Genomic DNA, 72,089 nt, shown 5'->3' with positions numbered 1-72,089 from the left:
CTGATTTTTTGCCATTACATTATCCTTATGAGTCCTGAATGTTTTGTTGTTAGTTTGAGCATTAAACTTTAACTTGTAATTTTACCTAACTCTTTTGTTTTGAACCTGGAACTTTACGGGACAGTAGTGAGTTTTAGTATTCTCACTTAAAGTGTACATTATCTTTCTCTGTTCCGTAACATAAATTTGGCGACCCCTTCTCAGGATATTCAGGATATTATGATAAGGATATTGCTTGATATATTGTGACTGTGATTTATTCCTGATGTCTACTATTACTACACTTGATGAAGCCAAAGATTTTTTGTCAAATGTGCAAACAGTGTTGGATGTAGAAAACAGAACAAAGAATGAACTTAAGCTTGTTGCTGAACAATTGGGAATTGCAGTTCACTCTCATCATTCTAAAGATCAAATTGTTGGCATGGTTAATAAAAGCTTGTTTAATGTAACTCCTCCAAATGAGCAAACGCAGATTGAAATAGCTAAGTTACAGCTAGCCCTGAAGGAGGCTCGTGTTAAGGAGGCTGAATTTCAGGCAAATGCTAAGGAGGCTGAGTTTCAGGCTCGTGCTAAGGAGGCTGAATTTCAGGCTCGTGCTAAGGAGGCTGAGTTTCAGGCACAAGTTGAACTTGCTAGGATTCAGGCAGACCATGAGTAGGCTATCGCATGAAACAAGGTGGAACTGGATCATCTAGCTCTGATGATTTTGATGTGGCTAAAAATGTTAAACTTGTCCCTCCTTTTAATGAATCTGATTTAACAAAGTATTTTCACTTGTTTGAGAGGGTAGCTACAGGTTTTAATTGGCCCAAAGAATATTGGCCATTACTCCTTCAAACTGTTCTCACCGGTAAAGCTCAAGTAACTTATGCATCTTTGCCTCAGGATCAATCTGATAATTATGATGTAGTTAAGAGCTTGATTCTTAAGGCCTATGAGCTTGTTCCTGAAGCCTGTAGAGTAAAATTTAGGATAACTTATAAGCAAGATAGGCAATCCCATGTTGAGTATGCAAAAATCAAAGAAGATCTGTTAGAGCAGTGGTTAAATTCTAAGAATATGGATTCTGATTTTGACAAACTTAAGCAGATGATTTTGCTGGAGGACTTCAAAAGGTGTTTTAGTAATGATGTAAGCCTATATCTTGATGAGAAAAGAATAGATAATTTGTCTGATGCTGCAGTTTTAGCTAATGAATATGTTCTCACTCACAAGAGATATTCTAAAGAAAAAGGGAAAGCTGAGAGTAAGTACGTTGCCTTTACTCAGACTACAGGTAACAGGAAAGAGAATAAAGATGATGTTTCTCAGGAAGTAAATACCAGCTCCACCTCTAGAATTCAGAAAAGTGAATGTACTTATTGTAGTAAGCTTGGTCATACTACGGAGAAATGTTTCAGGAGACAGCGTGATGTAAACAAAAAGGAGTCTTTAAATATTCAGTCAATTGGTCTAGTGTCCACCCTTAGAGTTCCCCGAATTCTTTAACTGAGTTAACTGAACCTGCTTTGAGGGGTAAACTAAATTCTCATGATGGAGCTCCTCTTTTGAGCAGTAACGTGGGTGACACTCTCAAGAGTTCAAGTGCTAATTTCCTGTCTGATGGTTTTGTCAGTCCTCTGGACAGTAATGACAGGAAATCAGTTAAAATATATCGTGATACAAGTGCTTGCCAATCCCTTATGCTGACCAGTGTTCTAGGCTCTAATGTTAATTCCTCTGATGAAACTGTAATCTTACAAGGTGTAGGGAATAATTACTTCTCTGTCCCTCTGTGCAGAGTGAATTTAGAGTCTGGATTTGTGAATGGTTGCGTTATGTTTGGGTTGGTTGAGACACTCCCAATGTCAGGTGTAACTTTCTTACTTGGAAATGATATTGGTGGAAGTCAAGTGTGTCCAGCTCAGTTGTCTATTGAGCCAGTGGCTGCGACCCAGGATTGTGATGTCCCTGATGTGTTCTCTGCATGTGTTGTCACTAGGGCTAAGTCTAAAGTAACTGATGACTTAGAGGATAATGATGATGATGTTATCCTAGCTGACACTTTTCTTGCTAATTTGGACCACTCACCAGATGAGGCAGTACCCCGTAGTGTTGATAATTTGTCTCGTCAAGAGTTGGTTGAGTTGCAGGTTGCTGACCCTGAGTTGAAAGGTCTAGCTAACTCTACTTGCAGTGAGGAAGAGTCAGCTGGTGCTTCTACTTGTTATTATATAAAGTCAGTAGTACTTATGAGGAAGTGGAGACCCCCAACAGCATCAGCCGACTGTGAGTGGGAGGTTGTACATCAAGTTGTCATCCCTCGTGTTTGTAGGCAGGATATCATTAGAGTGGCTCATGATTCCAGTTTGGCAGGACACCTTGGAGTGAGGAAGACTGTGGCACGCATTTTGAAACACTTCTACTGGCCAGGTATCTTCAGGGATGTTTCCTGGTATTGTAAGTCTTGTCACACCTGTCAAGTTGTGGGGAAGTGTAATCAGACCGAAAAGGTTGCACCTCAAGTTCCCATTCCTCCTTTTGAGGCGCCCTTCACCCGTGTGTTGGTGGATATTGTGGGCCCTCTTCCTAAGACTTCTTCAGGATTTTCTTATGTGTTGACCCTGATTGATATGGCTACTCGTTATCCTGAAGCCATTCCACTTAGAAATATCTCAGCAAAGAACGTGGTTAAGGAAATGCTAGGGTTCTTCACAAAGTTTGGTCTGCCCATGGAGGTAGAGTCAGACCGGGGAAGTAATTTCACGTCAAATGTTTTCAAGCAGTCTCTGAAAGAGTTGGGCATCACCCAGATCACGTCTTCAGCTTACCATCCCCAGACCTCAAGGAGCGTTGGAGAGATATCATCAAACACTCAAATCAATGCTCAAGAAATACTGTTTGGAACATCAGAAAGACTGGGATAAAGGTCTTCCATTTGTTGTATTTGCCGCAAGAGAATCTCCAAATGAATCTCTGGGCTTCTCACCTTTTGAACTAGTGTTTGGCCATGAAGTAAGAGGACCCCTTAAGCTACTCAAGGAATGCTGGCTGTCAGAGGAAGATGACGTTAACCTGCTGGAGTATGTGATGAAATTCAAAGAACGGCTGTCCATTGCTTTACAGCTGGCGAGAGAGAATTTAGGAGCTGCTCAGGAGAAAATGAAGACTTGGTATGATAAGAAGTCCAGGTTACGCCACTTTCAGCCAGGAGATCAGGTTTTGATTCTGCTACCAGTGCATGGGCAACCTCTTCAAGCCAAGTTTAGTGGTCCTTATTTCGTGGAGAAGAAACTCAGTGATGTCAACTATGTCATCGCCACACCAGATCGTAGAAAGTACAAGCAACTTTGTCACATCAACATGCTAAAGTTATATCACAGGCGGGACGAAAATAACCCAGTCTGCACTGTAGCTGTTCCACCCGAGTCTGCAAGTGAAGTTCTCCCATGCTGCATGAGCCTGAGTGATAGTTTGGGGAAGAATCCTGATATCATGAATGATTTCCAGACTAAGGTTTCTCATCTTGCTTCCGAGGAAAGGCAGAAAGGCAGGAGTGTTCGGCATTACTGCAGGATTACCCTCAAGTGTTCCGTGCTACTCCAGGAAGAACCACTGTGTTGATGCATGATGTCGATGTTGGAGACGCAAAGCCAATTTAACTGCCTCCTTACCGTGTGAACCCAGTGAAAGTTCCTCTCATCCAGAAGGAGCTTGGCATCGACTATAGACGTGTTAATCAGATAACCAAAACAGACACTTACCCTTTCCCTCGCATGGAAGATTGCATAGACAAGATCGGAAAGGCTAGGTACATAAGTAAGTTTGATTTGTTAAAGAGATACTGGCAAGTACCTATGACTGAACGGGCTAGGGAGATCTCATGTTCTGTAACACTAGGAAAGACTTCTGCATGTTCTGTAATGCCATATGGTATGAAGAATGCACCAGCCACACTTCAGAAGCACATGAATGTTGTAACAGAGGGTTTGGCAGGGTGTGTTGTTTATATGATGATGTACTAATCTTCAGTGACAACTGGAAAGATCACCTATGCCATGTCAGTAAATTTCTTGAGCGTTTGGTTCAGGCTAAACTTGTAGCTAATTTATGAAAGTGTGAGTTTGGTCAAGCTAAAGTTCAGTACCTTGGGTATGTAATTGGTGATGGACATGTTGCACCACCAGCAGCTAAGGTTCAGGTTATAAGTGATCTTCCCAGACCTAAAAGTAGGAAAGAGCTACAAAGATTTTTGGGAATGGTAGGTTATTACAGGAGATTTGTTCTTAACTTTTCAATTCTTGTATCGCCACTTACAGACCTACTGAAAAAGGGAGTTAAATTTGTCTGGACCGATAACTGTGAATCCTCTTTCAACAAAATTAAAGCTATTCTATTAAGTCAGCCAGTGCTCGCTACTCCAAATTTTGCTAAGCCTTTTAAGATGGCTGTTGACGCAAGTGATACAGGAGCTGGGGCTGTTTTGCTGCAAGAGGATGATTAGGGTATTGAACACCCTGTATCTTACTACAGTAAGAAGTTCACTCCACCTCAAAAGAACTACTCAACTATTGAGAAAGAGCTTTTGACCTTGATTTTGGGTTTACAGCATTTTTCATTTTATTTGTGTTCTGGTTTTGACCCCAAAGTCATTTATACCGATCATAACCCACTGAAATTCCTTAGTAAGTTTAAAGATAAAAATCAGAGATTGACAAAATGGAGTCTACTTCTTCAGGAGTATTCATTAGACATACAACATGTCAAGGGGAAAGAAAATGTTATTGCAGATTGCTTATCTAGACTTTAGAAAGATTGTTTAGAATAATAAGAAATTTCCTTTGTAAATTTCTTTTTCTTTGTGGGGAGGTGTTACATAGCCTATGATTTCATCATCCTTTGTGTAATTCTAACGTACAGTATGCTGCATGTTTGATAACGAGCGTGTTCTACCTGACTCCCCCCCTCCTCCCTTATAGTAGAGTAAGTCGTTCTTTCTGTTGTTCAGAGCAGGAGTGTCAACTCTTTGTCCCCTCTGGCTTCATTTGCACGTCCTTCTTACAAGTTGTATCAAGCTCTGCTGGCCCCTATATAATAAGCTCAGTCTCTGCATTATTGCCACTTAGATCTACTCCTCATTTTGTTCACATCTCTGTCCTCCCCTTTACAGTTGTTATTATTGTGAGTTCTCAGGAAGTCTCCAACCATCTAGCAGCTGTGTAATTTGAGTATAAGTGTTATTACATTTTGTTCTTGTACTGGATAGCATAAGGTGTTAATGCTTAGGCCTAGTAAGGTTTCTGTGATTAATGTAAAGTTTGGATGTCAAGTCACTGTTAATAATATTTTGTATCTCTAATAATATATCTTGCATTCACTGAGTATTATCTAGTATTTTCATTTTATCAGGGCTGACTTAGATAAATTTACTCATGCTAATTTCTTGTTAATAGAGGCTATTGCAATTAACCATATATTTAACCTGTTTTTTGCCATTACATTATCCTTATGAATCCTGAATGTTTTGTTGTTAGTTTGAGCATTAAACTTTAACTTGTAATTTTACCTAACTCTTTTGTTTTGAACCTGGAACTTTACGGGACAGTAGTGATTTTTAGTATTCTCACTTAAAGTGTACATTATATTTCTCTGTTCCGTAAGAATATATATATATATATATATATATATATATATATATATATATATATATATATATATATATATATATATATATATATATATATATATATATATATATATATATATATATATATATATATATATATATATATATATATATGCAAAAATTTCTATAAATTTGGGGGCCACTGATGAGTCTGGCCTGGGGCCCGAGGGTAGGTAAATCCGGGCCTGCCAAGACCGTTGGCAAGACTGCCACCAAAAATATGCGGATCATGTCGAGTACCAGACAACACTTCCAGGGCCACGAAGTACATCATTTATATGTTGTTGTTTCCTGTTCGAAAGATCAGTTTTAAAGTGCTGAAAAGGGGTGTACAAAATATCGTACTGTCAAGCATGAATGACATATAGATTTTTTCCATACGAATGTTTGGAAAAAGATTATATCACCGGATTTGGTAGGTGGGGGCGCTCGCCATCCACTCATTCGACGTTGTGCTGCTCTCAGGTGTCTGCCCTTTCCTCTCCTCCATCCTTCTTTCCTTCCATCCTTTTCTGTCTTCCTTTCCTTCATTCTTTCCTCGTTCTTCTGCCTATGGGTGGCTTTACATTCCCTCTTCTGTCTTTCTTTCTTTCTTTCTTTCCTCTTCCTTCTGCCTGTGGATGACCCTACACTGAGTGACAAGCCAAAAGGTTTCCTGCACACCAGGAAACCATTTACTATGCTAGGTGGTAGCCATATAAGCAAATTTTGGCGCCTGGTGATTTAGTGGGTAATTACGGCACTACAATCTGATTGAGCTGGAGACGGTTTATATACAATGGGTGGTTGGGGTTTATTGCTCACGTAATGCTTCTCAGGTAAGAGTGAGGCTGGTCACTTTCATCTTAAATATCAGGACCAACTTGCCTAGCCCCGAGCTCTTACGCTCCTCATGGGGCAATGTAGGATTGGATGATGGATGGATGGATGGATTTCCCTCCATGTTCATGTTACTATATTAGTTTTGGAGTAAACTGAGGCTGAAAATTTGTCATTTTTGGTCATTTTCGGACCTGTTACCTTGGAAAGTTGGTGAAGGTCGCTGAAACTGAGTTAGTGAAATATCCTCAGTTCAGCACATCCGCAACAAATATGATGAAAATCGGAGATGGAAATTGGTGGAATAATAATAATAATAATAATAATTATTATTATTATTATTATTATTATCATTATTATCCGCTCCATGAGGAGCGTAGGAACCCTGGGGTAGGCAAGTTCGTCCTGATATTTACGATGAGAGTGACCAGCCTCACTCATCCCTAAGTGGCATTACGTGAGCAATAAACCCCAATCACCCTTTGAATATAAACGTACGCAGGCTCAATCCGATTGGAGCACCTTAATTACCCACTAAACCACCAGTCGCCATAATCTGCTTATATGGGTACCAACCAACATAATAAATGGTTTCCCCGTGTACAGAAAACCATTTGGCTTGTCACTCAGTGAAGAGTCACCCATAGGCATAAGGAAAAGGAAAGAGTGAAGGAAAGAAAGACAGAGGAGGGAATGTCAAGTCACCCATAGGCAGAAGGAAGAGGAACAAATAAAAGAAAGATAGAAGAGGAAAGAAGAGACGAAAAGGCAGACATCCAAAGCAGCACTACACTGAGTGAGTGGATGGTGAGCACCCCCACCTACCACTAAATAATTATAACTAATAATAGTAATAATAATAATAATAATAACAATAATAATAATAACTGTAATAATAATGATGATGATAATAATAATAATAATAATAATAATAATAATAATAAAAATGAAAATAATAATAATAATAATAATATAAATACTGACGGACACAAATATCTCCACCTATGTTGATGGGCGGCATTAATATTTGAAGCAGTAGTAGTAGTAGTAGTTGCAGCAGCAGCAGCAGCAGAAGCAGCAGTAATACAACAGCAGAAGTATTAATAATAATAATTGTAGCAGCAACAGCAGCAGTAATAGTAGCTCCCTCGCGCACCATAAGTTTCCAATAAGTTTCCGTGCCCCTCACAGAACTAAAACCCCGCTTAGGCTGCCTCCACTCGCCCAGAAAGGAAAAACATCTAAGGCCAGATTTATCCTCGGAAAATGCTTATATTGTTATAAATCGTAAAATCGTAGCCCGTCATCTTCGCTGATGTTCATACTATAAGCAAAAATAAGAAAAAAAAAAAACATAAAACAGATGAATAAACGTACGAAAATGAAGCCAGAACAAAACCTTATATAGGTGTAGACTAGCTTCCAGTAACTTCACTACCTCACTGTACAAAATTTTTCCCAGGATGAGCAGTTGCAAGGACATGTCTATATGCAGAAGTTCACGTGCTTTCCAATGATCCCGGTAGCGATTTGATACGTCTAATAGTTTTTGACCAAATCGAAAAATAACTAAAAACTCGTCTAAAAAGTCTGATTTGTTTATTATTTCGTATGTTATTAGTGGCACTGTAACAAACATATAGGTAAATTATTACCAGTTAGTAGCCCAAAGGTTAAGGAAGCCCATGATATATTTCACAGTGTTATAACACTTATTGTTATTGAGAAACTGAATTTTGAAAAGTTATGATGGGTTGCGTGCGGTAAAAGCACGTACGCTCCAGCCATTAGGCTATGTTCGTATTTTGGAACTTTTCCCAAAATTATCATTTGCACACATAGGTTATTTGCTTTACAAAAGTATACATAAGAAATCACCAGCTTGATCATGCTTTCTTCGGATTTTTTATGCAACCTAAACTTTATCTTTTATCTTTTCATCAGTATGGTACTGATGCAAACATAGTCCTGTGCAGAGCAGCACATCACAAACAGGACACATATAGCTGGTGTCCTTCGTCCTTTTTTTTTTTTTTTTTTTTTTTGTTAATAACAGAACAGAGGAACAAAAAACAATTCAATAAAAAAATAATCCATACACAAGATTTCTGGTGTCCTCTGTTCATAAAATATCTGTAACAGTTAGAGTTGAATAGCTGTAGGTTGAAGTTTGGAGGGAAACAAGTCTGAGGAAATGAGTTCCAGACAGATGCAGTTCTGGGAATGACAGAATTCTTATAGGCACATGTTCTGCAATATGGCTGAGTGACATTCCAGTCATGAGTGCTACCAGATGCCCGTGTAGCACGAGGGAAGGCATAGATAGGTGGCACTGTGGACGCAACTTCGTCTGAGCATTTGCCATAAAAATATCTGTAAAATAACGCAAGGGAGGCAACATTCCTTCTCACTTACAGGGGAGGTCGTTTATTTGTAAAAGCAAGGTTGTTAATAATTCAAGCTTTGTTGTGAATTTTGTCCAGTTCTTTTAATGCAACCTCTCCACATCTATTCCACAAGGATGAGCAGTATTCAAGCTGAGAGTGCACATGACTCTTATAAATTATAGCTAACTGCTCGTCAGTGAAGAAGTTCCGGACTCTGTACAATAATCTAAGTTTCTTTGTGGCAGTTTCAGCAAGAGAACTAAAATTAGAGGTCCAGCTGAGGGCACTGTTAAGTGACATGCGACAATTTCAGTACTTTTGAAGATGTGAATATTTGTAGCATTGAAGGTTAATATATATATATATATATATATATATATATATATATATATATATATATATATATATATATATATATATATATATATATATATATATATACATATATATATATATATATATATTTATATATATATATATATATATATATATATATATATATATATATATATATATGCGTGTGTGTGTGTGTGTGTGTGTGTGTGTGTGTGTGTGTGTGTGTGTGAATCTGGGAATATCTGTCTATTAGTAAATTGTATATTTTTTGTTTTACTAACATTTATTGAGACAATGTTGTTTTGTCCCCATTCACTGATGGTACTGTAGATAAGTCTTGAATTTATGGAGATGGTTGCACTGAGTTCAGAGTTAGAGATATCAGACTTTGTAAATGGGTGTGAGTGTGAATGAACTATAAAGTGTTGAGTCACCTGCATACAGTATGAGTGGATGTGATTGTGAGTGACAGGTAAGAGATAATTAATTTGAACCAGTAACAGGATTGGCACCAGAACTGATGCCTGCGGCACGCCGGCGTTAATTCAGTGGAAATTGCAATATACATCGACTACTTTTACTCTTATTTTTCTGTCAGTGAGATATGAGGAAATCAAAGGAACAAAAGACATTAGTCTATAGGAATGGAGATTGGACAGCAGGGATTGGTGCCATACTCTGTCAAAAGCTTTAAAAATATCAAAGGCTACTGCAAATAGCACAGCAAACACCGCAGCCTTTTCCTGTCGGGGATTCTTTTCAGGACGTGGTGCAGTGTTGGGTCCAAGCGTGTCCTGTCGTCCACACATCGACGACGCTTGGATGGTGGTGCTCCTTCATCTCCTCGCCTCCATACTGTTGCTGAAGGTGCAGTGGTAGGAGCTGGCCGGTTAACTTCTGATGGACCAGCTGCTGCAGGAGGTGGTGCGATGGTTGCAGTAGGTGAAGCGATTGTTGCAGGTAAAGCAGAGGCTGCAGTTGATGGAATGGTTGCTGCAGGTACCGGTGGTCATCTTCACGAGGGAAGGTCAGGGGCATGGGGAAGGACAAGACCCGATGCAGGCCACTCCTCCCCCCAGAATGCCAGGAGCTTGTGTCATATGTGCTCCTGGTGTTCTAGGAATGTCATACGCCTGGTGATGTTCTTTTTGTACAGGGTGTAGGCATTGAAGAGGGCCATGTGAATGATAAAGGAAATTTTTTTTGTCCACTTGACCATTCTTCTTTAGGTGGGGTAGTACTGGATCATCTGATTGAAATGATCCACCCCGTCCATGTGCCAATTGTAGTTCTCCACCATGACGGGCTTGTTCACGGTTTTGGTAATGAGATGGAATTTCCTGTCTGGATCCTACACCTTCTCATGCACCTGCCTAGGGACAGTGGTGTCACTGTGGAAGGTGGACACCATACTTACGATACGTCTGTCCCTCCACAGCAACACCATTATATTGCCCTTGTGCCTAACTTCCACTCCATCATCAGGAAGGCGTCTAGCACTGCTGATGTCCTGCAGCTCCTTCGGTGCTCCCCTTGCCAGTTGTACTGTGGGACACAAATACACTTTCACTGAAGAGGTGTTCGCACAGTGATACAAAGTTGTGATAATTGTTCATGTACAACTTTTATCCTTTGTCCCTCAAAGGTTCAGCAAGGCCCCACGCTGTGTTTTGTAGAGATTTTTTCTCCACAGTGTATATCTCAAAATTCCAAATGTAGCCACCACTCTTTGTCTTAGCCAAGATGTAAAGTTTGATGGCATACTTTTGGGCTTCATAGGGTTATATACATGGAAGGAGAGCCGCCATTTCTAACCCAGAGATCCCTCATCCACGCTAAGATGTTCAGTCGTGATGTAAACCTTCTTGAACCTCTGAAGGAGATACTGCATCACTGTGCAAATCCTTTTTAGCCAGTCTTGATTGTCCTCAGGTATGGCGAGACTATTGAAAGCATGAAAGTGATTCAGGATGGCCTGAATAATTGCTTTCCACTCATTGTTCGCTGAAATATAGGATAATCATGTACCTCTGTGGACTGCCAATTGTGTCTTATAGTTGGCAGGTGGCAAATCCCCACAAGGAAGTACAGCTTGAGCAACCTGGCCATCTCTTCATTGCAGAGGTACCAAACATCTAGTGCACTCCCCATGAACCTGGCATAATTGTTGGTTTCAACCGTCAGGTAGATCAGCAACTCCCCGGTAAAAAAAAAAGTTGAAAGTATTCCAGTTGTGTTCTGGGTGCTGCCACTCTCAAACCTTGAGTTTCAGTGAAGGGGCCAGCATTGGATGTGAATGACCCAGAACTCCAGGTTCCAGCCTCTCGGTCTTCACCTGGGGAAATGCTCGGCTGCATACATGTGTGGCGCACATGACCCTGAGCCATATGACTACCTCTCGGCCACCCACTGCTACCTCTCCTAGGCCAACGTCACCCTCGTCTTTGTGGTGTGGAGGGAGATGGTGATGATAATCGTGCTGATGATGGTTGGGTTGATGAAGTTTCAGGTGATCATGGTGATGGAGATGGTAGTGGTGGAGATGGTTTTGGTGGAGATGGTAGTGGTGGAGATGGTTGTGGTGGAGGTGGTTGTGGTGGAGATGGTTGTGGTGGTGGTGGTGCTGCTGATGATGATGATGCCTGAAATTCAGGGGGAATGAAGTCTGAAGGGAACAGTGACTTTGATGATTTCATAGAGGAAAATGAGACAGAAATATCTTAGATGGGTGGTGAAATGCATGCAAGTTAGAGTGTTGTGAAAGTGTAGGGTGACTGTGGGGGTAACGAGGTCTCTGTCTACGGTCGGGGGATGGAAGAGAATGGCGATAAGACGGCTCAGTGTCTGTGGTCGTGGTGGAACCAGTGATGGCAGTGGTGATACCAGTGGTGGCAGTGGTGATACCAATGGCAGCAGTGGTGGTAGTGGTGATTCCAGTGGCAGCAGTGGTGATACCAGTGGTGGTAGTGGTGATACCAGTGGTGGCAGTGGTGATACCAGTGGTGGCAGTGGTGATACCAGTGGTGGTAGTGGTGATACCAGTGGTGGCAGTGGTGATACCAGTGGTGATACTAATTGTGGCAGTGGTGGCAGTGGTGATACCAATGGCAGCAGTGGTGGTAGTGGTGATACCAGTGGTGGCAGTGGTGATACCAGTGGTGGTAGTGGTGATGCCAGTGGTGATAGTGGTGGACCCAGAGGTGGCAGTGGTGATACCAGTGGTGGTAGTGGTGATACCAGTGGTGGCAGTGGTGATGTCAATGGTGGCAGTGGTGGTAGTTGTGATACCGGTGGTGGCAGTGGTGATACCAGTGGTGGCAGTTGTGGTAGTGGTGATACCAGTGCTGGTAGTAATGGTGCTACTGGCTGTGGTTGTGATAATCACCGTGGCATTGACCATGGCTTTGGGTATGTTGCATCCCCTGAGGGAGGATTTAGCTCTCCCTTTCCTCTCCCTCTCACTCTCTCCTCCTCTCCCCAGTCACTTTTGTACCAAGTCAGTCCAGATTCTTTGTCACTGTCTTCCTCATTTTCCTTCTTACTGAACAGGTATTTCAAGTATTCTTCCTCCGATAAGCCCTTGCTTGCCATCGTGGTTAGCTTCAGTATAGCAGGGGAATGATCACGATCGGTTATGGATTTCAAATTTGGATTTCTCTGAAAATATTTAAGAAACACTTATACACCTTCTTCACTGGAACACTGCACTATATATAACATATTATCACTGTAATACATGTAAGGTATGGACGGTGATGTAATAGAAAATGAGGAATAAGACTGCTGGCCGCGTGCTCACACACTTTCCTAAAAATAGACCATTTGTCCTTGTGATAATCTTGTGCGTGTTGCCATACATTTCTCTCAGACCTGGCCACCCTCACCTGTGATGCACTTTGAGCCACAGGAAAAATTGTGTCATAATGCATCTTCGGTTACTCCTCAGGTTGCAAGGACTTTGACTTGTATTGCATCATCATGCATGAACGGGGGTAGTGGCAGTAGTAATAGTACCAGTAGCAGCAGCAGCAGCAGTAGTAGTAGTAATAGAAGTAGTAGTGGCAATAGTAATAATAATAATAATAATATCAGTAATAATAATGATAATAATAACAATGATAATAATAATAATATTAATAATAATGATAATAATAATAATAATAATAATAATGTTATTATTATTATTATAACAAATATATTGTCTCTTGTTTAGGAGATACAGTCATCTCGCCTAAAGTGTGCCTTTGCAAAGTGCGTCTCACCTATTGAGCAATGGGGTCTGACAATAATTAATTATTTTGAAAGTGCATTTGGTATTTGCAGTGTGCGACGGCCATGAAAAATTGAGGCAAATATAACATTCTCTCATAACACGTGAACATAATTTGTAGCGTGCGATGTGTAAGGGTGGGGCTGGTGAGTATGTGTGGTGGGGCGCGGCTGGTGTGTGAGCTGTGACAACAGCAGGAGGATGATGATGTAATGTCTGTAGTGTCTGACCTTGACTTTGAGGGTTTCCTGGAGCAGCAACAGGCAGTACCTAACCTGATGCTAACTAATATGTGCATTCCATAAAACTGGCCACAAGATATTGTGCTTTAGGAGCATTTGTTGATTTCCAGCACAATCATCGCCAGGGTTGTCATTTGGTACTTTTCATTACCAAATGTGAGGCAATTTGGTATTGAAAAAATCGATCGGTAATCATCCAGAATGATTAAATACCAAAAATTTGATCGGTAATGATTCAGAATGATTAATTACCAAAAATTCGATCGGTAATGATTCACAATGATTCATTACCAAAAGGATTTTTCGCATGTATGAGTGTACCAAGGGTGAAGACGGTGGATTATCTTTTTTTTTCCTTTAATGCAAGAAAGAAGGAACTAAAGGCTAAGAGCCAACAAACCGTTCTTTTCAAGGGAAAAAATACAAAAGAGAGACAAAATCCCTCCAGTTGTGATGAGAGTGAAAGTGCAGAGCAGCCGTTGAGTGTTTCGATTCAGTTTCTGGGGTTTGGCCTCGGCTACCAGAACAACAGTTCACATTATCTACCCTCTGTACAATGCTAGCCCTATCAAGTTTCTGGGCAGGGCAGATTATGTCTGTGCTAGAGTCAGCCACTCACGCTGCCCCACATCTTCGAGGCCCGATATTTTACTTTGATCGCTCTGTGTAAATACACTTTTCATTATAGAATGTTGGTTTTGGTGTCATTTTAAAGCTGAATAGTTGTACTTTATCGCAGTATGTTCAAAAAAGGAGAACAAAGAAAATAAAATGTCAAAATGATGAGTTGAAGTTAGGCGAAAAGCAAAAATGTAATACTTTGCTGTAGAAAAATATTCGGCAAAAAAATAACGAGTAAAGATATGTAAATTTGGTTTAAACCATGCAAAAATACAATAAATTATCTTTACAATGATATATAATTAATACTTGCATTTCATTGTGCAGTAAAGCGAAAGGAAAGAGATGCAAAATTTTCTGTCTCGGCCGCATATTCGCTTTGTGATGTTTTTCTTTGATCGGTCAGTGTAAGTACACTAGTTAAGATAGGATACTGGTTGTGGTGTTATTTTAAAGCTGAATAATTGTACTTAATCGTAGTATGTTCATAAAAGGAAAACAAGGAAAATAAAAAGTCAAAGTGACGAGTTGAAGTTAGGCAAAAACCCAAAATTTTATACTTTGCTGTAGAAAAATATTCACCAAGAATAAAGTTATAAAGAAACAAAGCCAAGAGTCAGACCAGCTGTGCAGTACCGCCACGCATTGAGCAATCATTCCGTGACATCATGCTCGAGCCTCTTTGTTATGATGAGTAAACGCGACTTATGGTGAATATTGTATTTTACAAAAGTTTCATAAAATGACGATGAAAAGCATAATCGGAATCTCTAAGGTTGTATTTGAAATGACGATCGAAATTGTCATAAGAATCTCAAAGGGCTAGTAAGGTCTTGAATTTTCATAATAAATATACGGTAGTACTCTTGCATGTTTCTATTGTAGATTTTCCTTTTGCATTTTGGTTAGGGGTAGGTACTGATGAATCAGTACACGAAAATTCAGGATATGACACCCATAAAGCCATTTTAGCATGGGATCATATGGTTCACAAAGTGCGAATTTTTAAAGTGTAACGTGCTATCACCCATATTCACGCACTTTATGCGAAATGACTGTGTGCAGGGTGATTCACATATGTATCATAATTCTCATGTGTTGTGTTGATGGCTCAGTCTACTGGTGAGGGAAATAGTGACTTTGGTTTCTCTCTGAAATTATTAAAAATGATACAATTCATGACTGTAAGAAAAAGGTAATATAAATCACAAAAGATATAATGGGAACTAGTAAATGATATCGGCTAAGCACTGCATGACTGTCCCATCCTCAGAGCAGCCAAGAAATGGGTGGGCAATATTTGGACAAAACCCTGCATAAGTTTTTGTGAGGAGGGTAGCAATCTTTGGTATTAATCAACCCTTTCTTCTGAATGACGAATTTTGTTTTAACCCCCTCGCGGACAATAAGTTTTCAGTAAGTTTTGATTCCACATACAGAACCAAAACCTTGCTCAGGCTGGCTCCATTTGCATGGCAAGGGAAAAATTTATATGGTCCAATTTACCCTTGGAAAGTGCTTATAATGTTATAAATCGCTTCCCATCATCTTCGGTGATGTTTATACTATTAGGTAAGGAAAAAAAAAAAAAAAGATGAATAAATGCACAGCAATGAAGCCTGAATAAACCTTATTTATGTGAATACTAGCTTCTCATAACTTCCCAACATCACCGTGAAAAATTTTTCCTGTGACGCGAAGATGCAAAGGACATGTCTATGTACAGCACTTCACGATCTTTCATCTGTGAAAGTTTCAAGTTGATACGTCCAATAGTTTTCGAGTAAATCGAAAAACTACCAAAATCACCTAAAAACGTCTGATTTGTTTATTATTTTGTATGCTATTAGTGACACTGTAACAAGCAAATATGTAAATTCTATCCAGTTTTGTAGCCCAAAGGTTAAGGAAGCCCATGATATACTGGAATTCACAGTGTTATAACCTATCTTGTTATGGAGAAAATGAATTTTGAAAAGTTATGATGGGTTGCACGAGGTGACAGCACATATGCTTCGCCACGTAGGCTGAGTATGTTCGTCTTTCATAACTTTTTCCCAATTATTTTCATGCATAGGTTACTTTGCTTTACAAAAGGATGCATAAGAAATCATCAACTTGATCAAGCTTTCTTCAATTCTTGATGCGACCTATACTTTACGAGTATAATGACCATTGGTGGGCAGCGCAAACGAAGAAGGACCTTGTGCAAGCGCAATGCGCAATCCACAGTTCACTACCTTGTGCAAGCGCAAGTGCGTAATCTGACAAATATTTAGCTTGCGCAATGTCGCAAAGCACAAACTCAAACCATTTCCATATATTTGTGGGAATTACTGTAAAATATTGATACTTAAATAAAACAGCATACTTACTTTTATTTATTATTACAGTATTGTTTTCTATTAATTGTACTTTGCGCAAGTGTGCAATCTAATATTTAGCTTGTGCAATGTCACTAAGCGCTAGCACAAACCATTTGCATATATGTGTAGGAGTTACTGTAAAATATTGATATTTAAATAAATTAGCATACTTACTTTTATTTATTATTATTCCATCTATCTGTCCATTGCCAGACTCCTTAATCCCGTAAGTGGTGACCACTGGCCACAAACAAGCAACAAATCGCCTCCATGTCCCCCTCTCCCCCCCCATTTCACTTCCCTGCTCCCAGCTCACCCCCCCTCCCCTTCTCATATACTTCTCCACTCCATCCCTCCATCTCATCCATGGCCTCCCTCTCTCTCTCCCCCCACCTCCACCTCATTCACATACACTCTGCTTGTTAGTCTCTCACTCTACATCCTCTCCATACAACCAAACCATCTCAATGTGTTTTTCGTAATGCTTCCTATCACATCCACATCCACACTACAACGATCCTTCACTTCCTCATTTGTCAGTCTGTCTCTCCATGTAAATCCACATGCTCCTCTCAAATAAATCATATATTTTCACAGCTCTCACTCTTGACTTGTGTCCCTCCAACAAGGTCAAAGCTTCACTTCCATACATTAGAGTTGGTATCACAATACTGTCATGTAGTAACTTTTTCACTTGCTGAGCGGAGGGACAGGGAAACAAAGGCTGTGATGTTGCCAGTTTTACTTTTATCTGCATTTTCGCAAGACGTTTTATTTAATAATTCAGTATAGATATACAACAGCATATGTAATTCCTTACAAAAATCATTAAAACATACTATTTAAATCAAATATCCACAGCCTAATAAATTATCAGGCTGTGAATATTTAAAAATGTTTTGATGCTTTTTGTAAGGAATTGCATATTCTACTCTTAATACATAATGTATTTTTAATGTATTATTTACTAATAATAAAAATTTAAAAATTATTAATATACATTATCTCTGTTGAAGCATTTAAAAAATGCTACTACCCTCCATCCCTCCCGCCTCCCCGTAGCCCTTGCAACCCGCCCGAGCCTCCGCCATCCCTTGTCCAGACATACGGAAAGTTCCCAAGACCACGTGTCCCTTGGACTGCACAGTGCGCAATCCACAGGACAGATGTGCAAGGCAGGTGCACAAGTGCAAATATAGCTGTGCAAGCACAACTAAAATTTACACTTGCGCACCTGCCTTTCTCATGTGCGAAAGCTCAATATTGCGCATGGTCTCGTGCGGTGCACAATACACAAATGATATTCACCAGAGCGCAATGGTGCGCAATTGCGCTTTGCGCAAGTGTTTGCACACCTGCCCAGCACTGATAATGACTAAGAGTATAGCAATGAAATCCACCACATTTTCCCTGTGAGAAATATATAGTAAACTCACATTTTATACCTTACAATGCAATAGTATAAAAAGTAGACAAATAAGTTGGTTACCTCCTCTACAAGTGTTGTAGGGTTTCTTGAGAGGAGATGGAGTTGCTGAGAGGAGGACAGGTATGATCACAGCCTGTGTGTGTGTGTGTGTGTGTGTGTGTGTGTGTGTGTGTGTGTGTGTGTGTGTGTGTGGAGTGATGGCAGTAGTGTCAGTTGTCACAGAAGTGGTGGCAGTGGTGTCAGTTGTCATAGGAGTGATGGCAGTGGTGTCAGTTGTCATAGGAGTGATGGCAGTAGTGTCAGTTGTCATAGGAGTGATGGCAGTGGTGTCAGTTGTCAAGTACTCTTACACTGATAAGCCTTTGTGAGACATTGTAGGTTTAGTGTAAAACAGGAGGGGAACGGTAGAAATTGGTTAGGAATTTTTAAATCTGGCTTTCTCTGAAAATATATAAGAAACACTTATACACCTGCACAAGCACACTGCACTATACATAACACAATATCACTATACACGGTGCAGTAGTAGGAAACGCAGGTTTAAATGGCCGGCCGTGCACTCACACACCCTTCAAGCCTGACTGAGAATACTGAGCTAAATATATGTTGCTTGCCCTCTGATAAGCTCCTGGGTGTTGCCATATATTTCCCCTAGACGTGGCTACCCTCATCTTTGACTCAACCAAATTTGACGCAATTCCATCCCAGGGAAAGTTTCCACGGCCATTTATTAGGGAAGTTGGGTCATGTTGCATCATTGGTTACTCTTCAGATTGCAAGGATTATGACTCGCATTGCATCATCGTCCATGAAGGGGTTACTTACTGTCAAGAGAGAGAGAAAGAGAGAGTAAAGTATGTGGTCATAATACTATCTTCCCCTACCACTGAAGTACTGGGGATACGTTGAAAAAATGCAAAAAAAAATGTCTATACTAAGGTTGTCGAATGAGAGAGAGAGAGAGAGAGAGAGAGAGAGAGAGAGAGAGAGGAGAGGGGAGCAGAGGAGAGAACTAACTTACCAGCCACGGTTGAATGGAAGCTCTCTACTTTAATATGGGCATCCAAGAGCTCAGAGCATTCAGAAATATACCCAGGCACGGCTTTGTGCGTCTGTTCGTCTATCTCACCATGGAGTTTAGTCAGGATCTGGAAGTAGTTACAAGGAATCTTAAGTATCTGGCCATTGGTTTGCATCCTGACTGCGAGAGGGCAGGCAGGACGAATAATAGCTTGGGCGGGCTGAAGTGTATGAATGTCCGAACTAGAGGTGAGTAGGTGGGTGTTGCCATGGCATCGTCATCACGTCACCCTCGGCAACTGCAGGTGGCACGATCCCTTTTGCTTTAAATAATGTAATAAATGAAAGATTAAAAGGCAGAAACATTCTTAAGAAAGTCACAGCTTCTGGAAAACAGTATGCTGGAGTACAAAATGCGTCCTGAAGGAGACATCTTATCCTAGACAGGGTTGAAACCTGCAAAAAAGATGCTAATTACTATCTATTAGGATAGCCAGATGAGTATGAGTTTGCTTTTGAAACTATGATAAAAATTAAGGATAATAAATAAAACATAAACATTTTTTGATAATGCAATACAGAACACTAAATCTGCATGCATCCAACAGTACAAGCTAACAACTGAAGAAGGAGCAGGGTGCAACAGCTAATCCCGTAGGTGATGTGAAAGAACATCCAGGTAAGTAAATAGGAAATAGGTACACAATATTGGGAAAAAAAAAATCTGAGAGACATTATTTTTCAGAATACTTCTTTTCCGATGAAGGCTTAGTACCTTGGCAAAAGTACATAAGTTTTTCTTAATAACCCAGAAGTGGAGCATTGCAGTGTAGTGACCCAAAGGGTTTTTTCACTGATATTATGACCGAAATCCCTCTGAGAAACATAGTGTACTCATAAGTGTTTTCCCTAGTTGCTGGTTCCTAACTGATGTCATTAAGAAATATATAACTCCAAAATGCTCATTGTAATCTACTACTGTACGTGAAAGGAAAGAATATTTTAGTTGCCCCATTTAACAAGAAGAATGGGATTGTTTACCTTTTTAGCTTAGTAACTAAGAAGATTTTGCCACCATTTAAGACAAAATGTGATCTGACAAATTCCCACGGGTTACTTACTAAGGAATCCGTAATTTTTCTAATACATAAACCTAATATGGAGTGTGAAAGAACCATGGCTTTGGTTGTTTTGGGCCTGGGATGGCCTTGAGCAGCTTTCTTTGGGAGCGCTGCAGACTGGCTGCTTGGGCCTAGACTTTTTCTTGAAATGTTAGAGGTAAGATTAATTCTCAATAGCCAGAATTAAAGTAAAATAAACTAATGAGAAGTTGGAATTATGATATATACTGTTAAAATATCATGCCAGTATCCCAAAACTACAGTAGACAAAGTTTGTTCTTTTCACTCAGGAGTCTGTGACGCAGATGAGGCCTCCAGATTCATAAGGGAACAAAGACAGGAACCTGTTTATATAAGTTACTTATACCAGTATCAGTGAATGTATCATGGCACAGAGATGTACTTAACTTTGAAATAGTTAAGGAAAGGAAGATAAGAATACTCAACTTATGCTTCTTATTATCCAGAGGAAAGCCAATTTGGTTAGACAATAAGTAATATTGAGGATTAAACATTCCTAAGTATCATGTTGGATTTATAGGAATGGGTTCGAGGGTTAGAGAAGATTTACTGAGATTTGGACCCCAGAGTCGTCAGAGACGGTTTCTACGTCATGGACAGCCTAGGGAACCAGGTCCAAGCAAGGACGTATAAGGGAATGACTCATGGTGTTATGCTAAGGATAAGTCAATGACTCATGATGCTATGTTAACCCTTTAATCACGGGGATATCGGAGGCGATTCGTGCAAGTCCCGCGGGGATAATCGCTCTCCGACTGACTTTTTAAAAATATTTGCCAAAAATCAGCTATTAGTCCTACAATATTATAATTAAATTTGCTTCTGGCACATACCTTCAGTTTTCTCCTGGGATGTTTATTGAGCCTTCATCGACTACCGTACGACTTGTGGAGACTTCTGAAGTTTGGTAACAAAGTCTCCACTTAACACTTTCCAACACCCCTTAACATGATTACCACAGCCTGATATTATCACTAGAAACACTATTCTATGAATTTCAAGTAGTTTGGAATCCATACTAAAAAAAAAACCACTGTGAAAGCAACGTAAATTACGAGTGCGTACGAGCTTCCCACCTGCGCTCGTTCCCTGCTGGTATTCTGTCATTTATTATTCATAAACGCACACATTTTATATTCCTAGTGCTTCATTACACTTATATAATTATATCAACAGTATTTATCCATAAGTTTCCTTCAGCATTTCACTCAGGCATTCACTCTCTCGTTCAGTAAACTAGCGTAGAGAGTGAAGCTTTCACTTTCACTGTCATTACTCCAAGTATTTGTATTTATATTCTCATATTACTAGTTATTTACATTTCTATTTACATTTTCTATTGTATTTACATTATTTACATTTCTATTTTATTTACAGTTTGTTATGCACTGTCACTTGCAGTATCTTATAAAACTATTTTCCACTGTTCAGTCATATTTACATCCATTTCTTTCACTTGCTATTAACACATTATTTACATTTCCACTTGCACTGTTTTTGAAATGCTTTAGGCTGTGGTAATGAAAAAAAGCAGGTTACACAGAGGGGATCCTGGCACTCAGTTCACTGCCAAGAGGTGCGTTTGTGCTTAGGTGTCCGTCTGGTGGTATATGCACACACCTGGCACCTGCGGATTGCAGCCTTCCTTTTCATAGTGGTAGGCATTTGCACCAGTCTGTGCTGATCCATGTACGCCCTCTGCTCAAGTCTGTCGGGAAGTCTAACAGAATGGCACCTTGGAGCTGTTGCTGTCACCCTACCATACCTCTCAAGCAGCTGCTGAACACAAGTACTGGTGAACAACCTCAGGGTGAAGGACTTGGGTGGGTTTACCTTCATCTTGTACTGGATGAAGACATTCAGCATCGTCATGTCAATGAGATGCAGAAACACTTTCCTGTACCACCTAGTATTCTTCCTGAAGCAATCTCTCCAATCATCATGTCACACTTGTCCACCAGCTGCATGTTGATATTGTAGTCAATGACAGCATCAAGTTTCATAACAGGTTCGCCTGTCCTACGGTCAACCTTCCCACTTGCTTGCAGTTCCCCCTTGTGTACGGTGGTGAGTATGTGCACGATCATCTTGTCATGCCACCATATTACCAGCATCTTCTCAGACTTGTGTAGGTGCATGTCTCCCCGCTGCGAATTTCCTGCCTTGGGGAATTTGGGGAAGTGGGCATGATTACTCTTGACAGTGCCACAGGAGCCGATGCCCTGCTCTAAAAGGTATTTAGCAAGTTTCGGTGCTGTATAATAGTTGTCAGTATACAGCACATGATTCCCACCATACTACCTTTCAAGCAGCACTTTCACTACACAGCCTGAGAAGCCAAGGGTGTGTGTTTTGTCCAGATCGACAGTGCTGGCTGAATAGATGATGAAGTCAAGGATGTACCCCGTCTTACAGTCACACAGTACAAAGAACTTGATTCCAAACCAATGACGTTTGCTTGGAATGTACTGTACGAACCTCAGACGTCCTCTGAGCAGAACCAAGGATTCATCTATGACAGCGGTTCCCAACCTGGGAGCCATGGCCCCCAAGGGGGCCATGGGACATTAACTGGGGGGCCATGGGCCTTATTGGTAATATAAGATATTATAAGGTATTTGGTCTGGGTAAAACCTGACAGAAATCAAGTATGAAATATACCTTACTGTGCTAGTTTAGCCTTAAGTATATTGGGGTAATTACCGTTTTCTGCACAACATCAAATATTAAAAATATGTAAATATACGATCTGAGTTATATAGGGGCCATGAAGCTTCTCATAATTTTCTCGGGGGGCCACAGGACCAAAAAGGTTGGGAACCACTGATCTATGACAACCTTCAAAAATGGGTGGAAGAATGACATAAATTTATCCTTCATTCTGTTTAGGATCTCCCGGATCTTCTAGAGTAGGTCAGTCTGGGAAGGTACATCGTTGTTGAAGTGCAGGCTTCCCATGATGTTACAGAAGCGATCTCTGGCCATGTACTTACTGAAGGTGGGTGAGGGTAGTAAAGGGTCCATGGACCAGTAATCTTCCAACTCATGCTTTCTTGAATGGGGCATGAGAAGCATGAGGGTGAAGAACACATCCAGTTCCTGCACTCCAAGCACGGTCCACTGTTGCATTTTTGCTGCACCTGCACCACTTGCAGCACGTTGTGACTTGTACCTGTTGGTCTCATCACATATGTGTTACATAACTTCGTCATCAAGGAAGGCCAAAAGGTAGTCCACACACTCAGCATCCTTGTCAAGAGTGAAGGCAGGCTGTATACCAGAGGAACTCTCGTCGAAGTGGAGTTGTTCCAGGATGAAATCGGAACCTTCAGTCCACACGAAGGAGTCCAGGGTTCCCTCTCGCAGTGGTGTAGGCTAGGTGGGGGTGGATGAGGGTGGCTGTGAAGCAGACTGGGCCGTATATATATATATATATATATATCTGTGGATCGCCACTGACACGAGGGCTATCGACTTATGGATAAAGTAGGTTTTACTTTATGCTGCCTTACTTCGCCGATTCTCTGAAGATGAGAATTTTATAAACTTTCTCAACAGTACACAGTGGAGACTAATCACTCAGGAATGTTGTACGGTTAGTACTGTTTTGACGTCTGAGAAAGTGTCCTTGCCCCCTGACAATCATTAGTAATAATTAAAAAGACCTAGGTTCTTGCTGGTGCAAACTCCTGGCTGGCACAACCAATATAAAAATTGATATGAAAGAACTGGTTTAACTACCAGTTGTGATTAATATAAGAAGTTTGTGCTAACTGGGAGTAGCAAATTAAAGTAACCTCAATGTGGAGAAATCAAACAAGATTGTTACATTTAGTTGGGCTAAAAGAGGACTGTAAATTTATTAATTACAATAGAATAAATTTACATAACAGGAATCTCAAAGCAAATTCACTCACTCAATCAGTCACGCTAGCTAATGATCTTAAGCCTTGAAAAGTGGGAAAAAAAAATACTGATAATTGGAGATGTGGAGTCACGGGGCTGAAGACTGGAGTCGTCACTAAGACACTGCAAGACGATCTTCCTGTCTGCTCCTCCACAGTAACGACCACACTCATTGGGCTGCTGACGGAGAGATGGGCGATCTCCGGGAATTACAGACGTCCCACAGCTCGAGACACGCGCTATCCTTCTCACCCTTAGCCGACCAACAGTAACTGCCAACTATAGTGAGTGGATGGGAGTGGCATCACTGAGCTAATAGGCCCACAGCTCGGGAGTAGTCGAATCCCCGGGAATCCTCGCTGTGGCGCTCACCTATCCTTTATGAATGCCCCTCTCCAACTGCCACACTTGGCATTGAGGAGTGAGAAATTGGTATGTTTGTCGGAAGTGGGCGTGGCCTAACTTCAACGGCTAACAGAGGCTGGGCAAACGATATACGCATGTAATAAAATAACTCAGTGGAGGCAATAATGTCGTGCATAAGAATGGTCACTTATGAAACTGTGACAAATGTTCTGAAAAACCATCCCAATCAAAGTGCATACAAGGACGGTTGAAATGAGTGATGCCCAGTGGGATTTCCACTAGAGTTCATGGTTTTCTCATCACAATACAATGTCACCAATTTATATAAATACGCTCGCGTGAATTCGTGACACCTAGGTTGTCATGTACCACTAGCAGCCCTTACTCTAGAAGCTAGTCTACTTTTACGAAAAGTAAGGGATTTACCTCGTCCCCTACGGCCTGCCTTCATTGCAGGTGCTGGTGGAGACTCTGATGACGAAGACTCAGGAGAAATTTCGGCTGAAGAGGTGGATGATAATAGTGAAGTGGGGCTGGGACAGCGGGAAGGTGATTCACTGTGGGACTCATGGCAGGCTGGGTCTCACGGGGCCATTGTTCTGGGGGTAACCTGCCGCCTCCTCACTCCCTTCCCAAATGCCTTCCTTGCTGCACTAGGGCTCCTTTCCCTTGGAGCCAGGATGAACCTGGGACACTGAGGCACTTGTACTGGCAGTTTCTGTTACCATTTCCTCCCCAGGCTCATCACACGATTCATCCGAAAGATCAAAGTCACTATCCATCATTATCATCGATAAATCAGCCAGTTCACATTCAACAGCAGAGTCACTTAGTCCTTTACCCCTTCCCACACGAGGTTTAGTAGGGGTAGAGGTCACAGGGCCTTTGCAGTGGGCGCAGAAGCGGCAAAAATGGAGGGGCGCGAATCCGACATGGTTTCACCTCGAAAGACGACAGTAAACTGAATGACGTGTACATACATGGGCAGGCAAGGGTTGACAATGTCAGTGTGGTGACAGTGGCTAATTTATATGCTATGAAATGATTGGCAGGAAATCTAGACAATACAAAATAAATTAGGTAGTTCCAGATAATGTAAATATTACTTAGGCTTCTCCCTTCCTTTCTTATACATATTTTTATTACGGGAATAGGTCATAGAGCATATTTCAAGGGGAAATAAGCAGATGAAATTAGCGAACGAGTGCATGTGGGGTGTTGCCGGGTGATAATTAGCCAATTCTAGGTGTGTGGCACTATCAATTCCTTTTTTCTTATATATATATATATATATATATATAATTTTGTTTCAGAATAGGGCATAGGGCTCATTTCAATTGATGAAATCAGTGGAAAAATACAGGCAAGTTTTGCATACCACAGCACGTCCGGGCAGGCGAGAGGAGAGGGTAATGGACGGGAGGTAGGGAGGGGAGTCAAGAATGGGGAAAAATGGCTAAATTGTAAACAATGGCTGGGAGTACAGATGACATTAGCAGTGCTGACTATTGTTGGACATTGGCAGTGCTGATAGATGATACAAGTCACCACTTAAAAGCCCAGGCGAATTCAAAATAACACAGAATCACAAAAGTGGCACCCTGCTGTTAAGGGGTTAAGGATAAGTGGATATTGTACTTAGTACTCAGTATATTGTTCTCATTTTATACTGTACACTGGCGGTCAAAAGTTCTGTCATTATCCCAGGCACATCATGAATCTCTACCAAACTGAGGTTCGAACAAAGGTGCTTTGGGAGGAGGGGGATGCAAGGTGCCAGGGTGGCAGGAGACGGGGTCAGAGGAAGGGATTCAATGTCCAGATCCATGGGATGATAAGTTACCAGTATTGCCATGATCTCATTATGTTTCGCTGATAAGATTATATTAAATAAAAAAGTGTGAGCATGACGATATACAGGTAACTATATACTCCTCTAGACATAATTTTTTATAAGGTGATTTAGAGAATTATGGTTAGTACTATGATGTTTCTCAGTCCTTGCAGCATAGAGGCAATCATTTTCTATTTCATTTTTTGAAATCATCGTTCGCGTAACTGTGATTCGTTGGTGTCTTTGTAGAGGGGCCAGTCATTGGTTATCATTTGATTTTATCTGTATATTATAGTCATACTTTTATAATTAATAAGGTAAAATTTATACCACACATACAGATATACACCGTTATTCTGAGTCTCTTCAGCTAAGGAAGACCTTTATGGCAATAGCCTGGTCATTTCAATCAGTTTCGGGAGAAGGTGCTCAGGATGAAGGTAGCAAATATCTTGGCAAATTTTAATTTAGAGGAAACTGAAACACATGAGTTAAACATATGCTTTTATATCAGTCAAACACTATTAATGGCACAAGAAAGTAGTTAGTATAATTTGGAATATTACTATTTACATATACAACTAACCTTGACTGTATTAAGGAAAACATTTTCATATATAATTACACTAATTTATGGTAACCCTAGGAAACATAAGGGTTATATATATATATATATATATATATATATATATATATATATATATATATGTATACAGTATATATATATATATATATATATATATATATATATATATATATATATATGTATACAGTATATATATATATATATATATATATATATATATATATATGTAATAAATACGGTATTATTTCTCATTATGAAAGCGATCTCACACGGAATCAAAGAAAATTACATCATCAAACATTCAGATGAAGCAAACTCATCAGTACAAGGTCCAACCACCTTGAGCTTGAACAACTTCATCAGCCCTTCTCGGTAGGGATGCCACTAAATTATGACAAATATTTGGACGGTTCCTCACAGATTTCCAAACCTCAAGGACTTTACGTTCTACAGCTTGAACACGCTTTTCTTCACCCACGTCCCATTCCTTGCACATAATGGCCAGTAAAATCTCGATTGGGTTAAGATCACAACCCTTTGAGGGCCAATCGAGACTTCCACTTTAGGGTGCTGATTTAACCAGTACTTTAACACTGTGCACATATCCACAGGGTTCTTGACGTGAACAAGTCTAATAGGATGAAGAAGTGGGATTGCTGTAATTAGCACGGATGGCAATAAAACGTTTTCTAACACGTCAATGTATTTTTGCCCTGAAAACCGTCCATCAATTTTCGTCAATTCTCCAGGTCCATTGGCTCACATCCATCCCGGAAATGGTAGGTTCACCCATCCACTTTTTCCCTTCTGTTTATTTTTTCTCATACTGTGTGTTTATTGCTCTCCAGCACATTCGAGCTCCTGCTTCCACCGGCGTGAATGTTTCTCATCAATAAATATTGCTCTTCAAGAAATCTAAGTCTGCTCCTTAATACTGTAAAGCAAAGCCTAGTCTACAGTCTTTATTGGCTTGAGACTTTTTATTTCTTGGTCGTCTTATAACAGTGAATGCCCATCTCCTGAATACGTCTTCTCATCGTCCGCTGATCACAAGGAACCTGTAAAGTCCGAGTAATCTGAGCTACTGAACACTTTGCTCGTTTACCATGTCCGCTATACGGGCGACATCTTGATGGCAAGAACCCGAGGTACTGCGAGGCTTTGTCTTCACTGAACCCTCCATTTGCTACTGACAAATCTATTGATTCACAGTCCTGACAGAGACAATTGTGAGGAGGGCTACTTCTCTTGATGATTTTCCCACTCCCAACATCCCAATGATGCGGCCACGGAGGGTAATGCTCAGGATCGTTTGCACGCTTCCCTTCACCCATCGCATTGCCTTGCCTCTCTGCTATTTCTACAGTGTATACAAAACAATGCAATAGTTGGTATTGTAGTCATAGACTATTCATAGTTCATTGTTATTATGTTGCACGATAACACTGGTAAAACCATCTTGCACTGCCACTCTCCTCTACATTCAAAACCACTCTCTCTCTCTCTCTCTCTCTCTCTCTCTCTCTCTGTTTTGAACAACCACTCATGTCATTTTATTATGATGGGGTTTTACCCTCCTGCCATTGCCACATTCTTGCTATCCATGATGACTTGCAGTGTTTGGTAAACAATTCGCATGGAGTCAGAAGTTTCTCTCTCTCTCTCTCTCTCTCTTACATATATATATATATATATATATATATATATATATATATATATATATATATATATATATATATATATATATATATATATATATATATATATATATATATATATATATATATATATATATATATATATATATATATATATATTTATATTGTTTCGTTTTTTTAAGGCTCCAACATGCTTGCATGCGTGGGCCTTGGTCACCTAATGGCGGCTGTCCATGCTGCACGATCTATTGCAGCCTCCCTGTTCAGTCCATTAACCCTGAGGTCACACTTAATGACATCGTCCCATGTCTTTCTCGATCTACCTCTCATAACCCCACCCCTAATATTAACACTTCTCACCTTCTGCACCCAATTATCATCCCCCATCCTCTCCACATGCCCAAACCGTCTTAATCTACCTATCCTCATCATAACACCAATACACTCCAGTCCCATCCTACCTCTCAACTCTTCCATCATAAACCCAGCCCCCCAAGACCTTGCATGCAGGGAGGCACTGCTTATCCACCTAATCATTGCCATTTCTGTATGTCTTAGCCTGCGAGTATCCTCCTCCTTTACTGCCCAGGTCCCACTACCATACAGCATTACACCCCTAACACATGCTGCATACAAAGGCCCCTTAGCATGTAGGGAGAGTCCTCTCAACGTCAGGAGAGGCAAGAGCTCCCTGAACTTCTTCCAACCACTTCTCACCCTAGCCACAGAGCTAGTTCCAGCCCCACCTCCAGCACACAACATGTCTGCCAAATAACAAAACTCTTCCACACACTCAAGAGACTCACCAGCAAGTTCAGTCCTTTCATGCCTGACAATGTCCACCTACTCTCCCCGACATGCCCCACACATAAAATCAGCATTATCTCGCAGTCTACCTCTGATACCACTACATCTCTTGTGCACCCATTTATCACAAACGCTGCACACGATGGAATTACTTCCCACGTCCTTGTGGCAAACTGCACATGGCCACTCTCCCTTCTCTTTGACAGTACTGCCACCAACCCTAGATACATCACTTTTGTTTTATCCGCATTTACCCTTAAGCCCTTGTGCCCCATGCTATCTCTCCACTTCCTGAATCTTTCCTGCCTCCTTTTCTTTCTCTGCAATTAACACCAAATCATCTGCATACAGCATCTCCCTAGGGAGTCCATTTCTGAAGTCACGTGAGAGGGCTTCAAGTACCATGATAAACAACATGGGACTCAAAACTGACCCCTGATGCACACCAACGTTCATGAAAAACTCGTCACTCAAACCTCCATTCACTTTTACCTGGGTGCGAGCACCCACATACATGCACCCACATACATAGCCATAATCACCCTAACCAGCCACTCCTTCAAGCCAAGCTTTCTCATTGCCCACTTCACCACTTCTCTAGCCCACTGACTCCCACTGACGTATATATATGTCCACACGTTTTGTCACTGCGACTCCTGTTGACGTATATAAATGTGCAGCAATTGCAAGGTCCCTAATTTGCACAGTTTTCAAAAATCGTGTATGATTTTGGGTACGTATACACGGGACACCTTCCTCTACAAGATGCCAGGCAGGGTCAATGCCTTACCCTGTGTGATCTCTCCCCCCTCCACGCCATTGTCTTGGCAATTCACCTGTTACCAGTGACCTGGCCAGGGAAGCCATGTAGTGCCACGGTACGAAATTCAAGGCCATAGTGATTCCTCAATCGATGACAATGTGGAGGACAAAGTTTACATAGCATTAGTGGAAGAAACAGTCAGAAATGATGATCAGGTAATGTCGCCAAAAAAGGTCAGGTATGTTGATGTGTTTGGTGAGTGAAACAATGCTTATATTGCCTATATTACTGTGAGATAACCAATATACTCTCATACTACATTTAACCTGCCACGTGCTGGCTACATTTAGCGCTATGGGTCACCGCAGTGCCGGCCATTTTTGGACCTTTTTTTTGGCTAAAATGATAGATTTTGATATGAAAATAATGAATTTCACCATTAAAATGCTCACCGAGGCTCGGAAACGGATTTTATTGAGTCCTGCATACTCGTGTACAGGTATAGCCACTCTCATGCTCACCACCTATGTGAGAGAAAGCCGTTTTCTATGTAAGGTATACTCAGGTATTTATGCCGGGAAGGTATAGCAATGTTCAGTACACTTTTCTGTTTGCTTATTACTTCAGCATCTATCACAATTTGCGTGTTTTTCTCACTGTGAATGCATTATCTTACACTTACTTGAAGATAGGTACAACCTGACTTCATTACGTACAGTCCTGGCACTTACAAGAAGCTATTTACAACTTGAGTTCACTATATAGTCCTTACACTTACATGAAAATATTTACAACTTATACTTGCATGTAAATATTTACAAATTGCCTTCACTATATACAGCACTGGGTGAGGCAAACAGGCAGAGTGAGCGTGAGGGGGGGACCAAGTGAGTGTATGGCCTTGAGAGCCTGGGGGATGGTAGAGGAACAGTCACCTTACATGCTTGCCAATTTTTACCCGCGAATCTTGAAAAGTGCGGTCACAGTGAAGTTTTTTATTTTAAACCATTTTAAAATGGCACTGGCACTGGCCATGGAAGTATGTCAGACCGTTTTAAAATGGCACTGGCACGTGGCGGGATAAACTAGTACTAAATAAATAAATAAATACCGTTTAAGAGTGGTGTGGAATAGTTACCCTTCCATAGAACTTGTTTTCTTTGGAGCCAGCCTGATAGAAAACCCAGTAAGGTAAGGGGTACTGCTACCTGTATCGAGTATTTAAAACCTCAGGTGAGCGATTACTCTATGAATTTTGGATGTTTCTCACCAAAAGCGGAGATTTGAGCCAAATAAAATTTTTCCAAAATTGGTTGGGATTGGGGGGAGTCAGTGGTGGAAAATCAGTCGGGATGGGGCAGGCTAGCGACTCTGTCAAAGGCCTTTTCCAGATCAACAAAAACAAAATACAGATCCCTTTTCTTCCCAATATATTTTTCCTGAAGCTGTTGAACAATCAATATGGCATCAGTGGTCTCCCTGCCTGACATAAACCCAAATTGCATCTCATCAATATTCACTTTCTGTGTGTATGTGTGTGTGTGTGTGTGTGTGTGTGTGTGTGTAACTCTATCGGATAAATTTATGTGAAGCTAGAAGATATGGTGAATGTTTTTGGCGTATCAGGTAGAGCCAAGATTCTGGAGGCTTGAATTATGAGTGGAAGAGTGGCCCATTGGATTGGGCGGGCTTGGGGTGTCTAAACGTTGCTACTTTTCACCTTGGTGTAGGGTGGGAATGGAGGTCTCGATGATATATATATATATATATATATATATATATATATATATATATACACACACACACAGTAGAGAGAGAGAGAGAGAGAGAGAGAGAGAGAGAGAGAGAGATTTGTGTGATTAATAAGGGAAGATTTGAAAAATGGGTATTTTTCCTGATAATCAAGAGGCTACAAATAAAGCTGGTTAGACTGTCTCTAAACAATATTTATGCTATGAATGTCATGGTACACGTAGTAAAGGGAAAACTTTCCACTACCACTGGTTTTTAGATCACCCATTGGTTCTTCCTGTACTTTTCATCACATGTAGCACTGGGTCTAAACACGAGGTTCGTGGACCCTCAGGGGAGAAAGTAATTAGGTGGGAAGCGCGATAATGGGCGAAGGGAGGTAAGGAAGGGCGAGGAAAGAGGTAGGAGGTTGACAGGAAGAGAGAGAATGGGTGGAATGGAGATCGAGATGCAAGAGAAAGGGATGGATATACAGGGGAGTACAAGAAAATAACCAGAGCTTTTTATTTTCATCGAAATTAGTAGTGGTCCAGGATAGTTCTATAACATGCTTAACCTCACCGTTTCCTCCGCCACTGAACTGAAGAGGCTGGAAATCTCTACGAGAGTTCCAAAGCTGACGTTCACGTGTTCCCACAGTCTCATGGAATACTTGCCCATACTCATATTATTATAGGTCATCAATATCACAGCCCAACTTCATCACTGAATCATATTGGGATCATGGCAATACTTGTTACTTATCATTTCATGGATCTGGACACTGAATCCCTCCCTCTGACCCCTTCTCCTGCCACTCCAGCACCTCGCACTCCCCTCCTTCCAAAGCACCGTTGTTCGAACCTCAGTTGGTAGAGATGTTATGGCTGGGATCACAACAGAACTTTTGACTCCCGGCGTACCTTCCTAGTGTTAGTAAGTAATGTAAGTCCCTAATTTGAGTTTCCTTTATAATTACCTCCTCACAGTGATCATGCACTGCACATTTACCCATTTTAATTATTAAGAGGAATTCATAATAAGGGCCAACCTTGGTCGAGGATTCCTTGGAGTCAGAGTTAAGGGAGATAGACAAGAGGGGAATCAAGACAGACATTTAGTAGAAGAGGAAGGGAGGGCCCTTACAGCAGTAGCCCTATCATTTTATTAGTACAATTATCAGCCTAATATCTTCATTATCTCTTAAAGTAACTATGGTGTAAAATTTATATGCCTTGTAATAAAAATTCATTGGCACAACCGGTATCACCTATTGAGTAAGTGTATGTACATATAAAATAAACTGACTCTAGACGGATTCAGGGAGTCTGACACTGATTTTGCCAGCTGAGGACTGGTGGAATTGGTAACCCTGCACGATGCTCTCGTGCGATGAATAGTCAATCCCCGTCATGTTTGAACGTGCACCAAATTGGCTTTGTATTCCAACCAAAACTCTCATTTATTTGTATGATACCAGATTAAGCAGATACAAACGAAAACAATGATATCTTCAATGATAAATACGTGCCTTTTAAATTATTAAAGATAACCCTGAACGACACAGATAACAAAACTTGTATTAAATGGTTACATACGGACAACAGTCAGGGAATGAAACAGGCCAAAGGATGTGATTTATTTGTATATATTGGCATTTCATTTCGCTTAATTTCGTTCACACTGCACGCAGTTTTATTATACCAACATAGTTCAAGTATTATTTTCTCATGGAGTTTGCTTTTAACTTACTTTCCTTTTTTCCTTTATCGGCAAATATTCAGTTCATTCTACAGTGATGTGATCCATTACTTTCCCGGCTCCTCTCTGTCGAGGGGACAGAGATACATCATGCTTTAGGAGCGGCACATGGTGGGTGGGCATGGGGTCTCTGTTCATTTATGGACAGGTTCAGGAAAATCAAACACCAAACTTATTAATGTATGAAATGGTTCTGCTTGTAATGCTAGGTGTTTTAGGTTCGGATTCCCATCCCATAAACGCCTAGCATATAGCGGGGCTCCCTTTCTAGATGGGATTTAGACAAATAAGAGAGAGGTAGGACACAAAAACTCCAGGCAACAACCTTACACGTGTTTTACTTAGTTGGACAGGGGAACGAGTAGATGTCACTGATACAAATACACTGGGCAATTACAAGCTCTTATGTCCAGATATGGTTATCAGTATCATGCAGGATACTGCTCGGGTCACAGTGAATAGCACTTGAGGCAGTGTGTTCTTAATTATTGGAAGTCCGGGTTTTCTATACTCATGGAGTTACCAATGTTATTTCCTAAGGGTGAGTGTTACTTTGGCACTGGGGTCTGATTATGGTCTTAGTAACAGGAGGTATTTTCTGATGGTAGCGTATTTACCCCGTTAGACTCGATTCTCACTGGGTAGTTGTATTAGTGTTTACACTGTCGCTGTCACTCACTCCACCACTTTGGTATTATCACTGACTTCTATTAGAGGGGTAGTTCACTGCTCTGTCTTTATATCACTTGTTCACAAACACCGTACACTGTAGTTGTTATTCGTTCCACCACTTGGGTATTATCACTAACTCCCATTAGAGGGTTAGTTCACCGTTCTGCCTTTATATCACTTGGTCACAGACACTGTACTATTACTGTCACTCCTGTTGGGCCTGGGTGTTGTGGCGGTCAGGTGCAAGGGCGGAGGGGCATCACAACTCCGCTACTGACGGGGCTGGGCATCACCAGGGGCCTCAATATCCAGAGGCCACGGGATCATGCGCAGGGGCAACCGTTCTCGTCAAGGGCTGTGGGTGGCGAAGGGTCCCATGCTGTCAGGGCTGGGGACAAGAGGCCCTCAGGGCTGGGGCCGAACAATTGCCTGAACCTGTCGTTCAGGCTCCTGACAGAGGGCGAAGATCTCTGACGTCGAGGTGTGGATAGTTCCCGCCCGGGAGTCCTGGGGGCGGTTTGGGGTTCCCAAGGGCTGCAGTCCCCAGGGCTTGGCAGCGCCAACAAGAAGGGGCTGCGGCACTGGTCTGCATCGGGGTCCGTGAGGTGGGTCTCCTCCAGATCCGGTTGTAGGGAGCAGAGGCCGGGGGAGACTAAGGGGCCTCTCCAATACTCCTCTAGGCCCGAGACTCCCTCTGGGTCGTGGGTTGGGGAACAGGCGTCAGCTTCAGGCGGATGAGCAGCTACAGGCCGCCTCCTGCCATAGGGCCCAGCTACTGGCCGTGGCTTCCTGGGGGCACGGCTACAGGCCGTCGCCAAGGCCCGCTACTGGCCATGGCCTGGGGGAGTGGGCAGCTGCCAGCAGACCCAAGGGCACCTTCGGAGTGGTTACAGTTGTCTCCTTCAGGAGGGTCGAGCGGCTACAGGCAGTCTCCTGATGAAGGCGGGAGCGGCTACAGGCCGTCTCCTTCTTACCCTCAGAGCGGCTACAGGCTGTCTCCTTCAGGAGGGGTGAACGGCTACAGGCCATCTCAGGGAAGGCACCTTTGGAGTGGCTACAGGCCATCTCCTGACAAAGGTGGGAGCGGCTACAGGCTGTCTTAGGGAAAGCTCCTTCAGAGCGGCTACAGGCCCTCTCCTGAGGAAGGCGGGAGCGGCTACAGGCCCTCTCCTGAGGAAGGCGGGAGCGGCTACAGGCTGTCTCCTTCAGGAGGGGTGAGCGGCTACAGGCCATCTCAGGGAGGACACCTTAGGAGCAGCTACAGGCCGCCTCCTTATTACCCTCAGAGCGGCTTCAGGCCGTCTCATTCAGGAGGAGCGAGCGGCTACAGGCCGTCTCCTTCAGGAGGGTTGAGTGGATACAGGCTGTCTCAGGAAGGACACCTTCAGAGCGGCTACAGGCCATCTCCTGACGAAGGCGGGAGCAGCTACAGGCAGTCTCCTTATAACCCTCAGAGCAGCTACAGGCCGTCTCCTTAGCAAGGGGTGAGAGGCTACAGACTGTCTCGGGGTGCTGGCAGGAGCTGGATAGGCAGCTCCACCCCTTAGCTGGTTGGGGAAGGCTCGCCCGGAAGGTGGTCTAATATTCCTGCTATGGTGGCAGCGGGCGAGTTCCGGGTCATAAGGACGCGCTGCCCGGGCTGACTTATGCCACTGTCACTCCGAGTCCCGGCGCGCTGTCGTTGCTCCTCTGTGGGCTCCTTGTGGGGGTGTTTGGGTGCTTTTGGGGGCACTATACTGCATTTTACTGCTGAATCTGACTATGAATATAAACGTAAATGCTGTTTTTTAAAGCTACTGTTACCTATGAAGGTAATGAAAATGTCTATGTACAGTATATTGAGAATAGCATGTGTTGACCCCAGTGAGGTGTGTGTGTGTGTGTGTGTGTGTGTGCACTCACGCAAATCACAATTATTAGAAGGTAAGTGTATCTAGGGTAAGGTTGTATATTAGTAGATGAGGTACTGAATGGCATGGTGTAGACTGTAGAGTGCAACATTGTCTAGTAATGGTGGGAAAAATATTCGAGCCTTCACAGGACCTAGGAACCACCTTGCTATGAACTTCTGAATTTCCACCACAGTTGCTAACTGTGTCCATATGCTTCCAGTTGAGATTTTACTTAGTTTCGTTATAAATGTCATTCAGGTTTATCTCTTATACTTTAAAAGGCACATATTTATCATTAACCCCTCCATGGCCGCCGGCGCCAAATGACGTTTAGCCGATCAGTGGCCGCAGGCATCGTTTGAGCGCGACCTATAAAAAACTGCAAAAATTTTTGGGAAGTGAACGAATGGTCTGAACGTCTTCACACTGACCTACACTACACTCCCATACACCTCATCAAGCAGTTCAAAGCCTGCTGCTGTGATGAATGGATTTTCGATTTTTCACTCCTAGCCATGCCTAAACAAGCACAACTACATCCATAATCTCGACCCAGGCAGAACGTATCATCTTTGCCCTCTCTTGCAAAACACACACAACCACCTGTTTACGATTATGAAGTAATACAGGCACATACAAAAAAGACAGATAATAAGTGAAAAATACATTTTTGTCTTGGTATCTTTACCTATGTACTCAGGTTTGTTGTAACGGTTTGGATCATTTGATGCAGTGCAACTTGTAGAAAACTGTGAAAACCTTCGGGAAGTGAACGAAATCTGAGACATGAGACTGACCTTTGACTTCACCCTCTCACATATCTGTCAGTTCACCACCTGCTGTCATGACGAGTGGATGTACGATTTTTTCGGTCGTGGCCGTGCCTAAAAACACATAGTTACACCCATTATCTCGACCCAGACAGAAAATACAATCTTTTTCCTCCCTTGCAAAACATATTCAACCACCCTGTTTACGAAACAGCAATATATATTTGCAAAAATAACAAGGTAAAATGACAAAGATGAACATGTTATTACGGAAAAAATACGTTTTCCCCCGTCTGTAAACTTATTTATTTCTGTTTTGTATCTGTATTCGTAATAATTAGACTTCTGAAACTGCATTACGATTCTATTTTTTTCCATCCTCGTGATGTGGGAGCTCGAAGTTGCGACTCAACTTCCGCATTGCTAATCGGATCTGACCCTCCACTTTATTCTCCTGTGGCAGTCTAACCTTGGAGGACGTGCAGTTTTCTCATTTACGACCGAAAATTCAACTCTTTCGCTCCCTTTTCCAAGCATGGGCACCACAATAACGTAAAAAATAACTCGAAACTACCATAAACATATTTTATATCAAAAAGGTGAAAAAGTATAACACTTTTTTTTTCGAGCCATTCCTAACAGATTATTTACTGAAATCATTCGATATCATCATATCTCATATATGCACAACATTTCAGCACCATTCGTATTGTTTTGGGGGGTAAAATAAAAAATAACATCACCTGCCCAGTTGCGTTGCAGACCGCTCCTGGGTGGCGATATCGGTTGCCGATATTTCTGCAACTTCCACGCTCCATTGCAAGCCATAAAATGCGTCTAGGAAGCTGTGATTTGTACTGTTAGGTGCATCTGAACTTTCTCTTCAATATGGCAAAAAAAAAAAAAAAAATCAATTTTCTAAACTTCAAAAAATGGCCCCGGCGTCGGCCTGGCGTGCATGGGAAAATCCGGACCTTCGGCCACAGAGGGGTTAAAGACATTATTTCTTTAATTTGTGTCTGTATAATTTGGTATCTTACAAATAAATGAGGGTTTTGGTTGAAATACAAAATAAAATTGGGTCACATTCAAACACAACTGGAATTAACCAATCATCTATCAGTGTTACCAATTCCACCAGTCCTCATCTGGTAAAATCAGTGCGTCAGACTTCCTGAAACTGACTATAGACATTTTATTCTTCCAGTCCTCTTCCTGTGCTGTGCAATAAATGCCCTGTCACTGTGCATCATATGGCATGCCTCCAATGCACATGATGTTAGTGGAACCATAATGTTAAACTGCTCTATATCCATCCTGTCTATGTGAGTTCAATATAACTGTCAACTTTTCTTGCCCAAACTCGTGCGGGCTCGTGCTAGTGCCTGCTTGCAACCACTGGCATTACGGCCGGCTTGTTTTTATTCTTCTGGTATACTTAGTCATTCAGTCATATCAGCAACATAGTAGAGAGTTCAGCGAGAAATAAGTAGGCACCATCGCACGTTCTCTTGGGAGTAGATGAAAGAATTTTGGTAATCAAAACAAAATAATCAGAAAAAACATGTCTTGACACTAAACCAACCTATGCCTAACCAACTTAGGTCTAACCTAATGTTAACCAACCATTATACCTTATTCTGGTTGGGAGGATGACAGTGGTTCGACACTGCTGATTATTTTCTCGTGGCACTTAGTCTGACAATGCTATATGACCGGATGAATAAGTGTACCCGAAGTAAAAGAATTGCGTGTGGCCACGTGTATGAGTTATTGTGGTTTAAAACCTCTTGCCTCAACCCACTCTGGCTCGAAACTGCCTGCCCACTCTCAGTCTCGATGCATCCTAACACAGCACCTCCCCCAGACCAAAATGACAACAAATAAAAAAGTAAGAAAAATGTGTTAGTAAGCTTCCTAACCGCACAAGAATACCGCCCATAGAATTTTGCAGATATTGTATTCTTTACCAGCTGCCTTTCATAATCAGACTGAGGTATCCTTATCCCAATATGATACTAATGGCAACATGGTTATTATACTTTATAAATAAATTACTAGGACTCATTAGTTTACAGTTACCATAGGTCTTGCTGGATGGGTCGGGATGGAATAGCTTTTTTCGTTTTATATATAAGAAGATAAGGTCCTAAGAGGAGATGATAGCTGCAGTAGGCCAGTTTGCTCATGCTGGGCAAGGCCTACATGAGTGTGACTAAACTACTAGAATACAACAAGGATAGCAAAAAAACAATGTTCCCCCCCACCAAACCCTCCTGCCGAAACGGCAGTAAATGGTGAGAAAGAACGCCACGTAGTATACAAAAACTGACAAGGAAATTTTAAAGTGAAAAGGGAAAATCATGCAGTTAGAGTTAATCCGCTAATCACGAAGGTATAAAGATTTATCCTAATCACATTCCACCTAACGAACCTGACGTGACTAAAGCAAGGTAAATGTAATAATAATAATAATAATAATAATAATAAAAGAAGTGTGTGGTAATCATAGGGGCATTTGTCTTCTTAGTATAATAGGAAAAGTGTATGGTAGGATACCTATTGACAGAGTTAGAAAAAGAACAGAGAAATTAGTTGGAGAAGAACAGGGAGGCTTTAGGAAGGGAAGAGGTTGTGTAGATCAGATATTCATTCTTAGATCTCTAGTGGAAAAGTTTCTAGAGAAGGGAAAGAAGTTGTATGCAGCTTTCATGGATTTGGAGAAAGCATGAGACAGGGTGGATACACAAGGATTGTGGAAAGTGTTAAGAATATATGGAGTAGATGGGAAGTTGTTGAATGCTGTGAAGAGAGTGTATGATGGTGCTAAGGCTGCAGTGCGTGTGGATGGTGAACTAAGTGAATTTTTCTCTTTGAAAGTTGGGTTGAAACAGGGATGTGTCATGTCTCCATGGTTGTTCAATCTGTACATGGATGGGGTAATAAAAGAGGTACAAGGTAGGGCAGTGGATGTTGGAGTGGCCCTTGTGAGAGAGGATAATGTTTGGAAACTCCCTGTACTGTTGTTTCCAGATGATACTGTGTTGTTGAGTGAAGACGAAGGGGAGCTGCAAGGCTTGGTGGATGAGTTTGGGAGAGTGTGTAAGAAACGGAATCTAAATGTGAATGTAGGGAAGAGTAAAGTGATGGTCTTTGAGAGGGGTGAAGTCAGTGAATGTACAGCGAGGTTGGATGGTGAGGAATTGGAAAATGTGAGTACGTTTAAGTACTTGGGTAGTGTGATGAGTAAGGATGGAGGTTTGGAGGATGAAGTGCTTGAAAGGGTACAGCTGGGAAGAAAGGTTGCTGGTTCTTTGAAAGCAGTGATAAGGATCAGGGAAGTGAGCGTGGAAGTGAAAAAGTTACTACATGACAGTATTGTGATACCAACTCTAACGTATGGAAGTGAAGCTTGGACGTTGTTGGAAGGACACAAGTCAAGAGTGAGAGCAGTGGAAATGAGTTATTTAAGAGGAGCCTGTGGAGTCACATGGAGAGACAGGCTGACGAATGAGGATATAAAGGAGAGTTGTGGTGTGGATGTGGATGTGATAGGAAGCGTTATGAGGAACACGCTGAGGTGGTTTGGTCATGTGGAGAGAATGGAGGGTGAAAGACTGACGAAGAGAGTGTATGTGAGTTAGGTGGAGGGGGAAGAGGGAGGGGGAGGCCGAGGATGAGATGGAGAGATGGGGTGGAGAGGTGTATGAGAGAGAGGGGTATGAGTTGGGAGCAGGGGAGCGAAATGGCGGGGAACAGGGAGACTTGGAGGCGATTTGTTTGTGGCCACCCGAAACGGGATTGAGGTTTCTGGCAATAGATAGATAGATAGAATAATAGTAATAATAATAATAATAATTATTATTATTATTATTATCTGGTCTTGTTTCTTAAAAGCTCCAGTTCTTCCTTGGGGAATTCACTAGCACTCGACACACATTGTTTTTATAGTTACAAGAATTGTGACATCTCATATATAATACAAGCTACATCATATATATATGAAAGTGGCAATATTTAAACCCTATAATCATCTGTCATGGTACCTCTCTCCTGGTCATAGCATTTTGAAAAAAGAAAGGCTTTCTGCTGTCTCGTAAAGGATTCAACAGAACAGAGTTGTCTTTTGGACAATGACAATCTGTTACATAATCTAGGGGCTCTATACATAAAAGAACGATCAAAGATGACTGGTGAATGGCGCCAGGCCCGTTAAGACGCAAGGTGTTATCTTCACTGCGTAACATCACACCCGGGCATGCCGATGGGAGTTTTAACAATTCAGCAATATACTTCGGTTCACGATATTTAAGAACCTTGAATGTAATAAGACACAGTTTAAATTCAACTCTAGCCTTTGCTGGTAACCAATGCAACTCAATTAGGAACGGGGTAGTCGAAGTTCTCGGGGGGAGACCAAAGATAAGCCGCGCTGCCCTGTTCAACACTGACTGAACTTTTGTTAGTATATTATATGGAAGACCAACCCACAGTGAATTACAATAATCAACACGAGACAAGATCATGCATGGACCAATGTTAAGAGGCAAAGTCTATTCAGGAATTTTCTCACAAAGTACAGATTTCTGATATGCAAGTTACACTCTCTGACAACCTGATTATTATGTTCCTTGTAAGTTAACTTTGAATGAAAATAAACACCCAGATTTGAACAGAACTTACTGAGTGAAGCTGTGACACGCCAGTGCTGAAAGCCAGGGCATTATCAGTGTCTTCATCCGTTCTGTTTCCTCTGATGATGATGATCTCAGTTTTATCATCATTCAACTTAAGTTTCCTCCTAGCCATCCAAATTTTAATATCATACATTAGAGATTCAAGCTTAGTCTTACTATCGTTGATATCTGACATCTTAACAAAGAGCTGGGTGTCGTTAGCACAAAAATGATAGGACACATCGTGAGCATCAAGTAAAGACGATAAACTACTTGTGTAGATAGTATATAGAACTGGACCCAAAACTGATCCTTGAGGGGCTCCAAACAGAAGGGGAGCAGAATCAAAGCTAGCATAATTAACAACCACTCTCTGAGATGTGTCCGACAGATACGATTTAAGAAGCATCTATTTATTATGTTCCAGATAAATTCTGCATCGTGCTCATACACATCAAGCAGTTGTGACATGTTACATGGATCGAGTAGGTAAAATGTTTATTAAGTTCTCTGATGTAACATTCAACTAAGTGTAACTTGCAATACTTTGGTAATAGAAACTCCGTGTACAAACAGCTAGATAAGGAGTTTATTACAAGCTCACAGTAAAATAGTCTGCCCTTCTCGGCTGCCTGATATCAACTGATGCAATAACGCCGTCTTCAGGCGTGGGAAAGCATGCTGACCTAGCAAGATTAGTGGGGGCATGTATGCATTGGGGGGGTACATATATACATCGGGGGTAGACATATTGTGGAGGGGGTACATTACTCCCCCGGGTAGCTGAGACAGTGTCTCCTGACACCGGAAGTGAAATGGTGTTTGATTACAGCAGTAAGGCAGGACCGGGGAGGTTTGTACAAGGGATAAGTATGATACAGGGGCAGTAGGGGAGACATGGCCATGTTGAGGGGAGGGAATTAGAAGGATATATACATATAAGATATACAAGGACTAATAGGTACAAATCCAGTAAGGGTCGAAGGGATATACATAAACATAATGGGAAGTACACAATAATAGTTTGATACATGATAAACAAGGAGTAGATATGAGAGTTCTGTTGTTGTTCTGCCTTCATTTTTTTTTTTTTTGTGTGTTTTCTGTAGGATACACTGTCACTCAGTAATGCATGAAAGAAATACCATCATGTTCTAGTAGGCAGAGTGCTGTTCACAGTTTGGTTAATTGTTAGATGGCAATGGTAGTCACTGAATGTGAGGGCACTAAGTACGGGGAGTTTCTACGTCGTGTGTAGGACGTACTATGCCTGTAGCGACTCTGATTTCCTGGAGTCGACGTTCCATTTTTCTGACACAACAATGCACTGAACAGATGATGAGTAGAAAACCTATGAAAGCGATAACCACAGGGGGAAACACAACTGTTGGATGAACCCATGAACGGCTGAAGGCCAGAGAGAATTGATCCATAATGAAATCACTGTCATTGAGGAAGGTTAGCATGCGCAAGTTAGGGGAGGTGATGGTAATGTTGGCAGATGGTAGGGTAGAAGGCATGTCGATTGGTTGAAAGATGTTATAGGAGTGTTTACGAACAGCTTGGTGATAGCGAGTGGTAAGTGATGACGGACTCTGATTTGACGGTACAATAGTCAGGTGCTTTGTAGAGACCACTAGCGGGGATGGAGCAAACGGAAGAACCAGGACACATGATTGTGACAGAGATGGGAACAGCAAAGAAGAAAAACTGGACATGGTTGAGGTGAGCATGGTGGGAAAAATCGGACACTCGGAAAGCACAGCCAGGTATAGAGGCACGGAGGAGGGGCGAGGCTGGCAGATGCAAGTCGTCGTGTATCTTGTTGTATCACTAAAAATCCAAGGAGGCGGTCAGAATGTGATGGTTCGAAACACCGCTGCTACCAAATGTAACTTGCAATACTTTGGTAATAGAAACTCCGTGTACAAACAGCTAGATAAGGAGTTTATTACAAGCTCACAGTAAAATAGTCTGCCCTTCTCGGCTGCCTGATATCAACTGATGCAATAACGCCGTAATCAGGCGTGGCAAAGCATGCTGACCTAGCAAGATTAGTGGGGGCATGTATGCATTGGGGGGGGACATATATACATCGGGGGTAGATATATTGTGGAGGGGGTACATAAGTGTACATCCAGCGGATGAAATGTTGAAAGCAAATGATCCCCAGTACACCATGGTTAGAAGTCAACTGGGTACGCTTCACTAGGAGAACTCTTGTCTAAATCACTTCTCATGCGAGATATCTATGTTGTCAAAAATGAAGCAAAATAAGAAGCCAATTGGGCATCAGATACAGAAGTTGATCCAACAATTACATTCCTCCGACCAACCAAATTGTTCACAACTGCAGAAAGTTTTTTTTTTTTTTTCACCACATGAATCAACTTTATTTTGATAATACCTAGCCTTTTGAGCTTTTACAGAGTGAACGACTGCTCTTCTCGCGAAAACATAATGCAAACAAGAAAAATCGGTCCACTGCAAGCGCCACTAACGCTCTGCCTTTCTACGCTGTCTGTGCAAAGAATTAATGGATGGATCATACCTTGGCGAATTATCACGTACAATGATTGTTTTTATTACCTCAGGACAATAATGGTAAATATTTAGCTAAGCTCATTGTTATATATATATATATATATATATATATATATATATATATATATATATATATACCAATTCATCAGAAGAAAGATTTGAAGAATTCATGTAGTTTAAATGCTCATCAATTTCAAGACACATCAACTGGCGGTCAACATTCCTGTAAGTTCTGAACCTAATGACCTTTTTATAGGAAGAGGATTTCGGGACATCAAAACTAAGAGTGATCAGAGCATGATCAGAGATGAGGGGGTCAACGGAGTCAACCTCCACATCCGATACACTCCTGCAACCAACAGGGGACAAGATCAAGTTAAGGACATGTCCCGAGACATGAGTTGGATTACTGACATGATTTGAAAAAATTGTTCTGGGTGATCAGCTCAAGGAATAGTGAAGAAAATAGTTTTGACTTTGGGCTGTCAACCCAGTAACTGAAATCACAAACAAGAAATCCTCCAGATTTAAGAGAAAACACTTCAAGAAACTGCCCAAACTCCATAAAACCTCAGTCTGTGCCCGGATGACCTGGTTGATAAACAATTGCAATTCTAGTGGTATTCTGATGGAAATTTATCAATGCTTCCATAAATTCAAAAGATGGGGTTAGGTCTGAGTCTATGAAAGAAACGTTTCCAGCTGCTGCCCAGTAGACGGGTGCTATGCTTCCTCCCGGTCAGTCAGCGGCAGCGCCGGGAATACTTACAATACAGTAGAATGTATCTTAGGCAAAGCATTACGAATAATATCGATATCAGACTCATATAACCAGGTTTCAGTCAAGCACATAATGTCAAGCTCCTACTGATTTAGAGTTTCATTAATATAGTCTATTTTATTACGGATAGAACGAATATTATTTTAAAAGACCCATCCTTAACTGGTTCAAGAGGGAGTAATCAGTTTTATGAATGGTCAGAATTGGTGTTTTCAATCAATCTATTCCTCTGAGGAATCATGATTTGACAGTCTCTATTTGATGCAAAATGGGCAACCGACTGTGAAGTTGAATTAGTATCTTGATGTCTTAAGCGATAGCAGTTGATGCATTTGGGAGACTTTCTGTCACTACAATCCTTAGGTGTATGGGCTCCAGCACAAAAAACAAATTTAGGTTCATAATTTTTTCTAACCCTGCCAGTGATGACACTGTGTAACCCTATATCTGTCAAAAGCGCAGGATCAACATAGATATAATTGCCCTATTCTACAATGGAGGATCTCACTTCTGGTGACATCTTCAAGACAGCAGTTTTTGTGTCAGTACTTGTTCCTGTGAAGAGAAGGTTGAGGGTACAACCTCGATCAACGAGCATTTAAATTTTATTGTTGTTTCTCAGAGTGTTTGGTATGATGTCAGAGTCGCCCAAGGAAGAGGAAAGGCCTGTCACGGTCATTTATTGCAACATTTTCTTTGGCTCTGATATGCAAAAAGTGCCCTCTGTGCCAAAATGACCACTCAGCACCCCAGTTGCTTCATCTTTGGCCTCGGCTGATGGAAACTTCATTACAGTACTAGCCCACCAGCCTTGGTCTTAAGACAGCTATCAACTGGTACCGATTTAATTACACCTTTGGTGTCTTCTGGTCTCATTTGATTTGTCAGGGCATCAGGACTGCTCTTTGGTTTCACAGTCAGTATATGTTGACTATGAATGGCATTTTTTCTGGCCATGAGCTGTGATCCCAATCACGCCCCCAGGCAGATCCCTTCCCCCAATAGAGACCCGCGAAAAGCATCCGCAAATGACTTGGCCTGGTCTTGTGTGACAGCCATGGGTGATGAGACCTTGGTCTCTAGTGCCTCCAGTCTGTTTTAAACGTCTCTAATCGTCTGAAAGATCGGCTCAGTAACTTCATCTTCAAACTCCTTCTTCATTACACAAATTCCTCAACCAGCCAACACCTCATCCGCTGGTGTAATGCATTGGCTACACAGCCAGCGAAAACCCAGCTGATGGCTTTTCTTCAGAAATGAATAGTCGCTTGCATCCATATTTCCACAAGCCAAATGAACCCACTCACTGCAGTAGGCACACATGTGCACTCTTTGCTACAGACCTACTGCAGCGAGGGCACTGGTGTTGTTTGCTCATGGTAGAGAACTAAAACAAAAACAAAATGACAACAACAACAGCAAAAAGTATACACAATACTACCCGGGATAAACCGGTAGTGCCACCCCCTTTTGTGTCATCCTAATGTAGCAGGGAAAAAAAAAACTGAAAAAACACAAAGAATAGAAATGGAAAAAAACAGGGTGTCTGCGAGGTCACCAAGAGCAGCCGGGTGCGACTTGACTACCCTTTTAGGAAACAGGTGGCTCCACTGCCTGGTTATACAAACCACCCTTAACTTACTCCTTATCCCCCCAAAGGAGGATAATGGTTTGAAGAAGAGTAACTTCAGTTTCAGGTCACTGGATTGACATTTAGATGAGTCTTGGATTGTAACTACTACTACTACGGTATGTCCGCTGAGAGAGTACGGCGATATTCATCAATACCAAATATTATATCTTACAGTAACTTAGCCAGAACTTTAACAACTGTCGTGGCTTTGATCTTTGGACATTATTCACCCGGTTTTCATTGTGCAATGTCTTACAACTGTAGCGAAGATAAAAGAATACACAGTTGCCTCATATACAACTGAACCAGTTCAAACAGACATATATATATATATATATATATATATATATATATATATATATATATATATATATATTGTTACATAACCTATGATATCATCATCCTTTGTGTAATTCTAACGTACAATGTGCTGCCTGTTTGATCACGAGCGTGTTCTACCTCACTTCCCTCCCTTCTACCGTTATAGTAGAGTAAGTCGTTCTTTCTGTTGTTCAGAGCGGGATTGTCAACACTTTGTCCCCATGGCTTCATTTGAGCGTCCTTCTTACAAGTTGTATCAAGCTCTGCCAGCCCCTATATAATGAGCTCAGTCTCTGCATTATTGCCACTTAGATCTACTCCTCATTTTGTTCACATCTCTGTCCTCCCTTGTACAGTTATTATTGTGAGTGCTCAGGAAGTCTCCAACCATCTAGCAGCTGTATAATTTGAGTATAAGTGTTATTGCATTTTGTTCTTGTACTGTATAGCATAAGTTGTTAATTTGTAGGCCTAGTGAGGTTTTTGTAATTCATGTAGGGTTCTTATTGTTAGCCATTGTTCATAATAGTTTGTATCTGTAATAATTTATCTTGCATTAACTGAGCATTACCCAGTGTATTTTCATTTTATCAGGGCTGACTTAGGTAAATTTACTCTTGCTAATTTCGTGTTAATAGAGGCTATTGCAGTTAACCATATATTTAACCTGTTTTTTTGCCATTACATCATCCTTATGAGTCCTGAATGTCTTGTTGTTAGTTTGAGCATTAAACTTAACTTGTAATTTTACCTAACTCTTTTATTTTGAACCTGGACTTTTACGGGACAGTAGTGATTATTAGTATTCTCACTTAAAGTGTACATAATCTTTCTCTGTTCCGTAACATAAATTTGGCGACCTCTCATCAGGATATTCAGGATATTATCATAAGGATATTGCTTGATATTTTGTGACTGTTACTTATTCATGATGTCTACTATTACTACGCTTGATGAAGCCAAAGATTTTTTGTCAAATGTGCAAACAGTGTGTGAAGTAGAAAACAGAACAAAGAATGAACTTAAGCTTGTTGCTCAACAATTGGGAATTGCAGTTCACTCTCATCATTCTAAAGATCAAATTGTTGGCATGATTAATAAAAGCTTGTTTAATGTAATTCCTCCAAATGAGCAAACGCAGATTGAATTAGCTAAGTTACAGCTAGCCCTGCAGGAGGCTCGTGCTAAGGATGCAGAGTCTCAGGCTAAGGAGGCGGAGTTTCAGGCTCGTGCTAAGGAGGCTGAGGCACAAGTTGAAATTGCTAGGATTCAGGCAGACCATGAGTATCGCATGAAACAAGGTGGAACTGGATCATCTAGCTCTGATGATTTTGATGTGGCTAAAAAGGTTAAACTTGTCCCTCCTTTTAATGAATCTAATTTAACAAAGTATTTTCACTTGTTTGAGAGGGTAGCTACAGGTTTTAATTGGCCAGAAAAGTATTGGCCAGTACTCCTTCAAACTGTTCTCACCGGTAAAGCTCAAGTAACTTATGCATCTTTGCCTCAGGATCAATCTGATAATTATGATGTAGTTAAGAGCTTGATTCTTAAGGCCTATGAGCTTGTTCCTGAAGCTTATAGAGTAAAATTTAGGACAACTTATAAGCAAGATAAGCAATCCCATGTTGAGTATGCAAAAATCAAAGAAGATCTGTTAGAGCAGTGGTTAAATTCTAAGAATGTGGATTCTGATTTTGACAAATTTAAGCAGATGATTTTGCTGGAGGACTTCAAAAGGAGTATTAATAATGATGTAAGCCTATATCTTGATGAGAAAAGAATAGATAATTTGTCTGATACTGCAGTTTTAGCTGATGAATATGTTCTCACTCACAAGAGATATTCTAAAGAAAAAGGGAAAGCTGAGAGTAAGTACGTTGCCTCTACTCAGAGTACAGGTAACAGGAAAGAGAATAAAGATGATGTTTGTCAGGAAGTAAATACCAGCTTCACCTCTAGATTTCAGAAAAGTATATGTACTTATTGTAGTAAGCTTGGTCATACTACAGAGAAATGTTTCAGGAGACAGCGTGATATGAACAAAAAGGAGTCTTTAAATATTCAGTCAATTGGTCTAGTGTCCACCCTTGAGAGTTCCCAGAGTTCTTTAACCGAGTTAACTGAACCTGCTTTGAGGGGTAACTTAAATTCTCATGATGGAGCTCCTCTTTTGAGCAGTAACGTGGGTGACACTCTCAAGAGTTCATGTGCTAATTTCCTGTCTGATGGTTTTGTCAGTCCTCTGGACAGTAATGACAGGAAATCAGTTAAAATATATCGTGATACAGGTGCTTGCCAATCCCTTATGCTGACCAGTGTTCTAGGCTCTAATGTTAATTACTCTGATTAAACTGTAATCTTACAAGGTGTAGGGAATAATTACTTCTCTGTCCCTCTGTGCAGAGTGAATTTAGAGTCTGGTTTTGCTAATGGTTCCGTTATGGTTGGGTTGGTTGAGACACTCCCAATGTCAGGTGTAACTTTCTTACTTGGAAATGATACTGGTGGAAGTCAAGTGTGTCCAGCTCAGTTGTCTAGTAAGCCAGTGGCTGCGTCCCAGGATTGTGATGTCCCTGATGTGTTCCCTGCATGTGCTGTCACTAGGGCTAAGTCTAAAGTTACTGGTGACTTAGAGGATAATGATGATGATAATGTTATCCTAGCTGATACTTTTCTTGCTAATTTGGACCACTCACCAGATGAGGCAGTACACCGCAGTGTTGATAATTTGTCTCGTCCAGAATTGGTTGAGTTGCAGGTTGCTGACCCTGAGTTGAAAGGTCTTGCTAACTCTGCTTTCAGTGAGGAAGAGTCAGCTGGTGCTTCTACTTGTTATTATATAAAGTCAGGAGTACTTATGAGGAAGTGGAGACCCCCAACAGCATCAGCCGACTGTGAGTGGGAGGTTGTACATCAAGTTGTCATCCCTCGTGTTTGTAGGCAGGATATCATTAGAGTGGCTCATGATTCCAGTTTGGCAGGACACCTTCGAGTGAGGAAGACTGTGGCACGCATTTTGAAACACTTCTACTGGCCAGGTATCTTCAGGGATGTTTCCTGGTATTGTAAGTCTTGTCACACCTGTCAAGTTGTGGGGAAGTGTAATCAGACCGAAAAGGTTGCACCTCTAGTTCTCATTCCTCCTTTTGAGGCGCCTTTGACCCGTGTGTTGGTGGATATTGTGGGCCCTCTTCCTAAGACTTCTTCAGGATTTTCTTATGTGTTGACCCTGATTGATATGGCTACTCGTTATCCTGAAGCCTTCCACTTAGAAATATCTCAGCAAAGAACGTGGTTAAGGAAATGCTAGGGTTCTTCACAAAGTTTGGTCTGCCCAAGGAGGTACAGTCAGACCGGGGAAGTAATTTCATGTCAAACGTTTTCAAGCAGTCTCTGAAAGAGTTGGGCATCACCCAGATCACGTCTTCAGCTTACCATCCCCAGACCCAAGGAGCGTTGGAGAGATATCATCAAACACTCAAATCGATGCTCAAGAAATACTGTTTGGAACATCAGAAAGACTGGGATAAAGGTCTTCCATTTGTTGTGTTTGCTGCAAGAGAATCTCCAAATGAATCACTGGGCTTATCACCTTTTGAACTACTGTTTGGCCATGAAGTAAGAGGACCCCTTAAGTTACGCAAGGAATGCTGGCTGTCGGAGGAAGATGACGTCAACCTGCTGGAGTATGTGATGAAGGTCAAAGAACGGCTGTCCACTGCTTTACAGCTGGCAAGAGAGAATTTAGAAGCTGCTCAGGAGAAGATGAAGACTTGGTATGATAAGAAGTCCAGGTTACGCCACTTTCAGCCAGGAGATCAGGTTTTGATTCTGCTACCGGTGCATGGGCAACCTCTTCAAGCCAAGTTTAGTGGTCCTTATTTCGTGGAGAAGAAACTCAGTGATGTCAACTATGTCATCGCCACACCAGATCGTAGAAAGAAGAAGCAACTTTGTCACATCAACATTCTAAAGTTATATCACAGGCGGGACGAAAATAGTCCAGTCTCCACTGTAACTGTTCCACCCGAGTCTGCTAGTGAAGCTCTCCCATGCAGCATGAGCCTGAGTGATAGTTTGGGGAAGAATCCTGATATCATGAATGATCTCCAGACTAAGCTTTCTCATCTACCTCCCGAGGAAAGGCAGGAGTTTTCGGCATTACTGCAGGAGTACCCACAAGTGTTCCTTGCCACTCCAGGAAGAACCACTGTGTTGATGGATGATGTCGATGTTGGAGACGCAAAGCCAATTTAACTGCCTCCTTACCGTGCGAACCGAGTGAAAGTTCCTCTCATCCAGAAGGAGCTTGGCTACCTGTTGGACCACAAGATGATTGAGCCCTGTCAGAGCGAGTGGAGTTCTCCTGTCACTCTAGTCCCTAAGCCAGGTGGGTCACAGCGGCTTTGCATCGACGACAGACATATTAATCAGACAACCAAAACAGACACTTACCCTCTCCTTCGTGCGGAAGATTGCATAGACAAGATCGGAAAGGCTAGGTACATAAGTAAGTTTGATTTGTTAAAGGGATACTGGCAAGTACCTATGACTGAACGTGCTAGGGAGATCTCATGTTTTGTAACACTAGGAAAGACTTTTGCATGTTCTGTAATGCCATATGGTATGAAGAATGCACCAGCCACATTTCAGAAGCTCATGAATGTTGTAACAGAGGGTTTGGCAGGGTGTGTTGTTTATATTGATGATGTATTAATCTTCAGTGACAACTGGAAAGATCACCTATGCCTTGTCAGTAAATTTCTTGAGAGTTTAGTTCAGGCTAATCTTGTAGCTAATTTATCAAAGTGTGAGTTTGGTCAAGCTAAAGTTCAGTACCTTGGGTACGTAATTGGTGATGGACATGTTGCACCACCAGCAGCTAAGGTTCAGGTTATAAGTGATCTTCCCAGACCTAAAAGTAGGAAAAAGCTACAAAGATTTTTGGGAATGGTAGGTTATTACAGGAGATTTGTTCTTAACTTTTCAGTTCTTGTCTCACCAATTACAGACCTACTGAAAAAGGGAGTTAAATTTGTCTGGACCGATAACTATGAATCCTCTTTCAACAAACTTAAAGCTATCCTATTAAGTCAGCCAGTGCTCGCTACTCCAAATTTTGCTAAGCCTTTTAAGATGGCTGTTGACGCAAGTGATACAGGAGCTGGGGCTGTTTTGCTGCAAGAGGATGATCAGGGTATTGAACACCCTGTATCTTATTACAGTAAGAAGTTCACTCCACCTCAAAAGAACTACTCAACTATTGAGAAAGAGCTTTTGGCCTTGATTTTGGGTTTACAGCATTTTTCATTTTATTTGTGTTCTGGTTTTGACCCCATAGTCATTTATACCGATCATAACCCACTGAAATTCCTTAGTAAGTTTAAAGATAAAAATCAGAGATTGACAAGATGGAGTCTACTTCTTCAGGAGTATTCATTAGACATACAACATGTCAAGGGGAAAGAAAATGTTATTGCAGATTGCTTATCTAGACTTTAGACAGATTGTTTTAGAGTGATAAGAAATTTCCTTTGTAAATTTCTTTTTTTTTGTGGGGAGGTGTTACATAGCCTATGATTTCATCATCCTTTGTGTAATTCTAACGTACAGTGTGCTGCCTGTTTGATCACGAGCGTGTTCTACCTCACTCCCCCCCTTCTACCGTTATAGTAGAGTAAGTCGTTCTTTCTGTTGTTCAGAGCGGGATTGTCAACTCTTTGTCCCCATGGCTTCATTTGCGCGTCCTTCTTACAAGTTTTATCAAGCTCTGCCGGCCCCTATATAATGAGCTCAGTCTCTGCATTATTGCCACTTAGATCTACTCCTCATTTTGTTCACATCTCTGTCCTCCCCTGTACAGTTATTATTGTGAGTGCTCAGGAAGTCTCCAACCATCTAGCAGCTGTATAATTTGAGTATAAGTGTTATTGCATTTTGTTCTTGTACTGTATAGCATAAGTTGTTAATTTGTAGGCCTAGTGAGGTTTTTGTAATTCATGTAGGGTTCTTATTGTTAGCCATTGTTCATAATAGTTTGTATCTGTAATAATTTATCTTGCAATAACTGAGCATTACCCAGTGTATTTTCATTTTATCAGGGCTGACTTAGGTAAATTTACTCTTGCTAATTTCGTGTTAATAGAGGCTACTGCAGTTAACCATATATTTAATCTGTTTTTTTGCCATTACATCATCCTTATGAGTCCTGAATGTTTTGTTGTTAGTTTGAGCATTAAACTTTAACTTGTAATTTTACCTAACTCTTTTATTTTGAACCTGGACCTTTACGGGACAGTAGTGATTATTAGTATTCTCACTTAATGTGTACATTATCTTTCTCTGTTCCGTAACAATATATATATATATATATATATATATATATATATATATATATATATATATATATATATATACCTGGAAATGTGTAGGGCAAAGGTAAGGGCTTCACATAAATTCCAAAAACAATATGAGCAAGGGTCAGCGAGAGCTAGAAATAAGTAAATTTTTGTTAATAAATTATTTAATTAATAATCGCCAGTGGACCATCGCTGATTGATTCCTTACCAAACGTAAGAGAAAAATTTACGAATGGAAAATTGCTTCAGAATCTTTATAAATAAGACAGATTCAATGGCATTAGAAATACAAGAGACGAGACGGTTTTGGTGAAACAACAGGTTTGATTGATTGATGGATGGAAGAAATTCTCCAGGTAGTGCAAGAGGCACTGATAAATGCCGGAGGGTTTCAATGATTACAACAAAAATAAATAGGAAATATACACAATTAAAAAACTAAAGTGAAAACTAAAAACAAATCATTATACACTGTGTAAAGTTAAAAACAGCCCATAAAATCACTGAACACACAAATCTGGTTACCCTTCGTCGAGACAGGGCTGAGAGAGAGAGAGAGAGAGAGAGAGAGAGAGAGAGAGAGAGAGAGAGAGAACTGTCTGAGTGAGGGTAAGTGTACAGAATAAGTCGCAAAACAACCTGGGATATTTATGCATAACTCCCGGTTGTCACGCGTTTAACAGGTATAATGAATAAGGTAATGCCAAAATGAAGCTTGAGAAATAATAATTTATGTTACCTGGATGCAATTGTCCAGCCGAGACTGGCAAAACTCCATCGTCCTTGGTTTACTGCACTGAGTTAGTGCTGGGGAGAGGAAGTTATTATGAGATTCTGGCACATGAATGAAGTGATGTTGCAGTAAATATTGCTACACATTAGCAAAACCATAACTCTCTCTCTCTCTCTCTCTCTCTCTCTCTCTCTCTCTCTCTCTCTCTCTCTCTCTAAAAGAGATGAGATTTCGGTGATTAATTTATATAAGATAAGACTCTCGGTGAATATATATATATCATCTAATTAGCCGTTTGAGTGTCCACTGCAGGACCGGCCTATCCCTAAAGAAGTGGGGACGATACAGCCAAAGTATCTCTACCAAGTGGCTTAGGCTGTCTAGTAGAGATTGTATGTAGGGTGAGAAGTGCTTATTAGTTTAATTGTTGTGTTGGAATGGCTCTGGATGTGTGTATAGTCTCTGAACGAAGTGTAATCGACCCGCACAAGCCGAGTGGGTGCAAGCATACTTTATAATATGCGACACTGGTTCAACCACAGCACGCCTTGTTTCCGCCAATATAGTACGTGGTCAGAAGAACGCTCCCAAAGATTTTTACCCTGCCGGGGCACGAACCCTTGTTCTTCAGTGTACGAAAACGCACACTTTACCACCGCACCACAGAGGCTCCAAATATATATATATATATATATATATATATATATATATATATATATATATATTTTTACGGAACAGAGAAAACTGTCCCGCAAAGTTCCAGGTTCAAAACAAAAGAGTTAGGTAAAATTACAAGTTAAAGTTTAATGCTCAAACTAACAACTAAACATTCAGGACTCATAAGGATAATGTAATGGCAAAAAACAGGTTAATATATGGTTAACTGCAATAGCCTCTATTAACACGAAATTAGCAAGAGTAAATTTATCAATGTCAGCCCTGATAAAATGAGAAAATCGGATAATGCTCAGTTAATGCAAGATATATTATTACAGATACAAAATATTATTACTACTGGCTGACAGCAAAAACCTCACACTAATCACAAAAACCTCACCAGGCCCACGAATTAACACCTTATGCTATACAGTACAAGAAAAAATGTAACAACACCCATACTCAAATTACACAGCAGCTAGATGGTTGGAGACTTACTGAGCACTCACGAAAATAATAACAACTGTACAGGGGAGGACAGAGATGTGAACAAAATGAGGAGTAGATCTAAGTGGCAATTAATGCAGAGACTGAGCTCATTATATAGGGGCTGGCAGAGCTTGATACAACTTGTAAGAAGGACGCACAAATGAAGCCATAGAGGACAAAGAGTTGACAATCCTGCTCTGAACAACAGAAAGAACGACTTACTCTACTATAAGGGGGAGAAGGGAGGAGTGAGGTAGAACACGGAAGCCTAGTCACTATGGAAGTCACGTTGCGAATCGAGATCAAACATGCAACATACTGTACGTTAGAATTATACAAAGGATGATGACATCATAGGCTATGTAACACCTCCCCACAAAGAAAAAGAAATTTACAAAGGAAATTTCTTGTTTCTCTAAAACAATCTGTCTAAAGTCTAGATAAGCAATCTCCAATAACATTTTTTTCCCCTTGATATATTGTATGTCTAATGAATACTCCTGAAGAAGTAGACTCCATCTTGTCAATCTCTAATTTTTATCTTTAAACTTACTAAGGAATTTCAGTGGGTTATGATCGGTATAAATGACTATGGGGTCAAAATCAGAACACAAATAAAATGAAAAACGCTGTAAACCCAAAATCAAGGCCAAAAGCTTTTTCTCAATAGTTGAGTAGTTCTTTTGAGGTGGAGTGAACTTCTTACTGTAATAAGATACAGGGTGTTCAGTACCCTGAGCATCCTCTTGCAGCAAAACAGCCCCAGCTCCTGTGTCAATTGCATCAACAGCCATCTTAAAAGGCTTAGCAAAATTTGGAGTAGCGAGCACTGGCTGATTTAATAGGATAGCTTTAAGTCTGCTGAAAGAGGATTCACAGTTATCGGTCCAGACAAATTTAACTCCCTTTTTCAGTAGGTCTGTAAGTGGTGAGACAAGAACTGAAAAGTTAAGAACAAATCTCCTGTAATAACCTACCATTCCCAAAAATCTTTGCAGCTCTTTCCTATTTTTAGGTCTGGGAAGATCACTTATAACCTGAACCTTAGCTGCTGGTGGTGCAACATGTCCATCACCAATTCCGTACCCAAGGTACTGAACTTTAGCTTGACCAAACTCACACTTTGATAAATTAGCTACAAGATTAGCCTTAACCAAAGGCTCAAGAAATTTACTGACATGGCATAGGTGATCTTTCCAGTTGTCACTGAAGATTAATACATCATCAATATAAACAACACACCCTGCCAAACCCTCTGTTACAACATTCATGAGCTTCTGAAAAGTGGCTGGTGCATTCTTCATACCATATGGCATTACAGAACATGCAAAAGTCTTTCCTAGTGTTACAAAACATGAGATCTCCCTAGCACGTTCAGTCATAGGTACTTGCCAGTATCCCTTTAACAAATCAAACTTACTTATGTACCTAGCCTTTCCGATCTTGTCTATGCAATCTTCCACACGAGGGAGAGGGTAAGTGTCTGTTTTGGTTATCTGATTAACATGTCTGTAGTCGATGCAAAGCCGCTGTGACCCACCCGGCTTAGGGACTAGAGTGACAGGAGAACTCCACTCACTCTGACAGGGCTCAATCATCTTGTGGTCCAACAGGTAGCCAAGCTCCTTCTGGATGAGAGGAACTTTCACTGGGTTCACACGGTAGAGGCAATTTAATTGGCTTTCCGTCTCCAACATCGACATCATATCATCAACACAGTGGTTCTTCCTGGAGTGGCATGGAACACTTGCGGGTACTCCTGCAGTAATGCCGAAAACTCCTGCCTTTCCTCGGGAGCTAGATGAGAAAGCTTAGTCTGGAGATCATTCATGATATCAGGATTCTTCCCCATACTATCACTCAGGCTCATGCGGCATGGGAGAACTTCACTTGCAGACTCGGGTGGAACAGCTACAGTGCAGGCTTGGTTATTTTCGTCCCGCCTGTGATATAACTTTAGCATGTTGATGTGACAAAGTTGCTTCTTCTTTCTACGATCTGGTGTGGCGATGACATAGTTGACATCACTGAGTTTCTTCTCCACGAAATAAGGACCACTAAACTTGGCTTGAAGAGGTTGCCCATGCACCGGTAGCAGAATCAAAACCTGATCTCCTGGCTGAAAGTGGCGTAACCTGGAATTCTTGTCATACCAAGTCTTCATCTTCTCTTGAGCAGCTCCTAAATTCTCTCTCGCCAGCTCTAAAGCAGTGGACAGCCGTTCTTTGAACTTCATCACATACTCCAGCAGGTTGACGTCATCTTCCTCCGACAGCCAGCATTCCTTGAGTAGCTTAAGGGGTCCTCTTACTTCATGGCCAAACAGTAGTTCAAAGGGTGAGAAGCCCAGTGATTCATTTGGAGATTCTCTTGCAGCAAATACAACGAATGGAAGACCTTTATCCCAGTCTTTCTGATGTTCCAAACAGTATTTCTTGAGCATCGATTTGAGTGTTTGATGATATCTCTCCAACGCTCCTTGGGTCTGGGGATGGTAAGCTGAAGACGTGATCTGGGTGATGCCCAACTCTTTCAGAGACTGCTTGAAAACATTTGACATGAAATTACTTCCCCGGTCTGACTGTACCTCCTTAGGCAGACCAAACTTTGTGAAGAACCCTAGTATTTCCTTAACCACGTTCTTTGCAGAGATATTTCTAAGTGGAATGGCTTCAGGATAACGAGTAGCCATATCAATCAGGGTCAACACATAAGAAAATCCTGAAGAAGTCTTAGGAAGAGGGCCCACAATATCCACCAACACACGGGTGAATGGCGCCTCAAAAGGAGGAATGAGAACTAGAGGTGCAACCTTTTCGGTCTGATTACACTTCCCCACAACTTGACAGGTGTGACAAGACTTACAATACCAGGAAACATCTCTGAAGAAACCTAGCCAGTAGAAGTGTTTCAAAATGCGTGCCACAGTCTTCCTCACTCCAAGGTGTCCTGCCAAACTGGAATCATGAGCCACTCTAATGATATCCTGCCTACAAACACGAGGGATGACAACTTGATGTACAACCTCCCATTCACAATCGGCTGATGGTGTTGGGGGTGTCCACTTTCTCATAAGTACTACTGACTTTATATAGTAATAAGTAGAAGCACCAACTGACTCTTCATCACTGCAAGCAGAGTTACCTAGACCTTTCAACTCAGGGTCAGCAACCTGCATCTCAAATACGAGTACAAATTATCAACACTATGGGGTACTGCCTCATCTGGTGAGTGGTCCAAATTAGCAAGAAAAGTGTCAGCTAGGATAACATCATCATCATCATTATCCTCTAAGTCACCAGTAACTTTAGACTTAGCCCTAGTGACAGCACATGCAGAGAACACATCAGGGACATCACAATCCTGGGTCGCAGTCACTGGTTCACTATACAACTGAGGAGCTGGACACACTTGACTTCCACCAATATCATTTCCAAGTAAGAAAGTTACACCTGACATTGGAAGTGTCTCAGGCAACCCAACCATAACGGAACCATTAGCAAAACCAGACTCTAAATTCACTCTGCACAGAGGGACAGAGAAGTAATTATTCCCTACACCTTGTAAGATTACAATTTCATCAGAGGAGTTAACATTAGGGCCTAGAACACTGGTCAGCATAAGGGATTGGCAAGCACCTGTATCACGATATATTTTAACTGATTTCCTGTCATTACTGTCCAGAGGACTGACAAAACCATCAGACAGGAAATTAGCACATGAACTCTTGAGAGTGTCACCCACGTTACTGCTCAAAAGAGGAGCTTCATCATGAGAATTTAAGTTACCCCTCAAAGCAGGTTCAGTTAACTCAGTTAAAGAATTCTGGGAACTCTCAAGGGTGGACACTAGACCAATTGACTGAATATTTAAAGACTCCTTTTTGTTCACATCACGCTGTCTCCTGAAACATTTCTCCGTAGTATGACCAAGCTTACTACAACAAGTACATTTACTTTTCTGAAATCTAGAGGTGAAGCTGGTATTTACTTCCTGACAAACATCATCTTTATTCTCTTTCCTGTTACCTGTACTCTGAGTAGAGGCAACGTACTCTCAGCTTTCGTTTTTTCTTTAGAATATCTCTTCTGAGTGAGAACATATCCATCAGATAAAACTGCAGCATCAGACAAATTATCTATTCTTTTCTCATCAAGATATAGGCTTACATCATTATTAATACTCCTTTTGAAGTCCTCCAGCAAAATCATCTGCTTAAATTTATCAGAATCAGATTTTACATTCTTAGAATTTAACCACTGCTCTAACAGATCTTTCATTTTTGCATACTGAACATGGGATTGCTTATCTTGCTTATAAGTTGTCCTAAATTTTACTCTATAGGCTTCAGGAACAAGCTCATAGGCCTTAAGAATCAAGCTCTTAACTACATCATAATTATCAGATTGATCCTGAGGCAAAGATGCATAAGTTACTTGAGCTTTACCGGTGAGAACAGTTTGAAGGAGTACCGGCCAATACTTTTTGGGCTAATTAAAACCTATAGCTACCCTCTCAAACAACTGAAAATACTTTGTTAAATCAGATTCATTAAAAGGAGGGACAAGTTTAACATTTTTAGCCACATCAAAATCATCAGAGCAAGATGATCCAGTTCCACTTTGTTTCATGCGATACTCATGGTCTGCCTGAATCCTAGCAATTTCAATTTGTGGCTGTGCCTCCTGAATACGAGCCTGAGATTCGGCCTCCTTAGCACGAGCCTCCTGCAGGGCTAGCTGTAACTTAGCTATTTCAATCTGTGTTTGCTCATCTGGAGGAGTTACATTAAACAAGCTTTTATTAATCATGTCAACAATTTGATCTTTAGACTGATGACAGCGAACAGCAATTCCCAATTGTTGATCAACAAGCTTAAGTTCATTCTTTGTTCTGTTTTCTACATCACACACTGTTTGTACATTTGACAAATAATCTTTGGCTTCATCAAGCGTAGTAATAGTAGACATCATGAATAAATCACAGTCACAAAATATCAAGGAATATCCTTATGATAATATCCTGAATATCCTGGCGAGGTCGCCAAATTTATGTTACTGAACAGAGAAAACTGTCCCGCAAAGTTCCAGGTTCAAAACAAAAGAGTTAGGTAAAATTACAAGTTAAAGTTTAATGCTCAAACTAACAAATAAACATTCAGGACTCATAAGGATAATGTAATGGCAAAAAACAGGTTAAAAATATGGTTAACTGCAATAGCCTCTATTAACACGAAATTAGCAAGAGTAAATTTATCTAAGTTAGCCCTGATAAAATGAGAAAACCGGATAATGCTCAGTTAACCCGGCCCGTCCCGACCACTTTCTCACCAATGGTACCCCCCAATCCCGACCATTTTTGGACCCAAATTTTTTTTGCTAAAACTTTCGCTTTTGGTCAGAAACAATGGTCAGTCACAAAGAAATTGGTCCCCGGGGTCCATAATTGCCCTAAACAGGTATGCCTTGTTCACACCTGGCACCGTTTTCTCTGTAGGTGGTCTGAGCCTCTATCGTTTTCTATGGTATTATGAGTCTGGGAAACCAATGAAAGTAAGTAGATATGTATTTATTACAAACATAAAAACATGTGATAAAAGAGTAAATAGGATCTTATACAAAAATAGAGCTGAAATAAGCATTGTACCATCGTGCAAAATGAGCAAAATCGGGCAGACTGGTCACGATGAATCGCTAACATTCAAGAATCATCATACATATCATTTTTTTTACTTACATAATACTTCTACAATAACATTATACCATTTTACATTTTATTGAACTGTTTTTACGTATTCACAGGCCTTTCGATAACATTTAGCGTAATGTTAGCGCTTATTTACGTAGTGAGTGAACTTGCTGTGACTGTTGTTTCAACTCGTATTGTGTTTTTTCTACTTACATAATACTTTCCTAATAACATTATACACTTTTCAACTTTATAGAACTGTTTTGAGATAATTTCAGGCCTTACGTAAATATTTAGCGTAATAATAGCGCATAATAACACACACGGTGAAGTCGCTATGACTACTATTTCAACTTACAACCTATTTTTGTACTTATATAATAATTCTCCACTAACATTGCACATGTTTACACTTGATATAATTGATATCACATAATTTCAGACCTTACGATTCAACTGAGCGTCATATTAGCGTGTACTTACACAGTGAGTGTTATCGTGATATCATTTGTTTCATCTTACACTAGTATTCAACTTATAAATAACCTTACTACTAACATTACAATAAACTCCACTTTATATAATTCCTATCACATACTTACTGACCAGAATGTTATACTGAGCGTAATATTTTCGTAGATTTACACAGTGGGTGTACTCGTGACATCAGTTATTACAACTTACACTATTTTTCAACTTATACGTTTTATTCATGCTAACAGTACACCCGTTTCCACTTTATATTCTTGCTATCACATATTTACTGACCAGAGTGTTATACTGAGCGTCATATTTTCGCAGATTTACACAGTGGGTGTAGTTTTGATATCATTTCTTTCAACTTACACTAATTCTCAACTTAATTACTTTCCTGAAAACATTACACTCGTTTCAACTTTATATATGACTTAGCACCTACTGACTGGCCTTACCATTATAATGAGCGTCATATCGCCATCCCACACAGTTTCAGTAGTGTAGGAAATTATGGTACTCTTTGAAACAAGGCTGAAGGAACAACGCAACATTGCACTCGACACACTCGTACCTTGTGTCTTTTTTCTGAGTGGATGGTCTGACTGTCGAGTGCTTACATACATGGCAGCGGCGCTGGGGTTTACGACGGTTTGGGTCGAAAGGGATTGTGCTAGGATAGTGGCGTCCTCCAAGACGTAGGGGAGTCTGGGCAGCCATGGGGGTGCGGGTGCAGTGTGTGGGTCTGTCCTGGGCATGCTTGGCGATTATTTCACGTGTCAGCTCCCTCACAAACCCCTCAAAGGTCTCGGATACTCTGGTGGTCATGGCGTGCAGGTAGTGGGCGTTCAGGACTGTGATGTCGAGCAAGTGGAAAAAGAGTTTCTTGTACCACTTCATCGTGGTCCTGGCACAGTCAGCACTGGAAATCATCGAGTCTGATCCACTTGCCTCATGTTCAGATTATAGTCCAGTACAGACTCGGGTTTCCATACGTTGCGCCTCCTCTCACTATGGTGATCCACGGAGTCTGTGCGGTGCATCAGGGGGCTGTGAACAGTTGATAGGAGGCAAACTTCCCTGTTGTGGTTCCACAGGGTGGCAAGGATGTTATTGGCCTGGAAGAATACCACCTCGTTCTTGTCAAGTTTCCTCCCTATCTTGACCATATGGCGACGGTTTCTCTTGACTGTACCACAGACTCCGGTGTCGTGTTGGTGGAGGAACCTAGAGAGAAGAGGGCTAGTGTACCAGTTGTCCAGGTACAACACATGACCACAATGAAGGTACTCCTCTATCATTGTCTTCACCACGGCCCCAGAGTCCTATACTCCGATCTTCTGTTATATCTGTCTGTGCGCCCGTGTACAAGACTATGTCTTGCACATAACCAGTCTTACAGTCACACATAACAAAGATCTTGAACCCGAAACGGTGTCTTTTGCTGGGTATGTACTGCCTAAAGGAAATATTGCCTCTCCGCAACACAAGACTCTCATCTATGACGAGGTCTCTGTAAGGATAAAATGAGGAGCGGAACATTTCCCGTAAATGATCAAATACCAGCCTAATTCTCCTCATTTTATCTGTGTTATTTGATTGGCTGGATCTTCTGCATTAAAAAAGAGGAGGCGGCCGAGAATATACTGAAATCTATTACAACTCATCACCTTTCCAAAGAAAGGTGTGAGGATCATTGGGTCAGTTGTCCAGTAGACAGGAATTTGGTTTTTCCTTACCACACCCATCAAGAGAACCAGGGCAAAAAATAAGAACATCTCTGAAATTGTAACGGGATAGTCATATTGTTGGGAATGCCTGCTTGTGGTTCCCAAACGTTCACTTTCACGGTGCTGTGTTCGTGAAAATATATTAGTCTGTTCAACTATGCGCCCCACAAACGCCTCCCCAAAGAACAAGTGGAAAAAATCCACCCTAGACGAACCCGCATGCACACCTAGAGCCGTGCAACCAGACCGCCACTCCTCAGTGAAAGGGTGAATGATGGGAGTAAAATTACTCCCATCTTCCCAGTTCCACGAGACACCACCGTCTCCAGCCACGTCCCCATCGTCCCCTTCGTCAGGGTGGGGAGGTGAGGGTGGTGGGGGAGGTTGGGGAGGTGGAGAGCGGCGCCTCTCATCACTCGCACTTCTCTTCCCTCTCCCTTTTCCTTTACCCTTTCCCTTCCCTTTCCTTCCTTTCCCCACATCCTGGGGCTGTGGGGAGGAAGTTTGGGAATATTGTGGGGTGAAAGACGTGCTGGGGAGTGGCTCCACCTCCTCTCCCCTAGGCCTACGTGCACCACGTGCTCGTGCTGCCTCCCTCACACCACTTGCCCCTTCACCCTGCACTCCCGCCACACCACTTTCCCTTTCACCCCGCACTGCCGGCACACCACTTTCCACTTCCCCTAGACAAAAGACTTTCACCATACCTTATATGTCTTCTCGCCCCACCTTCTGATCCTCGGGGTGATATTTTTTCTTTTCCCAACCACGAGGCGATATCACGTCCTAAGCCGCCGTCATCCTCATCGTCCTCATCCTCGTCCTCATCAGATTCGGGATGGAGAGATAGCCGTGCACGTGGTTGGGGAGCAGGCTGGCCTTCCCTTGCCTTACGGTATGTCACATACCGCTTTTTCCGGGGCGAAGGGACCTCTTCATCACTGCTTGTTATTTCTTCCTCTGGCTGGACGTAATCGCGATCCACCACATCATCGTCAAGTGGAGAATCACTATCCCCAGTGAAGGCTTCCAGGACGGATGCAATTTCATCGTCTGAGAGACCTTTCCGCGCCATGTCTGACCTGGGTCACTGCTAACAGGTGAGTGACCGAGACAAGGGCAAGCGCGGGTCACACGGGGTCTAGGACGCTGCCTGCCTGGCGGCAGGTAGGGGAGGCTTGGGTACGTGGGCGAATTGAAAATCTCGTGCGAATTTTGAAAATTGTGGAAATTATGAACCTTGCAATTGCAGGACGTTGAAGTACGTCAACGGGATTGGCAGTGACATAACGTGAGGACGTGGAAGTACGTCGACGGGACGCAGCGGGTTAATGCAAGATATATTATTATAGATACAAAATATTATTACTACTGGCTGACAGCAAAAAACTCACACTAATCACAAAAACCTCACCAGGCCCATGAATTAACACCTTATGCTATACAGTACAAGAAAAAATGTAACAACACCCATACTCAAATTACACAGCAGCTAGATGGTTGGAGACTTCCTGAGCACTCACGAAAATAATAACAACTGTACAGGGGAGGGCAGAGATGTGAATAAAATGACGAGTAGATCTAAGTGGCAATTAATGCAGGGACTGAGCTCATTATATAGGGGCCGGCAGAGCTTGATACAACTTGTAAGAAGGACGCACAAATGAAGCCATAGGGGACAAACAGTTGACAATCTTGCTCAGAACAACAGAAAGAACGACTTACTTTACTATAAGGGGAGAAGGGGGGAGTGAGGTAGAACACAGAAGCCTAGTCACTATGGAATTCACGTGGCGAATCGAGATCAAACATGCAGCATACTGTACGTTAGAATTATACAAAGGATGATGAAATCATAGGCTATGTAACAATATATATATATATATATATATATATATATATATATATATATATATATATATATATATATATAAAGTCTCATTTTCATTATGTTTTTTCACTCTCATCTTAATTATGTTCACTCTCAGCTTTAATACTTCACTCTCATCTTAAATGTCAGGACCAACTGCCTAGCCCTGGGCTGCTACGCTTCTCATGGGGCAACGTAGGATTCGTTGGTGGATATATATATATATATATATATATATATATATATATATATACATATATATCCAGTCCAAAGTCCTCTTCGCAGGGGCAACGCCTTAGCCCATCGGGGATACCTGGCATAAAACCAAATTATATATATATATATATATATATATATATATATATATATATAATTTGGTTTTATGCCAGGTATCCCCGATGGGCTAAGGCATTGCCCCTGCGAAGAGGACTTTGGACTGGAGCGTGTAGCATTTTATGACCAGATGCCCTTCCTGATGTCTACCAATGACCCTTGGGTGGATTCCATCCTCCGACCCTTTGGTCAGAGTGGAGTGTTCTAACCCACTGAGCCACGGCTGCTACATATATATACGGTATATATATTTATATGTCCATCTATCTATTTATCTATCTATCTATCTATCTATATATATATATATATATATATATATATATATATATATATATATATATATATGGAGCCTCAGTGGTACAGTGTGTGTTTCACACGCTGGTTAGCACGGGTTCGCCTCCCGCCAGACTTGTAAAAACTTTTGGGAAGCTTTCACCAAGCCACTTGCTACTTTGGTGGACACAAGGGGTGCTGTGGTTGAACCAGTGTCGCATAATAGTATGCTTGCACCCTGTCGGCTTAAGGTGGGCTCATTACACTTGGCTCACAGACTTCACACACATCCAAATCCACTACAACACTACAGTCAGTCACAAACACTTCTCACCCTACATACAGTCTCTACCATGCAGCCTAAGCCACTTGGTAGAGATACATTGGCTGTATCGTCCCTACTTCTGTAGTGATAGGCCGGTCCTGCAGGGGACCTGATGATAATGATATATATATATATATATATATATATATTATGCAAGGAAGAAGAAACCCAAGGCTGAGAGCCAGCAATTATTGTTCCAATTCAAGAACTGATCATTTCGAGATGCCTGGACACACTGTCTTTGAAAGACTGGAGATGATAGGAAGCAGGAAATACAGACAAAGGGAGACAGTTCCAGAGTTGACCTGTTGCATAAATGAAGGACTGCGAGTAACAGTTAACTCTTGCATTAGAGAGTTGGACAGGCAAGGGATGAAAGTTTGCTGCTAGACGGGAGCTATGCGCCTGTCGTAGAGGTGGAGGAATGCATGCAGATAGTTCAGAGGAGCAGTGACCATTGAAATAGCAATAGAAAAGAGATAAAGATGGAACAGTGTGACGAGGAGACAGAGGTTGAAGGGAAGCAGTAAAAGGAGGAGAGTTAATGAGACGAAAACCCTTTGACTCCACCCTATTGAGAAGAGCTGTATGTGGAGAGCCTTCCCACACATTAGACTTGTACTCCACACAGGGGCAGACAAAACCCGTGTATAAAGTCAACAATTGTGCAGGGGAAAAGAAGGAACGGAGTTGGGTTAGCACAACTAATTTCTTGGGAGCAGATTTAACAAGAGATGTAATATGATCTTTCCAAGATAAGTCGCGAGTAACTGAAACCCCAAGCATGTTCAGGGATGATGCAAGATTAAGCTGAATATTATTAAATAATAGTGGGTATACCTGTGGAAGATTTGGTCAGGTTGATAGGTGTAAGAATTGAGTCTTTGATGAATTAAAAACAACAAGATTATTATTACCCCAGTCAGAGATACGAGTCAAGTCAGAAATTAGATGTGCCATAGCTTCATCCCTTGTTTGTTGAAGTAACTGCTGAGATGGGCGTTGCGGGAACCTAATGTTAAGATGAAGGGTGGAGTCATCAGCGTATGAGTGGATAGGGTTAGATGTACGGCTTGGAAGGTCATTGATGAATAAAATGAAGAGAGTTGGTGATAGGACAGAGCCCTCAGGAACACCATTGTTGATAGATCTAGGAGAAGAACGATGGCCGTCTACAACAGCAGCTATTCAATGACCACAAAGGAAGCTAGAGATGAAGACACAGATACAAGGATAGAACCCGTAAGAGGGCAGTCTGGAAATTAAAGATTTATGCCAGACTCGATCGAAAGCCTTTGAGATGTCAAGTGCAATGGCAAAGCTTTCGCCAAAGTCCCGAAAGGAGGATGACCAGGAGTCTGAAAGGTACGTGAGAAGATCGCCAGTGGAGCGTCCCTGACGGAACCCATACTGACGATCAGAAAGAATGTTGTGATAGGAAAGATGCTTTAAAATTTAACTATTAAGAATTGACTCAAAAACTTTTGAGATGCAAGATGTTAAAGCAACTGGATGATAGTTAGAGGGTTGGGAATGGTCACCCTTCTTTGGGACTGGCTGAATGAGAGCAAATTTCCAGCAAGAAGGAAAGGTACAAGTTGACAGACAAAGGCGAAAGAGTTTGCCTAGGCAGGGTGTAAGCACAGAAGCACAGTTCTTGAGAACAACAAGATGGAGTCCATCAGGCCCATATGCCTTGTTAGTACTGAGGCCTGTGATGGCAGTAAATACATCAGCTGAAGAAATTTTAATGTCAGCCATGAGGAAGTCAGAGGGGGGAAGTGATAGAGGAACAGCACTGGAATCGTCTAAGGTGGAATTGGAGGAGAAAGTCTGAGCAAAGAGATCTGCTTAATCAGTAGAAGAAATAGTTACAGAACCACCAGAGTAGAAAAGATGAGCAAAGGATGATGAGGTAAAGTTGTTAGAAAGGTTTTTGGCAAGGTGCAAGAGGGAGTTGGAGGAATTCGAGTTGGTGAGTTGAGAGCACTTAGTATGAATGAAATTATTTTGAGCAGAGCGAAGAACAGACTTAGCACGATTCCGGGCAAAAACGTAAAGATGATTTGATTCAGGGCTGGGTTGGCTCTGGTACATTTTATATGCCCTCTCCTTGTTCCGGACAGCATTAGAACAAGTGAGATTAAACCAAGGCTTTTCTTGCTATGGTGAAAGGATATGAGAAAGGAATGTATGCTTCCATGCCTGAGAGAATAACCTCCGTGATGCGCAAGGCACACTCAGATAGCTTCCTGCCATGGAAGCAATAATCATTCCAGGGAAAGTCAAAGAAGTACTGTCTGAGGGCCTCCCAATCCGCAGCTCCAAAGTGCCATAGACGATGTTTCTTTGGAGGGTCCATAGGCCGTACCGGAGTGATATGACAGGTTAAAGTGATAAGGTTGTGATCGGAGGAGCCCAACGGAGAGAAAAGATTAACAGTGTAAGCAGAAGAATTAGTTATAAGGAAGAGGTCAAGTATGTAGGTGCTCTCTCCAAGGCGGTCAGGGATATGGGCAGGGTGTTGTACCAGTTGCTCTAGGTCATTAAGGATAGAATATATGAATATATATATATATATATATATATATATATATATATATATATATATATATATATATATATATACGGTATATATCCCATTGGAGCCCAGTGTCCCAAGTATTGGACAGAACTGGGATTTTTCAAGTCTTTATAAAGTAGGGAATCCTCAGGTAGGGACCTATGAGCTTCGCGACTATGAGCCGATAGGCAGAGGGTGGTACGCTTAGTACCATCCCAGCGCCATCCCTCGCCCAGCACCCCTGGGGTCCAATAGGTTAATGACTGGCAAACCTATCAGTCTCTTTAACCCATTGGAGCCCAGTGTCCCGAGTATTGGACAGAACTGGGATTTTTCAAGTCTCTATAAAGTAGGGAACCCCCAGGTATGGACCTATGAGCTTCACGACTATGAACCGATAGGCGGAGGTCGGTACGCTTAGTACCCTCCCAGTGCCATGCCTCGCCCAGCACCTCTGGGATCCATTGGGATATATATATATATATATATATATATATATATATATATATATATATATATATATATATATATATATATATATATATATATTATATATATATCCATAATCCTTCCCTATTTATCTTGTCATACACATTTCCATTAGTGTCAGAAATTGCGTACATTCCTTCACACTTGCATTCTCCCTCCTCTCACTGTAAATCTTTGATCCACACATCCAGTACCACACTTGAACCTGTATTAACGCTAGTTAAGGAAGCTTCCGAGCAATTTTCCTTGCCAGTTCAATAATAAACCGTGTGTGTTATTTTTGCCATCCATCCTGGTGTTTAAAAGACAAATACAACATAAAAGGCAGCGGCAAGGAAATAAATCAATAAGGACAAGACATTGTGGAGGTTCCTTAATGGACGGCAATACTGGTCTTGGAAACACACTGTTCATCACACACCAGACATTCTGATATAATCTCCACCTTTCTTCTAGATATACTTCCATATTAGATTCCTATATACTGTACACTCACCAGACTTATTATGTTATATTTTTATTTACTTTCACTTTTGTGTGTGTGTGTGCACTAGCATAAAAAGGCATTCTTACACTTCACTGCAATAATTTCTCCAATACTGATTACTAATATATTCCCTAAGAATTATTTGTGCCACTCTTCCTTGCTACTCTTAGAACCGTATTCTCGTAAGTTAAGGAATTTCAGTAACACAATTTCCTTAGTAATTTATTCTATTGATTTTACCTTACTCTCCCACTCCGTGTTACATAAATATTTTCATTATCGCCATTATCTGCACTATGGCGAAGTATATTAACCAGCCAAATCCAAAAATAAACTATCTCTAACGAAAAGGTGTTAGGGAGCTTCGTTACTCCACGAGAACACGAACATGATCACATCAACACCTGAGGCTTGTACGCAGCTTAATCTCCTCACAGCATTAAAAGAAACAAACAAACGAATCCTACTCACCTAACTGCCAATCAAACACTTCCCTGAGATTAAACTTGAATGGACTTTTAACACGACAGCCCCCAATTCCCGTCTCTCCCGTTGGTTCAGAGGCTGCTACCATCATCATCATCATCATCATCACCACCATCATGATCATCATCATCATCCCCGGAGTCAGCAGTGCCTTCATGATGGACAATTAAGCAGCAACTTCTCAATCTGGAAAAAAGTTAGTTTGGTGGTTAGTCAAGTTAGATTCGATTAGTGTGGTTAGGTTAGGTGAGGTTAGTGTGGTTAGGTTAAATGGGGTTTGTTTAGGATATGTCAAGTTTGCTAGGTTAAGCCACTCAGATTATGTTATGTTATCTTTACTTAGGTCGGGTTGGTTATGTTAGGTCAGCTTTGTTAGGTTCGATTAATCAGGTTAGGTTAGGTTAGGTTTGTTTAGGTTAGGCTAGTTATGTTGGGTTTGTTCGATTAGGTTAGTCAGGTTATGTTAGGATAGATTAGGTCAGGTTGTGTTTAGGTTAGGGTAGGTTAACAAGTGTTTACAGAAAGTTAGGTTAGCTTGTGTTTAAGTTATGGTAGGTTAACATGTGTTTACAGGAGGTTAGGTTACCTTAAATTGTGTTTGCGTTAGGTTACGTTATGATATATTAAATTTTGGTTAGTTGGGCTAGTGTTGTTAAATTAGGCTATTGTTGTTAGGTTAGGTTAGTAATGGTTGGTTAGATTGACTATGTCAGGTTAGAATACGGCTTAGTTTAATATCTGTTGAATACACGAGAGTATTTTATTCTAAAGCAAAGAAGGTAGCAATGGCTACAAGTCCGCAAACTGTTCGCACCGAGACAAAAAACACACAAAATAGAGAGCCAAATTCAAGATCCGTTCATTTCCAAATGACCTGAAACAGAGCGTTAGGCCAGAGGTCACACTTAGTGTAAAATACAGACAGGAAGACAGTTCCAGAGCTGACGTGTTGCATACATGAAAGACTGGGCGTGACAGTAAACTTTTGCATTAGAAAATTGGACAGAACGGGAAGAAAATCTGCTGCTTGGCGGGTGTTACTATCTATCTATCTATTGCCAGACGCCTCAATCCCGTTTGGGGTGGCCACAAACAAATCGCCTCCAAGTCGCCCTGTCCCCCGCCATTTCACTCCCCTGCTCCCAACTCACACCCCCCTCTCTCATATACCTCTCCACCCCATCTCTCCATCTCATCCTCGGTCTCCCCCTCCCTCTTTCCCCCTCCACCTCACTCACATACACTCTCTTCGTCAGTCTTTGACCCTCCATACGCATATGATATAATGGTGGAGGGATTTTTTTTTTTATGCAAAGAAGAAAGAACCAAAGACCAGGGACCTGCAAATTTCTCCTCCAAAGAAAAAAGGAAAGAGAATAAGACAACAGAGAACCAAATTCAAGATCCATTCATTTCGAGATTCCTGGACACACTGCGTTTGAATGACTGGAGATCGTAGGCAATAGGGTAAACAGGCTGAGGGAGACAGTTCTAGAGTTGACCTGTTGCATACATGAAGGGCTGGGTATAGCGGTTAACTCTTGCATCAAAAAGATAGACAGAATAGGGATTAGAGTTTGTTTACTAGACGGGTGCTACGTGCCCTCCGTAATGGTGGAGGGATGCATGCAGACACTTCAGACGAGCAGTGATCATTGAAGTAGCGATAGAAAAGAGATGAAAATGCAACAGTGTGAAGAGACAGGTTGAAAGGAGGCAGTAAAAGAAGGAGAGTTATTGAGACGAAAAGCCTTTGATTCCACCCTATTGAGAAGAGCTGTGTGTGGGGAGCCTCCGCACACATGAGAGTTGTACTCTACACAGGTGCGAATAAAATCCATGTATAAAGTTAACAACTACGGTATGTAAGGGTAAAGCAGGTACCAATTGGCTTAACGCACCCAATATCTTAGAAGCTAATTTTACAAGAAAAATAATATGTTATTTCCAAGATTAATACCGGGAGAACAAAACACCAAGTATATTTAAATATGATACAGGACTGAGCTGGATATTGTTAAAAAATAGAGGGTATACTTTTGAAGATTTTGTTGGGTTGGCAGATGTAAGAAGTGAGTTTTTGATGCATTAAAAACAGAGTTTTACCCAAATCAGAGATATGAGCAAAG

This window comes from Coenobita brevimanus, chromosome 31, assembly GCF_032717465.1.
Source record: "Coenobita brevimanus isolate Jiangsu-jjx chromosome 31, ASM3271746v2, whole genome shotgun sequence".
Taxonomy (NCBI): domain Eukaryota; kingdom Metazoa; phylum Arthropoda; class Malacostraca; order Decapoda; family Coenobitidae; genus Coenobita; species Coenobita brevimanus.
The sequence above is the reverse complement of the archived record's forward strand: the minus strand, read 5'-3'. Positions refer to the sequence as shown.